The 72,089-nt window shown below is 32.2% G+C and overlaps 3 protein-coding genes across 3 annotated transcripts; 2 read left to right on the top strand and 1 right to left on the bottom strand.

Annotated features, from left to right (window-relative positions):
- Positions 1-10,347: 10,347 nt before the first annotated feature.
- On the top strand, positions 10,348-12,671 carry LOC127706253 (short-chain collagen C4-like). The gene is made up of 5 exons (XM_052210759.1): positions 10,348-10,381; positions 10,728-10,912; positions 11,296-11,358; positions 11,710-11,946; positions 12,387-12,671. The coding sequence occupies exons 2-5, from the start codon at positions 10,735-10,737 to the stop codon at positions 12,623-12,625; spliced, it is 717 nt and encodes a 238-aa protein (XP_052066719.1). The 5' UTR covers positions 10,348-10,381; positions 10,728-10,734; the 3' UTR covers positions 12,626-12,671.
- An 18,405-nt stretch (positions 12,672-31,076) lies between these two features.
- On the bottom strand, positions 31,077-33,887 carry LOC127706251 (short-chain collagen C4-like). Its single transcript, XM_052210757.1, has 5 exons — positions 33,858-33,887; positions 33,141-33,325; positions 32,746-32,808; positions 32,202-32,438; positions 31,077-31,361 (listed from the first exon to the last, which is right to left on the bottom strand). The coding sequence occupies exons 2-5, from the start codon at positions 33,316-33,318 to the stop codon at positions 31,123-31,125; spliced, it is 717 nt and encodes a 238-aa protein (XP_052066717.1). The 5' UTR covers positions 33,319-33,325; positions 33,858-33,887; the 3' UTR covers positions 31,077-31,122.
- Positions 33,888-60,800: 26,913 nt separating this feature from the next.
- LOC127706257 (short-chain collagen C4-like) lies at positions 60,801-63,300 on the top strand. Its single transcript, XM_052210763.1, has 5 exons — positions 60,801-60,839; positions 61,300-61,483; positions 61,900-61,962; positions 62,270-62,506; positions 62,969-63,300. The coding sequence occupies exons 2-5, from the start codon at positions 61,300-61,302 to the stop codon at positions 63,034-63,036; spliced, it is 552 nt and encodes a 183-aa protein (XP_052066723.1). The 5' UTR covers positions 60,801-60,839; the 3' UTR covers positions 63,037-63,300.
- Positions 63,301-72,089: the final 8,789 nt, after the last annotated feature.

Below are 72,089 nucleotides of genomic sequence, written 5' to 3'. Positions count from 1 at the left end.
TTCTTATAGGTGTAACACCATTAATTTGGGCCCAGTCAGAAAGCACATACCAGAAAGTAGTAAATATTTAACACAAAATGGTTCCTTTGAATGGGTGTAACTTTCAAAATATGTAACACATTTTGATAATTTTGGTATCAAATGAAAGCTGAATGACTGCTGTTCATTGTAGAACACTTTTTGACTGCTAATTTTTTATAATAAATAAAATTGCATGACATTCAAAAAGGAGTGTACATTTTCCTGTTTGTCAGATCTGAAGTACCTGTTTTGTTGCACTTCTGTGTTCTGTTATTTCGTTGTTTTCCTCTTATAGTTGATGTGTTTCCCTCGGTTTTAGTTTGTAAACCGGACTTGTTTTCTCTCAATCGATTTATGACTTTTGAACAGCGGTATACTACTGTTGCCTTTATTTGGTACATCTGAAGTTCCGGGAATCAGTTCTCTCTTATATGCCATTAAAGGTATGTTGATTTTTTCAGTACTAGACACCATAATGTGTTGCTTTTACATGCAATGCTTGTCACTTTATTTGATCTTAAGACAAAAGACCTGTACCTGGTTGGAATTGAGGAATTTAACATAGAAAGCAATAGGGCCATGAATCAGTGGCGTACCTCCTAAAAGTAGCACATGAAGGTATATTTTGTATTACATATTTGAATTGATTAGGTAAAAAATAGCTTGTATGCACATTTTCATAAAAAAATCATCGACGGATCAAAGCTTTATTGAATGCCCTTAACCCGTCTAATTCAGGGCTCTCTGCTTTTGTTTTGTGGAGGCAGGGACCACAACTGAAATGCAAATCATGTCGTAACTCTGAATGTCTGTTGTTTGTGTTGCATTGTGTGATAGGTTCCTTATTTTGGAAGCCACAAAAAATAGCCAACTATTTTAATCTGAATATGAAGCAGAATATACACAAATTACCTTTAAAAGTTTAGGCATATTTTTTTGTTTTGTTTAGGTGAAGGCAATGCAGTGGATTCATTCTCTCTCTGGTCAGCTAGGGCATCTGATTGCTCTTGAGCACATGCAGCGATTGAAACTAATTGTTGGTGGGCAGGTCCAGCTACCACAGTTGATTGTTGGGCAGCAGGTCCAGTAACGGCAGCTGGATGGTTACGAGTAGGTCCCGGATGTATCTCATCAGATGACAAAGCATTAACAATATATCGTTTATCGTTTTCGGTAGTCTTGTTTCATTTTTAGCGTTTCCTTCATCTCCTTCACCTTTCAAATCTCATCCCTTTAATTTTGAACAAATATCTTCAAGTGACTAAAAAAATAAATAAAGATGATACTCTCCGTTTTGAATTTTCCTTGGAGTTCGGTATTTTTGTGATTTGACTTTTTTTTCAAATACAGAAATACAGTATTCGCACTTGCGGGTGTAAATGAGTCTTAATAAGAGAATTGCAGACTCAATTTCTGCCAAAAATCCTAACCCTGACCCACCAATGTAGAAACATATGGTACGGGAATGCCTATTTAATGAAAATTTCTTAACGAGTGAGAATTGGATGTCGCTTCATATCAACTCGGGTTATTTAATTTCAATATAGCAATAAAGGAGCCTTCTCTATTACTATTTAATTTAAATAATAATATAATAATAATAATAATTGATGTCAAGCGATATCCAATTATCACGAGTTATTAAACCTGTTTCTCTTATGGTAAACACTCTCATTGTATTAAATTAAAAATCTTGTATGACGTCATGTTTTCTGTTCCAGCGTCAAACTTTAACATCAGACATTTAAAATATTTTTGTACTCTTCAAAATATAATAAAAACAGGCGAAATGTGGGAGTGTGTTGTTTATTATGTCCGTTGCCATGGACGAAGTGTGCATCGTCTTAACCTTTGAAAGTCATCAATGACCTAACGAATAGCCAATGGAAATGTCGTAATATTGTCTCCTGATGCCGGATAAGCCAATCAAATTAACACTGCACGGAGCTCGAGTGTGATACGAAAAATATCTCTTAATGAAAGATATAGATAACGGGCCACAACAATGACATGAATAAGAGAATGTGATCTTATTTACACTTGCATCATTAGCCTCTGCCATGTTGATGAACACAATTCACGTGTACTGTCAAATCAAAATCTAGAAAGGTGTACTTGTAAACAAAATAAAAAAAGATGAAAATGTGAGAATTTCATTAAATTTGCTGACAAAATTAAATAAATCTTTGAATTCATACAATCTTTCTTTGGGTTCATCCAATAAGTTGGCGTGGCTCGGTACTTAAAACATCCCGCCATTGTGTTTTTGTGCTATGATCAAGTTTGCATTGTTGTCTTTCATGTTTGCTTATGTACTTTGAGCGTCTTTATGCTATTTTGTTTTTCTTTTTTGAAATAGTTATTTGTTGTCATAGGGATTAAGATTATATTACAATGTTTACTGTTGTACCCTAATTACTGACATTTTTACCAATATGTCTGTTTGTTTTGCTCACACATTGTTGTCAATGTTATAATGGAATTTTATGCGACTGTCATACAAGTGAGAGGTTTTGCTAGCTATTAAATCTGGATTAATATTCCATTTTCCACATAAGGAAATGACTATACCAAGTCAGGAATATGACAGTTGTTTTCTATTCGTTTGATGTGTGTGAGCTTTTGATTTTGCCATTTTATAAAGGACTTTCCGTTTTAAATTGCCCTTCAAGTTCGGTATTTTTGTTATCTTACTTTTTGTTATCCGTTATTTACCTATTATATATATATTGATATATCTTTTTTTATTGCTATATTATAATTTTTGTATTTATTCATTTCAGTTTTCAATGGATGATGATAAAAAAAGAAATAATTGTCAACATTTAAACAGCCTTGACGTTATTTCAACCTGATTCAGCAGCTTACTTGCAGTTGTTACTTCAATTTATACTAGCAGTGATTCGACCTTCATAGTCCATTATTCTATAGTCGTCAAATAATTTCTAACGGACAGATAAAAAACTGGGACGGTGTTTACTTAGGCTCAAAAATATTCTTGTTATTTTGTAACAAGAAAAAACCCAGAAATCCTCGAACAAAGCGTTTCAAAGTGATGTCGGACACAATTACCGACTATCTCATAAAATACAGTTAAGTTGTACATCATTAAGCTCAGATAAAACCCTTCTCATCACATCATTTCTTTTATATTTAATGTGTTGCAACAATTTACAATTTAGTTATTAGATATATTACTGTATTAAGTACTACCTTAGAAAATTTTGTTCAGTGGTCTACAATAAATGCACGGAGAAACAAGTGGGGTACATTGTCTAAACTGATTGACGGAAAATCAACAGAGATCAATGATCCACAAATCGAGTCTCAGGAAATGTATTATTCCAGTCATCGACTTCATCATGCCATACTCACATAGGTGGTTGTAGACAACTCTGGGTAAATTTTCTACGTAGAATATGCGTTTCTTGGTCATCAGAATGATATTCAACAGTTCAAGTTGATGCAACAGGAAGTAGTTGCACAGCATATTATTACATACGGAACGCCAAAACTGTCTTGTTATGTCCATTTTTAATATATGATGTGCATTTATCTTAATATGATGTGCAAACACCTTTATAAGATGTGCAAACACCTATATGATGTGCAAATATCCTTATATGATATGCAAATATCCTTAAATGATGTTCAAACAATCGAATTTGATGTGCAAACATCCTTATATGATGTGCAAATATACTTATATGGTGCGCAAATATACTTATATGATGTGCAAATATACTTATATGGTGTGCAAATGTACTTATATGATGTGCAAATGTACTTGTATGAAGTGGTTCAGTTTACTTCATTATAGGTTGCACTTTTATAGACAATGCAATTTCCCATAGGAACTCCCTTTGTGGCTAAAGCTGTGCCACTTTTACTATGAAGTTTCGTAAAAAAATATATCCTAGAACTGAAAGTTGATATGCACTACTTTTTTATTCAAAGGTCAAAACATAGGACTGTGCGGCATATTTTCAACGTTTATATGCCCCGATTTTTTAAGAGTTTAAACTTAAACTAAAATTCTGTACTACCCCTACTTTAACTTTGGGTCCTCCTGAGAATTTAATGATCGCCGCTGCAATGTGTTTTTATACTGGTAACATTCCCAAGTGATTTTTCCATAAGATGAAAAATATAGATCATTTCTGGGAACCAGTACGTAAACAAAACAAAATATGAATATTATATATCTCCCCAAAAGAGGATTGGCTTGTGAAACAGCTGTACTTACAAAGTGCAACCTATATGATGTCAAAACGTCCTTATATGATGTGCGTTGTTATGGTAAATGAACATGATTACGATTAGAACGATAACTGTCTACGTCATGACTGATTTCAATCTGCTTCTCTGGAACTACTACCAATCCGGTTCAAATCCGTAGCTATTGTTTGGAAAAATGGTTGAGATTTTGAAATAGATGCACCTTTGCACATTTGTTTGAAAAATCAAATTTTATATAACTGTATGAAAATTGTCAAATTAGTAATTGCAAAGATAAGGGTCTACAATAATGAACATACAGTTAAAGTTATTAAAGTATGAACCCACAACTTAAGTGTTGACAGGCTAGTGATACAGTAGTTCGACTACTTAGACCAATCGTCCGCGGTACGATTTTAAAAAGTATTCTTACCTGCTGCTAAAAAGGCTCACTCTCAGCAAATATTTCTTTAGCACAGTAAGTCGGTAAGTGCGTTCATTATATTATTTTTGATCTCCAAAATAAAAAAAAAATATATCAAAAACACAAAAAAGAGTTCTGCAGCTAAATTAACCCTAATACAAACAATGAGGAGCTGATATGATAAAAAGGAATCACAGCAACATGTAAAGCCTAGGGTTGATTATTACATTATAACGAGAGAGAAATGCATTTTACCGTATAAATAATATTTAAGAAAAGGCACTTAAAAATAGCAACATGTATTGCCTAGGGTTTATTTTTACATTATAACGAGAGAAAAATGCATTCTTCCGTATAAATAATATTTAAGAAAGGGCGCTTAAAAATATTTGCTCTATATTATTAAATACTGAGTTTCAAGAAAGATTATACTAAATCAGCAGTAGGTTCTTCCTAATGGAATCCAAAGAACAATATAAAACTTAACCTAAACCAAACAAGCATTCATAACTTAACCTAACACTAGCCCAATCATACCCAAGCCTGGCATCCACTAGATATATAAAAGTTTAATACATTTTGTGTTTAAGAGAGATACAATCTTCTTTTGGATTCTGATGGGCATTGTTTTTTCAATCCTGCTGTTGGTAAAAAAATAAACAACCACCTGAATTGCATTTAATACTGTCCACTCAGTTACACCCTTTGGCTTACCTATAGTTGTGTAGATATCTAATGTCTGTCTATTTACTTTGGAGCAAATAACTAATATTACCCTGGTTCACTTCTTTCGTAGTTAATATGATTCTCTCAGTTTGAGTATGTAACATGATTTGTGTTTTATAAATGAATTTACGAGATTAAAAATATACATTAGTGTGGGCTGAAATTATAAGAATAATTATATTATTTGCAAATTACCTCCATATAGGTCAAGCAAGTACAAATCATAACATAGTTCAGTAACAGAAGCAAGAACTAGCGGAATGCACAGTTAACAAAATCAAGATAGTCATGATCGTAATAGTGTAGAATTATTCCAAGATGGAAGGAGGTAGGGGTAATTTCGAAATATCTCAAAATCTGTTATTTTCTAGTTTTTATATGTTTGTCTAAACTAGAGACATTGATGAAATTGCACAAACAATCTTATCTGTTTGATATTGTATATGGATGTGGATCCAAGATAATCTTTCAATGTTTCTCCCTCCTCGGCTGGTTTTCGTGTTTCAATTAAGGGGTTTAAGCCGGGTTTCCACATTTTTTATTCCATTGACTACACAGACTTACCATGTTATACTTGGTACAAACCATCTTTGATAAAATAAAGTTTAAAATAAGTTATTCCTCAGATGATTATTGTCTTTTCGTGTACTGGATAATTTAAGAGTCATATGAAAGATATACAACGGGGAATGGGAGATGGTGAGGAGTTTTTTTACAATGCAACGTTGGAAGGCGATACAGATATTTCTACGAATACTACACGAATATCAACTTTCAAAGTAATAAATATTTATTGTAATCAAAATTTATATTTTAATGATTTTTATCCAGAATAGATGATTGCACTATGGAATGTCTGATGTGCAAGCCCGTAACAAATTTAAAGTGTGTAATAAACTGTGCAACCGAATTCACGTACTTTTTCAAACATTTTTAAAGGTCGGGATACATAAATGTGTTTAAAGACTTACGGAGGATAATATATTTTAGCGTAGTGTGTGTTGTAGGACTTTGTAGTTCTTGATCATAAGCAGGTTGAAAAACATTGTATGAAAACAAAGCAGGTTATGAAAAGGCATGAACATAATAAAAAGCAGATTTGTTTGTTTTATTTAATTTTAAACCTGAGAAAGTACCAAATATTTCTATTAAATTAATTGCTAGAGATACGTCTTTTTTTATTGAAGAAATAGAGAAGTATCGTCAGCTAATTGGCAGATTTTAAGAGTATTACTTTTACTGTCTAGTTTTATTTCTAGTCCTTTTAAGTTTTTATTTTCCCTTATCTGTATTGCCATAACTTCTACAGCTAAAACAAATAGTAAGAATGATATCGTATATCCTTGTCGGATTCCACGAGATGTCCTGAAACGGGCAGAAACCCATCAATTATTAATAATGCATCTTTTAATATCAGAGAACATTGTCTGAACCCACCTTATGAAATTATTTTTAAAGCCAAATTTCTTTAAAGTTTCAAACATGAAGTCCCATTCTAATGAGTCAAATGTTTTTGTAAAATCAAGGAATAAAATTTGCCCCATCTATTTTGAAAGTTTCGGAGTAGTCTATGACATCTTGTATTTGCCGAATATTATAACCAATATACCTATTTTTGACATATCCTTTTTTGTCAGTATGTATAATCTTTGGTAGCAGGGGTTTACTCTTTGAACTAAGGCGTAAGCAAGTAGTTTTGCATCATAGTTTAAAAGAGTAATCGGTCTATAATTGCCTAGTGATAAAGGGTCATTTTTCTTATAAATTAAGGATATTAAACCAACTTTTTGAGTGTTAGATAGCTTCCCTTTTAGGCCAATTGAAACATTGGCGGGAAAAATTTGAAGATATCATTGGTGTACTGCACCTATCAAAAGCCTTGATATTTACTTTGGTTACAATAAACAAGAATGTCAAAAACTAAACTTTGAAAAACTACTTTTAAAATGTAAAAAAATAATATCTGATTGGAGTAAAAGAAATCTCACTATTATAGGAAAATTAGTTGTCATCAAATCACTGGTTTTGCCAAACCTAACAGATATTGCATCAAACGCTATTATTCTTAAAGAAATGTTGCAAGATTTTAAAACTTTAATATACAATTTTATTTGGAAAGGTAAAAGAGACAGAATGAAATGATCCACACTTTCAATAGAGGAGCAGATTTTTCATACCCTTCTAGGGTCATCGGAGTTCACTCTGAGTGTTTTTAAGGTTCGTGTTACTCAATCTTTAGCTTTCGTTCTAACGTTTTATGAATTGTTTCTGTATTTAGACATTTTCTTTTGGCGATGGTGATATCTGTCTTACGATTTTTTGGGGTACCTTGCTAAATAAAAATAAATATTTGATTGATAAGATTCAGTAATATTACATATGAACTAGATATATTTTAACTGCGAACGTTAACAAACTGACCCTCGATGAAACATAGTTCATACAAGACTACTAAGGAATTTAAATCACCTAAATGAGTTCCTTATTTTTTTTCTTACTTTTGTTTCGATAGGTAGTAACATAGCCCTTTTTCATTGTTTTATGTTTGCCCATGGTGTTTTCTGTTTTTGTTTGACGTATGAATTTCGATTGTACCAGTTTATTATCGTTTGGTTTTTAAAAGTTGTGAATAGATTTAACGTAAGCTATTAAAAATAGGTCACCACAACCTATTTTCCCCAAAAAAACGTAAACGTATGACATAAGACAACCATTTACAAGTTTCCTAACCTGGGATAAGTACGTTAATATTTGGCAGGTTTAAGCTACATTTAAATATCCATCAATGGGTTAGTGTACACAAAAGAGCATACAAAAAAGTCAGTATATCGAAAATATTTAAACAAAAAACAATATCATATTATATGAAAGAATTATCGCAGTGACTGTATAATTATCTCGGATTTAAAAAGATTATTGTTGAAACTTATAATAAACCCCCCTATGAAGAAGAAACATCTGTAGAACATATAATGATTTAATAGAATTAAAAATACTTCAACATCAAATAAAGAGCTTGGAGGCGCTTTTAACATAGGCTATTTAAAGATACAATACAAGTTACATTCTTATTATTAAATCAAACAGACATAAATATACTTACGACACATCTACAATTTCGACAAGGAGATCCTGAGACAATATCCATTAAAATGGATTCATGACTAAAAAATCCTGGAAATCAGTATTGATAATAAAAGAGTTAACAACAAATATTCCAGGTTAAGGTACCAGCCCCACTCCGAAATACTGCACGTATCTATTGGCATAACAGAAGCCATGAATGTTTTTTCTTTCTAGTTTCACTTTAATTATTAGATGCAAGTCAATAAATAAACTGACAACCTAGGTATGGAAAATATGCTTATGTTGCACTATTCCTACATTAAGAAAGGGGAACAATATAAATATCTAAACTGTACACATTCATCGTAGAAACACTACAATTTGAATATGGCTCCAGTGTATCGGAACAAGTAGACATGTGTATTCCTGAAATCATTTTCTAAGGGATATGATATATATCTCAGAAATCAACTGACAAATTAATGCCTTTAAAAAATTGTGTGAGTTGCTCCAAGTACGTGGGCAAAAACTAAATTTTAATTTCCAAACAATTAAGGTTCAAAATAGCTCAGGAAAAGTTAACCTTAGGTGGATTGGCTATTACTTTTAGTTTAATATTAGTCATATACCGCCTAACGTTTGCAAGTACTTATAACTCATTGGCTTTCAATTTTTTTGGTTGGGTTTGAGCGTCTCTGATGAGTGTTAATAAAACAAAAGTGTATCGGACGCACACAGTTGTTAATTTTTATTTCAATTCATGCAATCATACACAACTCACAATTGAGTTTACACTTATGCATATCTTCATGAAAAGGGATACAAGTCAAGACATTTTCAAAACATTATCTGAGGATAATATGAACGTAATAAATCAATTTTGCAAGCAAGCATGTGATGGATTGCATTATTTTAGTTATAAGAATCCTAGGGATTTTCCAGAACTGTGTTTGATGTTATTTGCAGAACGAATAAGTGTTAGGAACATGTAACAATTGTACTACCAACTGATATGGTGGTTGCTGAAAACGATGAATGTAAGAATGTGTCTTCTCAGCATTAAACTAGAGACTGATAATTATGAAGAGAAGTTTCTTACAGTTTGTGCCAAGTTTGTTATTTTTAAAAGAACTAAATGTGAAAAAAGAAACCAAGAGTTTACAACCAATTATAAATTTAGAAAATGTAATTAACAAAACGATGTCATTTGATCAATGAATAAAATTCTATTAGTTTATGTTAACTTAAAATATTCTTTAATTAATTTGAATTGTAATGCTGTTGTGATGAATAGATATATCTAATCAAACAAGAAGTAAGAATAGCTTGTTCTGTGAACTCCTTATGATAAACATAATTGAATCCAAATATAAATTAATATAAAATAAGAAGATTTGGTATGATTGCCACATAAACATATATCCAAATCTAGGAGCTCAAAACAACATGATTACCGTACAATTTCGGATTTGATGTCGCTTTAGTTATATGAGTATTTACAGGTACAACAAAACTTCTCTGCCAAAATGTCGGGGCTTTTTATAGCAGACTATACGGTATGTTTTTTTTTCATTGAAGAAGGCCGTACGGTTGCCTATATTTGATAACATCCACTTCATTTGAACTTGGGTGTATAGGTGTGTCATTTGCAATCATACCACATCTCCTAATTATGTTCATATACTCTATTTGTTAGATTAATGTTGATAATTCAAGTTTGTTTTCATTTTCATTCTAATTTACACTTAATATTTGAAATACATATTACATGTATGCATAAAGAAAAGTCAATATCTAGTCACGCAAATATCTCATTATCCATTTCAGAAGACAACATTTTATATATCTATATATATATATATAACAACAGCTTTGATAGATTTGTAGGAATATTGTATTGCCATTGAACACGGTCAAGATAGAAAGGTATGTTTAAATATTTAGCTGTACCTTTTAATTTTAAGAAGAAAGAAATATTTACAATATAAAATTAGAAACGATACAAGGCTTACAATTTATTACGTAAACATTGCATTGTTTTGCATGAAATTCTGAAGTGGTGCACAGAAGACAGCAGACTAAAATATATATACATACAAGTGTTCTTCTGTGATGTAGTCAATGAAGTTAACCATCAACGGGTTTCAAACAATATATTCCTAAGAACAAGAATTCAACATCAAGCCGAATTTCTAAATTTAACATAAAATGCTTTGGTTTGTTCAAATTTTGTAAGATTCTATGAATTATCTATATTCTATATAAATTGCAGAATCAACATGTGCTTGCCTTTTGTGACATTTGTGTTAGCAACTGTTATGCTGGTTGTGCACAGCCATGGATGTAAGGACTATGACCTGTCGGCTTCAGATCAGTCACTGATAGATATGATGAAACATTACCTTCATACGTCAAGGACAGACGAATGTCCACCTCAAAGCAAAATATCCAATTCAGGTTTTTACAGTTGTGCAACGGTTTTTGTATCTGTTATTATTGTTTAAAAGTGGAAGGGAACTTCTATATGTAACACAAATAACTATTTTGAGTTATTCATTAAACACATTTTCAATTATTCAAATCGTCATATACTGTTAAAATAAGCAATTGTGATGATGATGTCGTTGTCAAAATATTTACAAATCATAAAGAAAAATATAAACATCATGTAATACTATGTTATATGCTGAATTTGTAAGTATAGTGTTATACTGGTTTAAAACATTGAATTATCCTAATGTAATTTTTGATAATCCATTGAAAGTTGTCAAAACAGCAAGAATAGTTGTTTTTGATTTTGTTGTTATTATTTATATTTTTTTTCTTTTGTTTATCTTTAGGAGTGACCTTTACACGTTGGGGAAAGAACAGTTGTCCAAAGGGAGCTGACATGGTGTATACCGGTAAATTTATTTTGTAAAAACTAACTAAAATCAAGCATAAACAATCCTCAACTTTTGAGAAAAATTAATTTACTGCATTTTTCCTTATTGTAAATTTGATAAGTGAAATACCATCAGTTAAATTCCAAATTCGTTCACGCTTCTGCTTCAGTAGTACAATATAAATACTATTTTTAAGAAGGTGTAATGAGAGTCTTTACGAAATAGTGTACGTTTGAAGAAAAACGTTTGATTGAATAACTCTATCTTATTTCTTTGATGGATAGTTGTCTCATTTGAATGATAACACAACTTTTTTTATATCATAATTATTCTTTAAAATGATGTTTAAAAACATTTATTGACTTGCAGGGCAAGTCGGCGGAAATCAATATGATCATAGAGGAGGTGGTGTGAACTATTTATGTCTCCCTGGTGATCCAGAGAATGGACAACATCAATCATATAGCAATGATCAGGTACATGGAGGTGAATATGAACTTAGTTCATCAATGAAACCATCAGGATGGTCAGAAAGTATGCACAACAAGGAAGTGCCATGTTCTGTATGTTATCAAAAACGCAGATCAGCTGTCGTGATGATACCAGGTAAAAAATAGTAATACAATGTTCCAAATTTCGAATCAATTGTATATGCAATTTCTGGTATTTTGACACTTATATCAAAGAGGAATTCCATTACAAGCATTCTGGATTAACTTTACTGGAACGCCCGACATCCAATATACAGAACAGCGGAAACTTTTTTCCGAATAGTTTTTTCTAAACAAGGTAAATGATTGGATTCTTTAAAATTAAGGTAGAGCAGCAAACCAGTGAACACTTTAAGAATATTACTTTACATACATTCTATATTCGTGCCTAAATATCAAATAATGTTACTATGATATTAGTATTGTCAACTGTTTGAACAGAATATAAAGTTAAACTTAAACCGTAAGATCCTTAACTTAAAATAATTTTTACTCTTATAAAAAGAAATTGATATTTACTATTAATCGTTAGTCTACAATTCAAAAATATTTTAGGTCGAAAGACTTGCTATAAAGGATGGAACTCAGAATACAATGGTTACCTCATGAGTGCTCATAAAGGACATTTCAAAAGAGACTACGCCTGTGTTGACAAAAATGCAGAACCATTGGATAAAAAGAATGGTGATGAAAACGGAGCTTTGTTTTATCCTCTCCGAACCAAATGTGGAAGTTTGAGATGTCCTCCGTATACCAATGAAGCAGATGTTCTTTGTGTCGTTTGTTCCAAGTAAAAAAAAAAAAAATATACGAAACGAAATTTTGTTTCTCCTGTCTAAATGTCTTATTCTTAAACTATTCCGATTGATATATAGGATGATTAATGAAATCTAACGAGTGAAGTTTTAGGACTGCTTGTCACTGCCCTAATAAAATTCAACAACTAAATGATATGCGAAACGAACATTTATTTTTCCTTATAAATGGCTTACCTTGACCTATAATGGTTTACTTTTATATATTATTACTTGGATGGAGAGTTGTCTCATTGGCACTCATACCACATCTTCCTATATCTATAGACTTAATCTATTCTGATAGATGCTCAGTAGGTTTGATCACCAAATTAATTTATGATGAAGTCTGCACTGCCCAGCCCCTATCTATACATTTGAATTAAAGTGCAATCACATGACTAGATGATGTCAATGGTACTATTGGTTCGGACAGTGAGCGTCGGTTAAAGTGCTTGTTTTTGGAAATTATATAATAGAAAGTAGGGATAATAGTGACAGATATATTTCCTATATTTCACGTTCGTAAAATATCCATACGTATCAGTTCGAGCCATTGGTTACCAAATCAATTCGTAATGAATTCAGTAATGCTTTTTCAGAAAGCTTTGACATAGTTTGGCCTTTTAAACTTCTTTTGATTCGAGCGTCACTAATGAATCTTCTGCAGAGAAAACGCGCGTCTGGCGTACAAAATTGAAATCCTGGTATCTATGACGAATCTTTTTTTTTTATAGACGACTTGTCTCAAACAGAAAGTCGCTCATGAAAACCTACTTGTTATCGTTCATTTGTTTTTTGTTTTATTTATTTTGGTTATTTTTTTATTCATTAGGTCTTTCCATTTTTCTGTGAAAGACCTATTGGTTTTGTTCTGATTATTATTTTTTTTTCTTCTTCCGCCACTTTTATTTCTTGCGTGTATATTTTTGTTTTGCAAGATGTCGCTTTGATGTTTGGAATATGATATCGCACAGTTTATGCGCCTTTGAACTTGACCCTCCTTAACCGAATACTTTTTTCCGTAGGAATTATCTCCCCGAAAACTGTTTTCCTTAATATTGCATCTCCTCCGTAACTGTAAAAGAAAGCGACAAATTTATTTTACCAAATTGCTCGCTATATCCTCAGTATTTTTGTCCAATTTTGACGGAAGCGATACGAAGATTCCATATGAGAGTTTTTTCCCCTTCTGTATTTGACATAAGTGAAACATTAATGTATGGTATGAATGGTAAATGATAGAGACCTAAGATATATGTATTTAGGGTCTTTGGTTCATTAAAATGAAATTGAGGTCAAGGTCAAAGGTCAAGGTCATATTCTAAATTTTGACTTTTCCTTGTTTTTTGATCTCCTTAGTCACTTTTAAAGATATATTTGAAAGAACTAGTGCAAAATGTTTGCCTCATTGTGATGAAGATATGATACATTTGGTCTGAAACAATCCAATGACATAACCTACAGTGATACACAGAACATGAAGTATTTGTTACAAACTGCATATATAGATATGCATTTAATGTTAGCATGCAAGAATACATTATAAAAATAAGGAGATGTGGTATGATTGCCAATGAAACAACTATCCACCAATGTTCAAATGAAGTGAATGTTAGCAATTATAGGTAACCGTTCAGCCTTCAACAATGAGAAAACCCCATACCGTATGGTCGACTATAAAAGGCCCCTACATGAAAAATATGAAACCATTCAATTGAGAAAACTTAACGGTCTAATTTATAACAAAACAATTTACCAAAAACAAATATGACAGACATGAACCAACGACAACCACTAAACTACAGACTCCTGACTTGGGACAGGCACATAAAGAATGTGGCGGGGTTAAACATGTTTGTGAGCGCTCAACCCTCCCCTAACCTGGGACAGTGGTGTAACAGTACAACATAAGAACAAACCATAAAAATCACTTGAAAAAGACTTAACTCATCAGATGGATACAATTAGAAAAACATCTAACAAAAACACAGAGTGGACGTGGACGGGTACTTATACATCCCCACAACAAAAAGACACTAAATACAGATCTGAGAGTACTCGCAGTTACTGACAGCTAGTTCAAAGCCAATAACAACTAATAAAAAAAGCATGTATCTAAGACTAAAACATCAATCAGTACACATCCAGCATCCAATGGATTTAGTGTACAGACGTCATTAACAGTCAGAGAAAAACATGACCTTGTGCAATGCCAAACTATAGGTATCGACAGATTTTAGTACCATGAAAGTAAATATGTGTAATATTTAGTATGGTTTTAATTTACTGATAACAAAATCAATATTTATACCAATAAAAACAATATTCAAAGATTTAAATACAGTGTTGAATAGGTTACCTTTTAGAAGAAATCTATTTAAAGGATTGATAAGTTTACCTGGATCGTATCTAAATGTCCGGGCTCGGTTAACAATATCACCGTAAAATTTAGGATGTGCCATACCGTTTGAAATAAGTTTTCTACAGGCACAGCCAAACTTCACAAAATTGACAATTTGTCTAGTCTACTTTTAAATAAACATACACTTAGGGATTCTTTAATAATTAGAGGGAGATTATTCCAAATCATAATATTGGGAGGAATGAAACTATTAAAGTAAGAATCACTTCTAGAAAGTGAGGTTGAAATGTATTATTTTAATTCCGCAAATTAGAAGGAGTTTGTCTTGGAAAATATGGCTAGACTAACTTGTATAAGCTTCAAGTATGCAAGTGTCATTCCATTTATTATTGTAAAAAAAAGTATAAGCTTATGTTTATTTCGTTTATTCTCCAAAGTTTCAAATTCTAAATCAACGTGACAATTCTGTCTTGAAGAATTACGCCATAGTCCAGTAATAATTCTAGCAGTTTCTATTTGAATATTTTCAATAAAATCGGACTTTGTATAAGTGAATTCCTGTCTAATAAATGTTTAAATTTGTCCAATGGATAAATAAATATTTTGCCATCATGTACTAAAATGGGAGTATTTTTTGCAGCTGACTTGGCAATGCGCAATCAATTAGGATGTCAGTTTGCACTAATGACATCATTTACCTTTGTAACTAAACTGATGACTTAAATTGCAATCACATAACTAGATGGCGTCAATGGTTCAAATGGGCCCGACAATATCATCAAATAAAGTGTAAAGTTTTTTTTTAAATTGTATGATAGAAAGTATGAATAGTTGTGACAGTAATATTCCTGATAATTCATGTTCAGTAGATATCCATACGTTTCAGTTCGAGCCATTTATCAACGAATCTATTCCTAAAAAACGAGAGCTCTAACATAGACGATTATCAAGCTGAACGTCGCTACGAAACACCTGTAGTGATAAGTTTCACATAAAATCTTACAACTGAAGTTGACCGTAAGTAAACTGAATTCGTCATGACTTACGATCAACTTTAGTCGTAAGCATTTTTGTGAAACTGATCACTTATTATTATTATTTATTTATTTTTGTTTAATTGGTTTTGGTTATTTTTCTTCTTTGTTGATATCTTTTTACTTTTACAGTTTTGGTTAACATAGTTCCGTAAGATCGACAAATCCTTGGCGGACATTTAATGAACCGAAGAGCGTTGATGTAAGTCTCATTCAAAGTCGACATTCGTATCGTTTCAAGTAGCTCATCTTTAGATAACACTGTTATGAGCTCAATTTTAAACAATGCGCATTTTACACTTAATGAGGCAAATCAAATTTAGCAATTGGTAAACATAATGGTATTGTTTATTTATCTTGGTTTCATATTCATCGAATTGGTTTCTTATCAATTTTGGTTATCTGCTCTTTTTATGTGTGACGATGGATACTATGGACTAATGTAAAATAAGGATGTTGTATAATTGCCAACAAGGTATCAGAGCCAAAACCGAAGATGAAAGAAACAATTGGTCACCATCAGGCCCTCAATATCAGCAAAAGGCATACTGAATTGTAAGCTATGAACGATTCAAAAGTCAAAGCAATGATTTACAGGCACTTGACATAAAGAATTTTACGGGGCAAAACATCCCTTTTCTAACCTGGGATAATGGCGTAGCAACAACAAATATGAACAAACTGTAAAAATCAGTTGAAAATCGCCTGCCTCTTTATGTCTTTATAGCTTACTATGCGATATTGGTTTTGCTCGTTTTTTTGGTTCATGTTCCAGAATTTTTTAAAATTCATTATGTGGATGCTTAGACGGTACGATACGTAAAAATGTTTTACTAGTTTCGACGTTCGGACGTATTTATGATAACTTTCATTTTTTTTTCTTTGGGCTAGATTGGTCAAGTGTCAGTCGACTTGACGATGCTTTAAACTTTCAACTAGTTTGACCTCAAATATCACTGAAAAGATGTTAATTGTGGAAATGCCTATTTGGGGCCGTACGGTAACGTATATTTGTTAACTTCTACGTCATTTGGTTTCTGGTGGAGATTTGTCTCATTAGCATTAATACCACATCTTCTTATTTTTATATCTAATTCACGAAAAGGTTCCTGCATTTGGACATGCACATGAAACTCAGCGGGTTAAAACAGGTTAAGGATCAATGTCGAGATGAAGCGCTACCATGGTCATTATAAACATCGTTATTTATATTCAAAGATAGGCAGTTCACTTCATTTGGCAATATATTAAAATAATATAGTTCTTCTAGCTGATTATAATTATTTGATGTATTTTCATTCTTTATACTACATGTTGTTGAAAATTATTTTATCAATTATATGTTATTTAAAATCTTAAAACCCAGAATCATGAATCGAGATCATTTTTTTGTATTGTTTTTTAATTTTTAAAGAAAATAGAAGTTTCAAATGCGCCTGGTTTGGCGAAACTTTTCAGTCTTGAAAGGATAATACGGACTTTTCGGTTGCTTATCAGACAACAGCTACTTAACAGTTTAAAAATATACAAATCTTGAATGTATTCATCGAACCTTTAGAAAAGTAGTAAATTACAGTATATATGTCTGAAATGAAAATTGACATAACTGTTTAAAATAACAGTGCAAGGCCAGCACAAAGCTGTACAGTTTCTGCCTTACGATTCTTTTGAGTTTTCATACGAGTCTTGTGTATACGAAATACGCACGAGGAGTACCCAATCATTAGCCTAGTATCTTTATGTCATATAAGTCTGTTCTTTTTGTGTGATATTTAAAAAAAACAAAAATCTGATGATGCAATTTAAAATCCACATCAAACAATATAATTACTTGGCATTTAATTATTTTTCTTCTACCAGTAGGACCTAATCAATTAGCTATATACTCTCATTCCTGTAATTATTTATCTCGAATAGCGACCAAATAATTTGTCCAAAAATCATTAACATAAGCTGTTGTATTTGTTTTAAAGATAAACTACATGTAGGTAAACAAAATTCATAAATCTGCATGCAGTCTTTCAAACTATTCTTACTCCAACCAATTAAAGCACATTATCAAAGCAATTGAAGTGTCTCTTTACCTTATGCAAGAAATAGCACTGCAGGATTGAATTTTTTCTTACCTTATGTCTGATTCAAAATTGTAGCAATGTGGAATAGATTAAATTTCTAACAAGTCACACCTTCGCCTCTCCTTAATTTATCTACTGCAACAATAATGCACGATAATGTGTGAAAATCATCCAAAGTTTTATTTTTCCAAAAGTGTGGAAATATGTAACTTTTGATACATGGACGAATGAACACTGCACACATAACTTCAAATTCATATATATCTCATGAAAGAAATGCTCTTAGATCTTTGCTGTACACTTCATTCTTCCTTTTGTCATTAATGCAACAACGATACCGAAGTAAATTAAAATTCCCTTTACTATTTTTTTTACTCATAATTACAAATGATGTTTTCTTACCATAAAGAGGCGTCCAAAGTTTTCGATCTCAATTATTAACAGGACCTATTTAACAAATATATTCAAAATGCATGTGTAATGTACGGTTTAACATTGGATTCGATATTTTCCAGGCAACGGGAGATAATCCATTTTGATTCATGTTCCAGGATTTTTTTTTAATGCATGATGTGGATGCTTAGACGGTACGATACGTGAAAAATGTTTTACTTGTTTCGGAGTTCGGACGTATTTATGATAACTTTCAATTTTTTTTCTTTGGGGCTAGATGGGTCAATTGTCAGTCGACTTGTCGATTCAACTGCTAATTATTACTGGTCAGGATTTGGCTATACTGTTGGATCTTTTTCGGTTATATCAACTCTTCAAAGTATTATATGTTTTGAACTTTCAACTTGTTTGACCTCAAATATCACTGAAAAGATGTTAATTGTGGTAATGCCTAGTTGGGGTCGTACGGTGACATGTAGTTGCTAACTTCTATGTAATTTGGTCTCATGTGGACAGCTGTCTCATTAGCAATCATACGGCAATTTCTTATTTTAAAACTGCTCTTCTTTATAGTGCGGGTCTAATTATACTTATTTTTTCTTTTCGGTTATTTCAGATGCATGAAACTAGTATTAAGATTTCATATTGTAAATATTGTGGGCTAGAGATTACTGAATTTTGGGAACTTTCTCCTATGTCAGTATATTTTACATTTTCTTCTCTTTGATCGAGTTGTTGTCTCTGACACATTCCCCGTTTCCATTCTCAATTCTATTTATATTTTCTACATTAGTTTAAACTAATTGGAGTATAATTTCATCGTTCATGCATGTCCTGTAATACACAAATGTTTAGATTGTCCTCCAGTGATGAAACTAAACTTTTTAACATAATTTGTTTTTGGTTTTTTAATTATCACACATTCAAATTAGCTGACATTAATTAAAGAAACCAATAAGAAACACACCTAAAATAGTTTGATATAGAGTAAAATATGATTGCAGGACGTATCATTAAAAATTAAGCTTCTATTTTTTATACGTATACGAAATAATAAGTGGCTTTTCGATTTCAAAACTGGTATGTTAGTTCCTTGATAAATAAGGTATTTGGTTTCTTCGAGTACAATATGGGGAGTGGACGAGGCAAGGTAATTATTTTGTACATCATTATCGACATATTCGTGTATAAATGATAAATACTACGGAAGACTGGAATTCTTTGATTTCTAAACGAATCATTTATATTCCTAACTTACTTAATCAAAAGCAGTTAATAAAAAATATGTAATAGTTGTAAAGGACAGAAGCAAATGATGCAACATATTCATGCATTATCGTATTGATGTTTGTATGTTTTAGAAAAATAAATATGATACACGTAATTCCTTATTTGTTATTGGAAAATACATGAAATGCGAACCTTTGAATATGATATACTTTACAGAATAAACATGTATATTTTCTACTAAGCAATATCCTGTACTGATAATTAAGAAAGTTGAAAATGTTATATTAGATTGGTGTAATAATTGTACAGTATTTATCAATTAATAAAGCTTTTATTAATGGCGCAATGTATCGCAGAAGGTTTTCTTTTAACCCTTTCTCTTTTTTTCCCTACAAATGATTACTTTTTGCTTGACATCTGTGTACAAAGAATCCTTCGATCTTATATTTTATTTTTTGCCATAAACCTTCAACTCAATTACATGTCCTTCTTAATAAAATGATTCACGAATTTAACTAAGTTATAATACAAAAGTTTATTGTTTTCGTTATCATTGTCTTCTTTTGCAACCAATATGATGTGTATCTTTATATTAGAAAACCATTTCCAAACTATAATTGCATTTATTTGTTCGAACATAGTCAGACTTTCAAAGTGGTTTTCATTAGTGAAACACATTGAATTAACAGAATAAAAAAGAAGCCCCGTTTATAATGATATTTCGGTATAAAGATCGGTATTAGATATTCATATATAAAGGTCTAAATCAAGGAGGTCAGTTACCAATGCTTAATGCGGTCAGAAGAAGCTGAAATAGATGACAATCCTTTATATTTCTTTAGAAAAATCTGGATTGGTCACTGAAAATATATTTCATAAATAAGTATTTGCTGGTACTGATAAACTAAATTTCTTTCAAGGATCGTTTTGTTTGGTTCGTACAATTCCCCTCCTGGTGGTTTGATCGTTGCTGATTGTGCCACCAGCCCAGGAGACAACATTCATTTGTTGACATGAAATATATTTCATGACGTTATGTTCTTTTAAATTATTGTGTTTACAATGTCGAACTATTAAAACCACTATGTGTTTTGTTTTTTTACCGAAAGCAATAAGAATTAAACCAATTGTTCAGAGAACAATTGAAGGTCCTTCCACATCAATTTAAAAATTTATTGAAAAGAAGCTAGTTCGTGTTTACTCAAAGTTAAAATTGGCATCTTATCATCAGTTTCTTCATACTGATGCGATAAATACACGTACTTATTGGAATGTTATTTATAAATGCATGAAATATGATCTTTGATACAATTTCAAAAAGTAAACACGAATATGTTCTACTTACCGACACCTGGTAGTATTTAATTTTGAAATATGAAAGTTTTACATGGATGTTATACATAAGTTATTGGAATGATTTTTATAATATTCTAAAAGATTCAAAACAGGAGAGATGTATCCATATTTTTTTTAATTATTGTTTGTCCTATCCCTTTTGAGTTATTCATTATTGATTTATTCCAATCATCATGTATTTTATTATTTACCATAAACCTTTCTGTCAAATAATCTGGTCTTCAACGTGTTCTAACCTTTCTTTTAAATACCTGGCCTTCAACGGGTTCTTACCTTTCTCTCATATACCTGGCCTTCAACGGGTTCTAAATTAAACGAGTCATTTCTTTTTTTTTTAAGCTTTTATAAGTTGTTTTGAATCTCTTTAACATTTGTTTATGAAACGTTATTTGTTTATAAGATAAGTTTATTATCAAGTTTCTACACATACATTTGTTATTTTGGCTTTCAATATCTCATGTGTTCGTAAAACCATTCCCAAATTATTCGATGAATTCTTTTCTCTTCATACGACTTTTAATGATGTCTTGATTTGTAAAACAAATGAAATTAACAAAATAAAAAAGACGCCTCGTTATAATGAATGTTGGTATTCAGAGCATCATGAGATATACTTATATGAAGGTAAAACAAGGAGGTCATTATTAATGCTTGATGCGGTAAAAAGATGCTGAGGTATAAAACAACACTTTACACATGTTTTTTCTTTATATAAAAATCTGGATTGTCACAGAAGATATACCTTTATGTAGGTATTTGTAGGTACTTGAAAAAAGATCGTTGTGCTCTGTCGATTCTCCTCCTGGTAGGCTTTTCGTCCCCGATGGTATCGCCAGCCCAGTAGTCAACATTCCTTGCAGACATGCATTATCTGTCTTCCGTAATTTGTTTTCAAATTATTGGTTTACTAATAAAAATTCTTTATGTTTTTCTTACCACAAAGCACTTAGCAAATGTAGCCATACGTTCTTGAATTTTTGTTTTCAATTCTTTTTATACGGATTTGATTTGATCTAAAAAAAAAAAAAAACTCTTCTGATTCGAGCACAACTATTTTGATGAAGAGGAAATGTTTTTTCCGGCAATCTCAATTTAAGCATGGTATATTTGATATCATTATATCATCAATTGATACGTATTAAGTAAAACAATCACCTTTATATTAGATTGGCGTTGCCTAAACTTTGACGGGAAACGTGAAATATCGAAAAGTAAAAAATGAACAACCTACATTTTGAAGTAGAATTGAAGGTAAAAAAGTAAAAGATGTGACAAAAATATAAGAAAGAAAAAAAATTGAAATGACGTAAGGGTACAAATAACTAGAACAAGAGTATGAGAATGAATTAAAAACACGAACATTGGCCCCAAAGGTCTTTTATAAAATTAGGATTGATCTTGTCTTCTTATGAAGGTGAGAATATTCCGCTTTGTTGTACCCGTCATATAGCATCCTTCCACAAACGCATTAATGAAATTATGTCAGTACTGTACTATGTTAAAGAAGTCTGTTTAGTGGACCCACGCTCTAGAAAAGCAAGGAAAACTGCGATATGTAAACACGATGAGTTGTTGTATGGATATATTTCAACATAGGAAAATTTCACTATTTGCTAATATTATCATGTTTGTGTCAAAACTTTTACGTATGTGTGTAAATGTAGATATTGAGCAAAAAGATAACGTAAAAAATAGATTTAAAAAGTGTTTGAATACACACACACACACACACACAGAGAGAGAGAGAGAGAGAGAGAGAGAGAGAGAGAGAGAGAGAGAGAGAGAGAGTTAACGTTATGCTACGAACATTTTATTACATGATCTATGAAATATTTACGCAAGCAGTGGCATAAGGTTTTATCCCTTCCCAAATTTAATGTTTACATCAAGCGGAGTGAAGATCACTTTAGAGACAGAACCTCTACCGTGTCTTCGTGTATATTACGCACGAACAGATTGTTGTATGAAATGTACATCTTTCAACTCTTATTTGGTGTCCGACGAATTAGGCAATTCTTTATCAAGTTATATGCTCGTAAGCACGAACTGATTGACCGTAATAGGTTGCCCGTGTTCCGAAAGATAAGATTCTTTCCCATCTTCCATGATAATGGTTTTCACGAGAAACACGTCTGGTGTATTGTAAGAAGCAGAAACTGCTTACCATTCCGGGTCACACGAGTTCATTAAAGTTTAGCGGGATCCGTTTTTATCACATATTTTTGGTTTTTCTATGTAAAATTGTTATTCTTAACTTTGCTTTGGTTTTCTACTCTTTTCTATTTTTCTATACGAACTTAACATTTTTTACATTTCATTTCATACCTAAACCAAGTCCGGAATATGTTAGTCATTAGTTCGTTGTTGTTATGTTGTTTTTAACCCTGGATGATTCAGAGCTGTCTGTTTGTTTTGTGGGGACAGGGTCCCCATCTGAAATGCAAATTATGTTGTTACTCTGAATATCTGTTTCATGTGTTGCATTGTGTAATAAGTTCCTTATTTCAGAAGCCACAAAAATAGTCAACTAAACTATCTTAATCTGAATCTGAAGCAGAATATACAAAAATTGACTAAGAAAGTGTAGGCATCTTTTTTGTTTTGTTGGCCGTACAACGTAAGGTAGAGGGAATTCATTGGATTTATGCTCTCTCTGGTCAGCTAGGGCACCTGGTTGCACGGGAGTACATGCAGCGATAGTAACTAATTGTTGGAGAGCAGATCCAGCTACGACAGTTGGTTGTTGGGCAGCAAGACCAGTTACGGCAGTTAGATGGTTACCAGTAGGTGCTGGATGTTTCTCATCAGATGACAAAGAATTGGCAATTTATCTTTTATCGTTTTCGGTAGTCTTGTTTAAGTTTTAGTTTTAGTGTTTTCTCCATCTCCTCCACCTTTCAAATCTCATTCCTATAATTTTGAACAAATAACTGAATTTGATTGAATAAATAAATAAAGTTGAAACTACCAATACAGAAACTGAAGGAAAGGAACAAAAACCTTTCAATTAGACTGATCAAATACATGCTTAAGTATTTGTATTTCTCTTTTTTTATCCAGATGAACTTATATCACTATTGCTCCGTGGGTTATTCTACGTCGTATTATTAGTCGACAAAGTAAAATTAATAAACAATATTTTTGCATTATAATTACTGACGCGTCAACATTTTGAAATCAAGTAACATACACATACAAAACAACTTTTAAATTGTTTTAAGTGTACTAAATATCAAACAGCTTATTTTCGGTTCTCATCAGATGACAAAGAATTGACAATTTATCTTTTATCGTTTTCGGTAGTCTTGTTTCATTTCTAGCGTTTCTTCCATCTCCTTCACCTTTCAAATCTCATCCTTATTATTTTGAGCAAATAAATAAATAAATTTGAAACTACCAAAACAGAAACTGAAGGAAAGGAAGAAAATACCATTTAATTGATCAAATACATGTGTAAGTATTTGTATTTCTCTATTTTATCAGATGCTTATATCACTATTGCTTCGGGAGGTATTTTAGGTTGTATAATAAGTCGACAAAATATAAAAAAATAAACAATATTTTTGCATTATAATAACTCACGCGTCGACATTATAAAATCAAGTTACATACACGAAAAAAATATTTTATTGTATTCTTAAATGTATCACATATCAAACAGCTTACTTTTTTATTATTACATATCTTTTATGTTGAAGTTGTCAGGGGTTCGCCAAATGTAGTTGACAATCTTTATGTATTCTGTAACTGTTTTGGAAGGGATTCAAGAAGCACCTTTTTTATTTTTTCCGGATGTGAGCCAGTGTTTGATTTCATACGCTCAATTATCTTATCCCATGAACATCGATTTGTTTAGAGTGCCTTTAACATTTAAAGCACTTCTTTTTCCGACAAAAACACTTTTCTCTATTTTATTAGAATGGTGCTGAAAATAAATATATAGTTCCAAATATTTCAAGATGAATTCTTTTAAAAATAAATGAAATGAAATACATTTGAAACAAATCGGTTAATTGTAAGAGATGATTTTTGTTTTGGTGATCACAAAGGAAATAATCTCTTCAAGTAGATATAAGAAGTTGTGGTATGAGTGCCAATGAGACAACTCTCCATCCAAGTCACAATTTGTAAAAGTAAGCCATTGTAGGTCAAAGTACGGCCTTCAACACGGAGACTTGGATCACACCGAACAGCAATCTATAAAGGGCCCAAAAAATAAATAGTGTAAAACCATTCAAACAGGAAAACCAACGGTCTAATCTATATAAGAACTAACAAAAAACTTCATACTTTGTATGTGTCGCCATCTGCTGCTCAGACTGATTATGTTTGTTTACTTTGCATTTCAAAATGTTTTTAAATTTACCAATTTTACTTAATTTTGCAGTTTAGGATTGGTTATAAACTCATCCTTAATTGTGTCTAGAAACATGCTATTGGTATGAACAGGAATAATTCTTAGTTTCTGCTGTTATAACAGGGGATAAAAAATAAGGAAACAAACAAATCATGGAAAAGATAAATGACATCTCTGCAATTGTAATAGTTAATCTCCGCAACTATTTCTACTTAACAGTATTAAAACATAATTTCAGGAAATTTGCAATTTTCAAAAAGAATAATCAATTCCAATAAATTGCTCCAATAGTTCTCAAACCGTCTATCAATATCAATTGATTAAGCAATTTTTAATTCCCAGCTATTGAATCTATATCATTTTTCTTTTTAATTTCTGTGTTTTGTTAGTCGGTTTTGATATCAAAACACAATAAACGCATCTTCGTGCATCGATTTGTCTATCTGAATACTATTCAATAACTCTGTAGTTGTAGTCATGACAACGAAATTAAATTTTGATGCTTACAAATAATAAACCTGGTATCTGATGAGTTTGTAAAACCATTGGGTTCATGAAACGAGGCAGACGTTTTTACCCATGGGTATCAATCAGCACTTTTGTTTTTACAATAAAATTCCTTTTATGTTCTTTTCTGTAAATGGATATAAGAAGATGAACTGTTTGTAAAATGTGGAGTTATTCAAAACTGTGAGGTTTTTCTACACCAAGATACAGCAATCCACAAACAAGCCAGGCAATAATAAATACAACAGGTTTTAACGACGGTTAAAAAAAAAGTAAACTCCCGCCAACACTTACAAATACTGTTCATATTGAATTAAAAAAATGATTAGAATAAAAGATGTTTTCATATTTTTCATTTTGAATTTTAGTTGTTTGATTTAAAGTGATATACTTTTTAAAGATTATTTGACACTTATCAAAAAGGGTCATGAAGAGAGAAGAGAATTCTGCACAAATGGTACTGATGTCACCAACGATCACCATCCAGTTCAAACGACAATATCTTTACGCTGCACAAAAATGTAATGTTTTCGGCATCAAAGACATCGATTTCAAAGATAATAAAAGTGAACACATTACAAACATCATAAAAGAACCTTTGTCCCAATAGTATTATTTGAAATATGTAAATAAAACGTTTCCTGCTACTACATACTGAAAGCCACAAATTATGTCTTTATTTTTTTGCCACACATAAAACAGTTTGTGCTAAAATCATTGAACAAACTGTATTGCGTCAGACGCCTGAACTTTATAAAATGTTGTTTTTTACAATAATAATACTCAAATGTTATTTCTTGGTTTCTATTGTGCGAATTTATTGCAAATTACAGTGATTCATGTAATGCCTTGTTTACATTGATATCAATACGGCTCAAGGTTCTGTGACACCTTTCACTTTTAGTACACTAGGCCGTTTTGGCGATGCAGTCAATTAGACAACAGTACCCCAACACATGTAACACGAAAGACATAAAATATGCTAACAAGTTTAACTTTTGATTAACGCAATTTTGAAGCGAGATAGACAGAAACAATTATCTCAATATAGATACCAGGATTAAAGTTGTGTACATAAGAGCGGCACGTTTCGTTTACCAAAGACTCATTAGTGACGCTCGATTAAAAAAGTTAAAAGGCTAAATAAAGAGGGGAGTTGAAGAGTTTGTTGAACAATAATTTCGAATGGCGTTGCCAAATACATTCTTTGGGTAAAAAAATCAAAAGTATTTCGAAAAATTCAAAGTTTTGTAAAGAGCTGATTTATAATTATGACCATATCAACTTACTCATTTATTGGCACATTGTCCTGAAAAGGTTTCTACATTTTCAATACATTCGTTCATAATAACATAATATACATACCTGTGTATGTAGTGTCTAACAACTAATTCATGTTCTATGTATCAATGAAGGCGATTCGATTGCATGTGATAACTTACCAATAATGCATCAGTACAATATAAAAAAAATTCTTCAAAAAGTTACATGTACTAATTGATACTAAAGTCTGGAACAACATGACTTTTTAAGGAGTTAGAATTTGCTTTAACCAGTTTTCAGTAACTGCAAATGATCCTATAAATGTGCTTTTTTTCTTTTTTCTTTTTGTTAGTTTTGTGTTGCGTGTGCTGACCTAAAGAAGTAAGCCCTTTGTAGCTGAATTTTACGGTTTGTTTTTATATGGTGCTGTTACGCCACTATTCAAGGCTATGGAAGAGGTGTTGAGCCCAGTCAAACACGTTTCATCCCGCCATATTCTTCATGTCAGGAACCTGTACAATATTGGTTCGTCTTTTGAGTCTTTTATAGCTTACAATTTCAGTATACTATTTGCTTATTGGCAAATAGTTTTTTACATCTTCATCCTTTAGTCTCTCATACCTTGTTAGTCATTTTACATAATCATTATTCTATTGTTAGTTTATTTCACAATTCCCACAATCATACATAAACAGAGCCTAGAATAGAATTAAAAGCATGTAAGGAACGTGATTGCATGAACATTATATGGAGATAAATTAACAACAAAAGCAGTTATTTTCATCAATTGATTAATATTTCTGAGTTAACAAGAGAATATCTATATAGTATATTTAAACTCTCAAGTCCTCCTCTTCATTATAAGTGTAAAAGAGAGGGAAAGAATGTAAATGCAATTGTTTAAAGTTGAGCCCATAACATTAATCGGAAGATGAATTATTTTAAATAATAGGAATATTGACTTTAAATGTGACCTTCATGTATGTTCTTCGGTTCATTGAATGTCCGTTTATGATTTATCAGTCTAAAAAAAATATCTTAACCAAAACTTTAAAAGTAAAAAATAAGAAAATAATCAAAATCCATCAAACAGAAATATATAAACAATTAAAAGCCAACATTAATCTTCTTAATGATTGATAAGAAGGTACTTCAAGTTAACTCGAGGTTATTATTGGCATCCAATCTTAAGTTTCTTCATACTGATTCCAAAAATGTATGGTTTCTATATACTTTTGCCTGAAAAATGGAGATAATATGCTAATTCCGGTTATTAAAATGACGCTTCAAGCCATAAATGATTGTTTTATTCACACATTTTCCAAAAATATTTGGTTTCTATTTATTTTTGACTGAAATAAATAACTTTCGGTTAAATAAATATCAATCCCTGTCTCATATGATAGCTTAATTAATATTATTTCCAAAACTATAAGATTTCTATTAGTTTGCCTGAAATAAGGGAGACAATTAGCTTCATCCGGTTCATAGATGGTCACTTCCGGTCTCAACTTATAGGTTAATGTCTGCATATTAAACAAATATATGGTTTCTAGGTACGTTATCTTGAAAAGTGCAAAAATGGCTACTTCCGTTTTACTCAAGGTTCCTTCGAGTTGATATTTTTCAAGGTCATATGTCACCCAACTTTTTCAAAAGACTTAATGACTTTAATATGTACCAGTATAATAATCAATTTATCTTAAATTTTACAATATCAGGTGCAATAACTCATACAAGATGTCATCATTGCAGATGCTACTCAAATTTTATAAAACGTCACCAGTGTCGAAGTAGAAAGTTGATGAACCAGGGTTATGTCAAAGAACGTCTCGTCCTTTTTGTAAAAAGGTTCATCGGAAGATACCAAGACCTTGTTGATAAATATTCCGTATCAACTTCACAAATAATACATGATGTTCTTGGAGTAAAAATGTTAGGTACTGAGATTGTTCATCATCTCAATTACATGTTATAGTGTTCTTTTATTTGTCTTTGTAAATTAATAGCCTTTTAGTAATATCCTTTGGGCGTGGCTCGGTACTTATACATCCCGCCATTGTGCTATTGTGCTATGGTCATTTGTTGTATTTTTGTCTTTCATTTTTGCTTATGTGGGTTGTCTATATGTCTTTTTGTTTTTCATTGTTGACATATTTATTTGATTTTATAGTGATTAAGATTATGACACACTGTTGACTGCTGTACCCCTATTTTTGACATTTTTTTACTATTATATCTGTTTGTTTTGTTCACACATTGTTGTCAATATAATGGAATTATATGCGACTGTCATACAAATGAGAGGTTAAGCTAGCTATAAAACCAGGTTTAATCCAGCATTTTCTACATTAGAAAATGCTTGTACCAAGTCAGGAATGTGACAGTTGTTTTCCATTCGTTTGATGTGTTTGAGCTTTTGCTTTTGCCATTTAATAAGGGACTTTCCGTTTTGAATTTTCCTTGGACTTCGATATTTTTGTTATTTTACTTTTTATCAAATGTACTTTTTTTTTCTCTCAATAACCCAAACAGTATGCATCAGTTCTTTTGGACCTACATTTTATACTTAAGAGGAGGTACACACAAAAGCAAATGGTAAATTTAGAACATGACCTTGACACATTACGTTGACCTCATTTTCATTTTGAAAGATACCGTAGTTCTCTTTCACTTACGGTGCATGAGTTACATTTATATATCACTTATGTCAAACACAAAAAGGGAAATGGCTCTCATATGGAGTCTCAGAATCGCTTCGGTTAAAATCGACCGAACCATCCTGAGGATTAAACGAGCAATTTGGCAAAATAAGTTTGTCCATTTCTTTTATGGTTACAGAGGTGATGCGTCCACAAGAAAAAACAGTGTTTGTGGAGATAATTCCCAAAATAAGAAGTGTTCGGTAAACGGGGTTAGTTTCAAGCGCAATAACTGTTCGATATCATATGACAAATATCAAAACAACATCTTGCGAAACCACTTCACACCGCTGGGAAAAAAACAGAGGAAAAAGAAAAAAATAGTAATAATCAGAACACAATCAGGAGATCTTTCCATGGAAAAGTGGAAGGACCAAATAATCAGAACAAAATCAAAAGTGGAAAGACCTCATTAGTAGTAACAACATTAAAGATATCAATTATGCTGCACCAGATGCGTATTTCGACAATAAATGTCTCTTCAGTGAAGCTCAAGGTCAAACTATTTGAAAATCCAAAGCTTATGAAGAAAATAAAGAGCTTTTTATAAAAGGACAAACAAGTATAGCCAAAGTCGGGAAAGGAATCAAAACTTTGCATGAGATATATTCCTTAATTTAAAATAAGTTCCAAAATTTTGTTACAGCAAATTTTACTAACACAAACACCGTAATGTCATGCCAGTACCGTAGTGTTGGCTACCGGGCTGTTGAAACCCTTAGGGGCTAAAGTTGGCCAGCAGAAGAATCGACCCAGTGGTAGTAATATCATTAACGGTGCCAATAGATGTTCCTTAGTGACTTTCGGCTTGATACAAGTCATCTATGTTAAAGCCCTCTGAAGACACGATACTTATTCCTTGACCAATGTCTCGAAATGATAAGTATGGATAGCTATCGAACATACAATATAGAGAATATCACTGTAAGAATATTATACTTTGTATCCTACAATTTCCCAAAAACAAACACCTTAATAGATAATTACTGTCTGGCCAAATTGTACCGTGTCAAGCCTCTTTCAGAGATAGATTGCATTAGTTTATTTGTTGTGTCGTTCATTTGGAGTTGATTTTGGCAGTATCAGTCATTTTATAAATTTTACTGAGTGGAATGCTATGTATGATCAAACTTACTAGTCATGTATCTGAATAAACTAAGACTAAGGCATTTAAAAGGAAAACAAATGTTTATTTCGTATATTTTATGATACGTTTTACTTTGTACAAACGACACAAAGAACATCTACTTCATTGGTATACGGAGGACATCTTAAACTGCCACATTTGGTGCGTAAAGGATAAAACAAAGCTCCGTTTTCATCTCCATTCTTCTTATCCAATGGTTCTGCACTTTTGTCAACACAGGCGTAGTCTCTTTTGAAATGGCCGTTATTATCACTCATCAAATAACCGTTATATTCTGAGTTCCATCCTTTATAGCAAGTCTGTCTACCTAAATTTTTTATGAATTGTATAATAACGATACGTAGTTCCTATCTATTCTTAATCTGGTAAGAGTTAAAACATCATAGAAACATTACTTGACATTTAGGCACGAATATACAATGTATGTAAGGTTATGTCTTAAAGAGTCACTGGTTAAGTGTTTAATCGTATCTCTAATACATTGTCCTACCTCACATTTTAGAAAGAATAAGATTTAAAAACGTTTACTCCTTTACCATGTTAAGAAGAAAAGTATTTCACCGTTAACGAGGACGCTGTGACTTATGTCTGAGTAGCTGTCTTTTCGTTCTGATATTTCATTGTGAAATTTTTTGTTTAAATTGTTAACAAGAATCAGTCAAAACGTAACTTTAAATTTGAAAAATAAATAACTAAGTTCTTATAACCTTTTACATAAATTAGTTCATTCAGGAAAAAGATTTAAACTGCTCTTTATATATACAAATAAGAAGATGTGGTATAATTGCCAATGAGACAACTCTCCACCAGAGACCAAATGACTAAACAATTAACAACTATAGATCACCGTACGCAATGAGAAAAACCCATACCGCATAGTCAGCTATAAAAGGCCACGAAATGACAAGTGTAAAACAATTCATATGAGAAAAACTGACGGCCTAATTTATGAACAAAATAATGAACCAAAAACAATTATGTCTGGGTATTTTTGGTATTTGTATTTAATCATATATATCTTATGATGTCGAGCATTGTGATGTACCGATGAAGTTAAACCAGACAACTTGTATCGACATTCCTATTATGATATCAGTATCAATATATATGAAATTCGAATTTGGAACATCGTATTACTATTTTTTACCTGGTATCATCATGACAGCTGATCTTCGTTTTTGATAACATACAGAACATGGCACTTCCTTGTTATGCATACTTTCTGACCATCCTGATGGCTTCATTGATGAACCAAGTTCATATTCACCTCCATGAACCTGGTCATTGCTATATGGTTGATGCTGTCCATTCTCTGGATCATTAGGGAGACATAAATAATTTACTCCGCCTCCTTTATACGAATATTGATTTCCACCGACTTGTCCTGTAAGGAAAAAATGTGTTCAAACATCAATTGTGAAGAACATCAGTATAAAAAGATGAGGTATTATCAAAATGAAACACTCACCCATAAAAAAGGTCGACATCAAAAACAGAAAAGTTTTTGATCAAACGTATATAACATTTTTCGAAATAGTATTTATATCCTAATGGCGAAAAAACAAATTTGGAAAATCAATCATGATATTCAAAATCACTGTGACGAAAAACAAATTCTCTAAACTTTACTAAAAGGTTTTGTATTTATATACTTGACGTAGGTAGCTTATACAAGAAATTTTTTTCATTACCTGAATAGACTATGTCAACTCCTTTTGGGCAACCCTTCTTTCCCCAACGTACATAGGTCACTCCTAAAGATAAACACAAAAGACAACAAAATCAAATTATGACAACAAAATCAAATACAACTAAGATTGTTGTTTTGGTCACTTTTAAGGGATTACCATAAGTTACATAAATTGAGAAGGATAACAGTCTAATTATAGATTCATAGTTCAAACATAGTATTGCATGGTGTTTGATAAACAAGTATTTTCAGAAAGACATTATCATCACTATTGATTTTTATACTCAAAATATGTAATTTCATAACTCAAAATAGTAAGCATTTACATGTATAAGTTGCGTTCAACGCTTTAAATGATAAAAAAAGATACATCAAACTTGATAAACCTGAAACAACCTGTATTGAGTGTTTTGCTTTGCGGTGGACATTCGTCTTTCCTTGACGTATGAAGGTAATGTTTCATCATATCTATCAGTGACTGATCTGAGGCCGACAGGTCATAGTCCTTACATCTATGGCTGTAGACAATCATCATAACAGTTGCTAGCACAAATTGCACATAAGCTAACCACATATTGATTCTGCAAATGATATAGAATACAAATTGTAATCTTACACATTCTGTATCAGAGAAATAATTTAAGGTTAAGTTTAGAACAGGTGAAATTTAGTATTCTATCTGTGTTAAATAATTATACTCGTTAAGTTTGAGATGTGGTCTTTTTCATTCGATTTTTTATTGTCTTTTTGGCTGAATTTGTGTTGCTCAGTATCTAATTTTTAATTTGAAAAAAAATTAAAACTCTTATGCATTTTCAAAATAAAGATACCTGACGATTCTAAAAGGCAATACTGTCATGTTTGCTGTCTGTTCAATTAAATTGTTTAAAAAAACGTTGACCAATGATTAATTTCCCTGACTAATTTGGACATTTATATGCATATATATTTTAGTCTGCTTTCTTTTCTGAGCAAATGAACAATTCCACGTAAAGCGATGCAATTCATACGTACAACAATATATGCCTGGCATCGTTTCTGAGTTAACTTTTTCAGTGTTAATATTTCTTTCTACCTTAAATAAAAAAGGTACTGTAAAAGTTAATAACATACCTCTTCCTCTGGTCTGTTTTGAAATGGCAATACAACAGGTCTACAAAATTATCATGGCTGGTGCTATAACATATATAGTATAGGATAATGAGGTGTTTGCGTGACTAGATATTTATTTTTTTATACATACATGTAATATGTATATCACATATTTAGTAGTATTTAGAATGATAGTAAAAACAAACTAGCATTATCTTCGTAATATATCTAATAGATAGACTATGCCCTCTCACTGTTAGAGTCAAGAATTAAAGACTAGCAGTAAAAGTATTTCAGTTTTTCTTTTTCCAAACATATACACCACAATCACTTGCAATATATTTGGATCAACATTCACAGCACCAATAGAGCCAGTACAGGCTACATATTGCGATCAACACTCATAGAGCCAATAGAGTCAGGAAAATGACAGTCAGCTTTTAGATTCCTTTTATGTTTTTATTGCAATTTTCGATTTGATTTGTCCTTAAACGTAAAAATCGGATTGGGGAAAAATATTTTACTCTTATATAAACAAATATAACCTTTCAATTATCAAAAAGCTGTCTTATGTATTTCCTCAATGTATAAATAAAAGAAATCAGATAATAAAACTTCCAACAATAATAGTTATATGAATTCTAGAATCAGTATTAACCACCACTAGACTAGAATCATATACACAGGAAGCGGGAGGACTTGTTGAAGTTCTCCAAGAAAACAAATGGAATCGGTTTGACTTCCAGTGCTTTAGTACAATAGAGGCATCATTGGTGTGTCGATCACTTGGATATCCGTATGTATACCATTTAATATAATATTTGGTAGAATATACAATATATGTTTGTAATACAATCATCTTGACATATTTAAAGTTCCTTATGACTAACATGTACATATTTGTGGGATGGAATTTATATTGGTTTTAACACGGGTTTTCCCTTTATGCAAAATAATGTACCACGATCAATAATAAGGGGTAAAACATTGGTATGAAATGTCAACCCGGGGTTAAATCAATGTAAATTCAAGGCCCAGTGGATTGTACGATTCTAGTACACTATTTTGTTCGAGGCGCTGTAGATCAATTTAAATATTTACTCTTATCGTTTTTGAACACTACAAAATAATATTGACGTACAAGCCGAACAAAACTGAATAAGTGACTTGCTTAAATGATTTCATGAATCACAGGCGTATAAAAAGTTTGTAAGTTTGACATAGTTCACAATTTGGATACTTCTCCATTCTAGTTCTTCTAATAATAAAATTTGAGTTGACATTACGCGTGATTACCGCCCGCATTATCATACAATATTTTGTAAATAAATTACAGACTCACTTACTGCACCTATTCAATAAATTCGAATGGTATTTAAGAACTCGTGCCTTAAACAAATTCGTGTCATCCTTGGTTTACATGTTTCTGTGTTAATTTATATCTGCCGAAGCCATTGGAGTAAATTGTAATGATAAAATGGTTTTTTCAAAGATCGTCTAGAGTACATACAGTCTACGACTCTTTACTCTTTCAATAGAATTAAAAATTTGACTTTTCTACTTTTTACACAAGTGTTCCATACTCCAAACTAAAAGACAAATTGAAAGAGTTGGTCCTCCTTTGTTTCATATAAAATGGCCAACGTAGATACAAATACCTTATCTTAGAGAGAATAAATCGTACTTTGTAAAACATCACTCTGGTTCAAACAAAAAAATTATCTGACACTGATATTATCAAGATGCCTGAATCTTGATTAACACCATATTTGTTGCGTTTGAAGGACATGTTTTTCAACAAACAATCAGCATTCCCATGGAAACCAAATGTGGGATGGAAACAATTCCCATGGAAACCAAAATTTCATCATCCCTACTGTGAATTTTTCATTTCTATGTAGCAAGATTCCAGCATCGCCTGCATTTGGATTATCTATCTCAAAGTTCAATAAAGACAACAGTATTATACCGCTGTTCAATAGTCATAAATTGATTTAACGGAAATAAATTTGGGTCACAATCAAAAACCGAGGTAAACACATCAAATATAAGAGAAAAACAACGGAACAACAGAAACACTGAACTGCAACAAAAACAAACGCCAACATACATAGAAACGGACTATTTGATAACAACTCCCATATTCCCGACATTTTAAGAAAACATGGTGGGTAGAACCTGGTTTCATGGCTAGCCAAACCTCCTGCGTATATGGCAATGTTAATACCGCTAAAATGACAATATTACGTGACAGAAATGCAGAACAAATAAATGCAAGAACACTCAGGACAGAGAAATACATAAATAAATAATATAATAGTACATTACAACATGTAAACCACAGAATATCAACAGACACTTCCCATACGATATTCCAGAGCTTATATTTCCTATCATGATTCTCTTGATATGTTTGCTGGGAACAAAAAAGGATTTTGCAACACCCCCTTTCGTCGCGAAAGGAGTCGCGGTCTTTGAAATTAAAAACCACCTGTAGTTCACAACGTGTATATTGATGCTTTCTTATCCTCTGTTCATAAATCTTGGGGAATTAACTATGTGCAAACTAAATTGTTTTCCATACCATTTTAAAAGCTCAATACAGGATATTCATATGCACCCGAAATGATGTAAACTTCAAGCCTCCGATTCCTTTCTTGCACCATTTTCTAATACAAATATTAAATAATGGTCATTCCTCAGCCCGTCCACTGGAAGCAGAAGTTGAGGTTACTGATGCATGAAGTTTATGACTACAATATAAAAATAAAGAGATGATGTATGATTGCCAATGAGACAACTATCCACCAAAGTTCAAATAAAGTGGATGCAAGCAATTATAGGGAACCGTACGGCCTTCAACAATGAGAAAAAACCCACACCGTATAGTCGGCTATAAAATAGTATGCTTAAAAATTAATAAAGCGCAAGTCCGATTTCTTAAACTGGTCATTTATCTGAATGGAATAAATCTGTTCTGTCATGCAATCAGATGCTCATTAAAAAATACGATGTACAATGAGCATACGGGTTTCTGACCTTTGTAGAAACCCAAGGATACAAATGCATTATCCTCTTTCATGACACATGTGTTTTTGTTTCAGCAAACAAATCCTGAAACAATTTTGTTTTATATGGAAAATCATTATTTGGAATGTCTCACTAAGGATATTGGAATTCACAGCAAACATTGGATCCAACATATCCACATACATCATTCAAGAAAGAGAAGATTTATTAAATCGCAAATCATCTCTTCATTTCCTTTGTATTAATTGTATTAAAATAAATAAAAACACGATACAAGTCTCCGATATTTACACTGGATAACTTAACTTCACAAAAATCATGTGTCATCAAGATCTTTTCAAAGTTCCTACCAGCATTCTTTATACAGTAAAATATGGTCTCTAGAAATATTGCGATGATGTGTATTTATCAAGCGTTGTCAATCAGATGTGGATTATCAAATATTAGAAAGATATACTCAATAAAATTTTCAACCACAAATGTGCAGAAATATAATTACCTTTGGTTTCTTCTATGTTTAACACTACTAGTATCCATATGCATGCTCAATTGAAAACTCGACTTCAACGTACACATTTCTTGTTTTGGGTCATGAAAAATCATACTTTATAAAGATCCACACTGACTCCAAAGACCGTAAATTGAGATATAAAAATCCAAGTAAAGGCGGTATCGATCCTAAAAATAAACTTGTTCTGAATGGTTATCAATTTAACATTGTAATAAAAAGTTTGAACATTGTTTTCACCAGTATCAACATTGATTTTCTTATCAATAAATTAATGCATTATTAAATAAGTTTTGTTAAACAGTTATAAAGGCCTACGATTCTACATTCTGTCGATACTTATTTTTTTGGCATTGCACAAGGTTTTTTTTTTATTTCTACACTGTCTATGACTTCATCACACTAAATACATTGGATGTGTACTGATTGATATTTTGTTTTTGACATACAATATATGGTGTTTTTGTAGTTGTGTTATACTTGGAACTAGCTTCCAGCAACTTCTTGGATCTCAGATCGGTATTTTGTGTTTTTAGTATTTTTGTTTGTTTGTTTCTGCGCTTTGTATCGATCTGATGTGTCAAGCTATTTTAACTGATTTTAATAGTGTGTTTTTATGTTGTGCTGTTACACCACTGTCACATTTTTGGAGAAGGTTGGGCGCCTCGCCTCCAAACATGTTAAACTCTAATCAGGCTGTTGGTTTCTCGTTTGAATTTATTTACGTTATGTTTTTTAATGTCGGGGCCTTTTTTAAGCTTGTTATGCAGTGTATATTTTTTAACTGATAGCTTCTATTAATATTTTATTTTTTTTTATTTGTTCCAGGTTTTTTCATAATTCATCGCCTTTTATATTTGCTCTTAACCCGTTGTCTATTTTCCCTATAAACAAGCTAACCAATTGAACATTTAAGTTTGTAAAACTTGAATTTCAAACAACCTTCATATGCTTATCATGCTTATTTTCATTATGAGTGTAGGTTAATTATGTTGGGAAATAAAAGCTTTTACTTTAAAAATCAGTTATCTTCCGTTTCGCTAGCCAATAAGAACAATAGCTATCCCTCGTCTAACGAAACACCAGCTATGTTTAATATCAATTGCGTTAGTATGATCTTATAAGTTCATTTATAGTTATCTTAAATTTAATTAGCACCATTCGGCCCATTTTAACTGAACAACGTTTAGGTAAAATCAAAAATCAAAAACAAAAAAACGTTTAAATCCGGTCAAGTGGTTGGATATGCTAAACACTGAAATTTCTTTATGTACACTGAATGCTCTTCAACTTCAACTTTGTGTTTGTTTTGGCTTTATAACTATTTTGATCTGAGCGTAACTGATGAGTCTTATGTAGATGAAACTCGCGTCTGGCGTATTAAATTATAATCCTGGTATCTTTGATAACTATTTACACCACTGGGTCGATGCCACTGACGTTATCCAGATGGTATCACCAGCCCAGTAGTCAGCACTTTGGTGTTGACATGAATATCAATTATATGGTCATTTTTATTAATTTCCTGTTACAAAACTTTGAATAATTCGAAAAACTAAGGATTTTCTTATCCAAGGAATAGATTACCTTAGCCGTTTTTGGCACAACTGTTTGGAATTTTGGGTCCTCAATGCTCTTCAACTTTGTACTTGTTTGGCTTTATAACTGTTTTGATCTTAGCGTCACTGATGAGTCTTAGGTAGACGAAACGTGCGTCTGGCGTATTAAATTATAATCCTGGTACCTTTGATAGCTATTTACACCACTGGTTCAATGCCACTGCTGGTGGACGTTTCGTCCCCGAGGGTATCACCAGCCCAGTAGTCTGCACTTCGGTGTTGACATGAATATCAATTATATGGTCATTTTTATAAATTTCCTGTTACAAAACTTTGAATAATTAAAAAAACTAAGGATTTTCTTATCCAAGGAATAGATTACCTTAGCCGTTTTTGGCACAACTGTTTGGAATTTTGGGTCCTCAATGCTCTTCAACTTTGTACTTGTTTGGCTTTATAACTGTTTTGATCTTAGCGTCACTGACGAGTCTTATGTAGACGAAACGTGCGTCTGGCGTATTAAATTATAATCCTGGTACCTTTGATAACTATTTATACCACTGGGTCGATGCGACTGCTGGTGAACGTTTCGTTCCCGAGGGTATCACCAGCCCAGTAGTCAGCACTTCGATGTTGACATGAATATCAATTATATGGTCATTTTTTATAAATTTCCTTTTACAAAACTTTGAATAATTCGAAAAACTAAGGACTTTCTTATCCTAGGAATAGATTACCTTAGCCGTATTTTGCACGATTGTTTGGAATTTTTGGTCCTCAATGCTCTTCAATTTTGAACTTGTTCGGCTTCATAACTATTTTGATCTGAGCATCACTGATGAGTCTTATGTAGACGAAACGCGCGTCTGGCGTATTAAATTATAATCCTGGTACCTTTGATAACTATTTACACCACTGGGTCGATGCGACTGCTGGTGAACGTTTCGTTCCCGAGGGTATCACCAGCCCAGTAGTCAGCACTTCGATGTTGACATGAATATCAATTATATGGTCATTTTTATTAATTTCCTGTTACAAAACTTTGAATAATTCGAAAAACTAAGGATTTTCTTATCCAAGGAATAGATTATCTTAGCCGTATTTGGCACAACTGTTTGGAATTTTTGGTCCTCAATGCTCTTCAACTTCAACTTTGTGTTTGTTTTGGCTTTATAACTATTTTGATCTGAGCGTAACTGATGAGTCTTATGTAGATGAAACTCGCGTCTGGCGTATTAAATTATAATCCTGGTATCTTTGATAACTATTTACACCACTGGGTCGATGCGACTGCTGGTGAACGTTTCGTTCCCGAGGGTATCACCAGCCCAGTAGTCAGCACTTCGATGTTGACATGAATATCAATTATATGGTCATTTTTATTAATTTCCTGTTACAAAACTTTGAATAATTCGAAAAACTAAGGACTTTCTTATCCCAGGAATAGATTACCTTAGCCGTATTTGGCATCACTGTTTGGAATTTTTGGACCTCAATGCTCTTCAACTTTGTACTTGTTTGGCTTTATAACTATTTTGATCTTAGCGTCACTGATGAGTCTTATGTAGACGAAACGTGCGTCTGGCGTATTAAATTATAATCCTGGTACCTTTGATAACTATTTACACCACTGGTTCAATGCCACTGCTGGTGGACGTTTCGTCCCCGAGGGTATCACCAGCCCAGTAGTCAGCACTTCGATGTTGACATGAATATCAATTATATGGTCATTTTTATTAATTTCCTGTTACAAAACTTTGAATAATTCGAAAAACTAAGGACTTTCTTATCCCAGGAATAGATTACCTTAGTCGTATTTTGCATCACTGTTTGGAATATTTGGACCTCAATGCTCTTCAACTTTGTACTTGTTTGGCTTTATAACTATTTTGATCTTAGCGTCACCGATGAGTCTTATGTAGACGAAACGCGCGTCTGGCGTATTAAATTATAATCCTGGTACCTTTGATAACTATTTACACCACTGGGTCGATGCGACTGCTGGTGGACGTTTCGTCCCCGAGGGTATCACCAGCCCAGTAGTCAGCACTTTGGTGGTGACATGAATATCAATTATATGGTCATTTTTTATAAATTTCCTTTTACAAAACTTTGAATAATTCGAAAAACTAAGGACTTTCTTATCCTAGGAATAGATTACCTTAGCCGTATTTTGCACGATTGTTTGGAATTTTTGGTCCTCAATGCTCTTCAATTTTGAACTTGTTCGGCTTCATAACTATTTTGATCTGAGCATCACTGATGAGTCTTATGTAGACGAAACGCGCGTCTGGCGTATTAAATTATAATCCTGGTACCTTTGATAACTATTTACACCACTGGGTCGATGCGACTGCTGGTGAACGTTTCGTTCCCGAGGGTATCACCAGCCCAGTAGTCAGCACTTCGATGTTGACATGAATATCAATTATATGGTCATTTTTATTAATTTCCTGTTACAAAACTTTGAATAATTCGAAAAACTAAGGATTTTCTTATCCAAGGAATAGATTATCTTAGCCGTATTTGGCACAACTGTTTGGAATTTTTGGTCCTCAATGCTCTTCAACTTCAACTTTGTGTTTGTTTTGGCTTTATAACTATTTTGATCTGAGCGTAACTGATGAGTCTTATGTAGATGAAACTCGCGTCTGGCGTATTAAATTATAATCCTGGTATCTTTGATAACTATTTACACCACTGGGTCGATGCGACTGCTGGTGAACGTTTCGTTCCCGAGGGTATCACCAGCCCAGTAGTCAGCACTTCGATGTTGACATGAATATCAATTATATGGTCATTTTTATTAATTTCCTGTTACAAAACTTTGAATAATTCGAAAAACTAAGGACTTTCTTATCCCAGGAATAGATTACCTTAGCCGTATTTGGCATCACTGTTTGGAATTTTTGGACCTCAATGCTCTTCAACTTTGTACTTGTTTGGCTTTATAACTATTTTGATCTTAGCGTCACTGATGAGTCTTATGTAGACGAAACGTGCGTCTGGCGTATTAAATTATAATCCTGGTACCTTTGATAACTATTTACACCACTGGTTCAATGCCACTGCTGGTGGACGTTTCGTCCCCGAGGGTATCACCAGCCCAGTAGTCAGCACTTCGATGTTGACATGAATATCAATTATATGGTCATTTTTATTAATTTCCTGTTACAAAACTTTGAATAATTCGAAAAACTAAGGACTTTCTTATCCCAGGAATAGATTACCTTAGTCGTATTTTGCATCACTGTTTGGAATATTTGGACCTCAATGCTCTTCAACTTTGTACTTGTTTGGCTTTATAACTATTTTGATCTTAGCGTCACTGATGAGTCTTATGTAGACGAAACGCGCGTCTGGCGTATTAAATTATAATCCTGGTACCTTTGATAACTATTTACACCACTGGGTCGATGCGACTGCTGGTGGACGTTTCGTCCCCGAGGGTATCACCAGCCCAGTAGTCAGCACTTTGGTGGTGACATGAATATCAATTATATGGTCATTTTTTATAAATTTCCTTTTACAAAACTTTGAATAATTCGAAAAACTAAGGACTTTCTTATCCTAGGAATAGATTACCTTAGCCGTATTTTGCACGATTGTTTGGAATTTTTGGTCCTCAATGCTCTTCAATTTTGAACTTGTTCGGCTTCATAACTATTTTGATCTGAGCATCACTGATGAGTCTTATGTAGACGAAACGCGCGTCTGGCGTATTAAATTATAATCCTGGTACCTTTGATAACTATTTACACCACTGGGTCGATGCGACTGCTGGTGGACGTTTCGTCCCCGATGGTATCACCAGACCAGTAGTCAGCACTTCGGTGTTGACATGAATATCAATTGTATGGTCATTTTTATAAATTTCCTATTACAAAACTTTGAATAATTCGAAAAACTAATGATTTTTTGTCACAGGAATGTATTACCTTTGCCGTTTTTGGCACAACTGTTTGGAATTTTTGGGTCCTCTATGCCCAGTCAACTTTGTACTTGTTTGGCTTTATAACTATTTTGATCTGAGCGTCACTGATGAGTCTTATGTAGAGGAAACTGGCGTATTAAATTATAATCCTGGTAACTATTAATTCTATTTAAGGTATTATTTTACTGTTTGCGTTAACAATATATTAGAACTACATTAAGTTTCGTTGTAGTTGTTAAATATAATGAAAAATACTTTAAAAACACAAGAGAAAATACCAGGCATGGATCTCAAGAATTTACGCGAAGGAGTTGTTGAAGTTTTCTTCATTGGCCACTGGGGATTTGTGTCCTTCAACGGAATCAACGGGCCGTTAGAAGTCAATGCACTTTGTCACACACTTGGTTTCAGGTACATAAATGTAATAATAAAATAATATGGTATTTATTTACCCTATTACCTACAGTAACACAGTGATATTTCGTGATATCTCGTGTAATGTTGATTTCTCGTCACGTCACTTGTTATCACAATAAAGGGCTCGTTTCGGTATGGAAAATAATTCTTAATTTGTGTTGACATTTAATTATATTTGTAGCACAAGTTTAGCTGCAATATAAAAACAATATAAGCTCAGGATTTTAAAAGTATCAACATTTTTTTTGTATTCGGCACGAAACAGTTGGAGGAGTACGGTAAACCTATTAACATTATATTGTTTATATATTTGATTGTAGTAATATAGTAATGTTGTGATATGATAATAACCGAACCAAGAGAAATGAGAAACGTTCTTGGAAATGAATCTGTAATAAAGTTATGTTTAAAATGTAAATTTCACACGAAAGCTAATTATTGACTGAAAAGGGGAATATAAGACTATTGATCCGGGGACACAGTTATCGTCCTTTGATTTTCGTTGTCTACAAATAGAGTACCTAGTGTTAACAGTGTATAACTTGCAATTTTTTTCATATACCTGCCAAATTCATTTCTTTCTATTTTATACAAAAAAATAGTAGGAAGGGGTTATGAAATTACATAATTATAAATAAAATTCAGGGCATGAATGTTCAGGTATTAAGTAGTGATTAGGTCCAGTTTGAAAAGGTCAACATTTAGTTTGTCTGAAGCTGTCAAACTGAATTACAGACCAATTTAACATAAATTTGTCCATATTGGGAGTTAGAGCCTGTAGACTTTTCTATAATTTTGATATAATGTGTCCCAAAAGTAGTACAAATGGTTTCAAGAAAGAGCTGGTGTGATTTTTGTTATTTGCGTTTTTTGTCTGAAAGAAATGCACTACGAAATAAGTGTGTTCTCGGGCCTCTTGATTTTTACGATATATTAAGTCACGACAAGTTCACGGTGATCTGTTTCGTTCTTTCGTTGTTTCATTAAATCATAATTATGATACATGTTTTAATATCCGTGAATTTTTTATCATAAGAATTTAAAAAGCACAAACAGAACATAGGTACTTAAAATGATATAGCAAAAACCTTAAACAATTGTTAATCGTATTTTTATCTCGCTCAAGGTTTGGTGGTTGCAGTTATATGAAACACGGTATTCACCTTTCGAATATTGCATTGGACATGACCAGAGAATAGTTGCAAAACTTCATGCCCTAAGAACGCAATGCATTTTAATGAATGTAGGCACACAGACTGGGGAGAACGGTGTGAAGCAACATTATGTGGATGTGATCTTGGAATTTCTAATGCATTGGCTGTAGGAAAACAAATGAAAATATAAATTTCATAATTTTATCCTCTGATTTTCTTTTATATTATGTCAATAAACAATGAAATCTATTTTATATTGAAATAAATACAAAAAACACAACATTCATATTTATTCATAACAAACAGAAAAAGACATATGACCTTTTTATACTTCTATCGTAGCGAAACAAGGCCAACATGTCTTACACTGAGTGTATGTCTTTTCCACTTTGCAGCAAATCTATGTTTGAATTAAACATAGATTATAATATAATAAATACTGTGATTTCATCTTTACTGGAGTACGATAAGGCGTTCAATTTCGCGATGTTACAGATTTTTGGACTACATGTGTGCCCATAGGCTATGACATGATTTAATACATGTATTTGTTCCTAGATACTCGTAATTCCAAACTGTTCGAATGATATAAACTCCATAATTATTGACGAATTACATGCAATTGTATTAATGACGCTGTATATAGGATATATACTGTTGGAATAGTGACGTTTTCGAAGACCCTTCTAAAAGTTAGAAACTTAGTTTTTGACAAATGTCTCTAAAGGCTTGAAATTAAAACGCATGTGTCTAAGGTATTGAAAACAATGCGATATAAAATGTATTCGTATTCGTATGTTTTTTTGTGCGTACAACCACAGAATAAACAAATCTTTATGATACAAAAGATATCAATGAGATTAAAACCCAACGGCAAAAAAAAACAGATTTCCGCAGGAAAAGCTACAGTATTCATATTTTTTGTCTTAGCTACATGATTTTATAGTAGATGCTATTGGCTTTGAAAATAATTGAAGGGATGACTTAACTTCATCAGTTGGTCTTGTAGCTTCTTTGTAAAGGAGGGGCAAAAGATACCAGAGGGACATTCAAACTCACAAATCGAAAACAAACTGACAACGCCATGGCTCATAAAGATAAAGGCAAACAGACAAACAATAGTACACAAAACACAACATTGAAAACTAAAGACTAAGCAAAACGAACCCAATCGAAAGCAGCAACCCTCTTTGAAGCAAACCATCAATGATAATATGTGGGAACAGTTCTTATATATTTTTGCAGGATAAATGCTCAGCTAAACATTGCAAGAATGGTTCTTTTCAAGCTTCATGATATAAACGCAGATATCCGACGCAATAAAAGTGTTAAAAAAATAGAAAGTTTATGATTTTGATCTAAAATAAACTTGTAATATTCTATATTCATTATCACATGTGACACTTTAGAATTAAAAGTGTCGAATGTTTGTTGTATGTGTATGTTTGTCCTGTATAAGCATCATTTCATAATGAGCACCAGCATTACTTATTTTGTAAACGAAAGTCGAAAGGTACCAAAGGAACATTCAAATTCGTACGTCAAAAATAAACTGCCATCGCCATACATATGCATGTAACAAAAAACAAAACAAAAAAACAGACTAAGAAAGAACAACAGTATATAAAACACAACATAAAAAACAAAAGACTGAGCAACAGGAACCAAACAAAATCCGGGGGGATCTCAGGTGCTCTGAAAGGGTTAGCAGATAAGTTGCACAAAGAATTAAGTTTTAGAAGTTGCAGTGCATAGAACTTCGTGAGAATGTGGTGAATAATCAACGGTATTTGTATAAATGACAGAAGTTCATTTATAGAGGCATCACAGAGAGTAGGTGACGCATAATGACGATGACCATAACTTTGTCTACGTCGACGAGTTGAAAAATGTACAAAGAGTATTAGATATCGTACCTAACGATACCACTAATTTTGTCATTGCAACCATATGATACCGCAGTTCCAAATTCTCGAATCTAGTACTCTTTCTTTTGTCTATATATATGATGACCTGAATGTGTCATATAAGAGGTGTTTGTCCGGTCTGATGATAATGAGACACCTGGCAGAGGTCCATGGTGACATCTGTTTCGATCCTGTTTACCCTGGGTGACGTTCGAGCCAGTATTCTGTTAGATCTTCTTAATATCATGCAATGTATGCTATTGGCCGAATGACGTCCTCGGGGAAAAAATGTCAACAGCAGAGTCATCGACTCCGTGGTTGTAAAGCAGTGACATGCAAATTCATCTGATGAAAATAACCAACGCCATGGCAAAACACAAAAGAAGAGACCAAAGCACAAACAACCGTATACAAAAGACAACAGAGAAAAATAGAGACAACACGAACCCCATCAAAAACCTGGAGGTGATTTCAGGTGTTTCGCAACGATGAGCAGATTCGCTTGCATGTGGCATCCATTGTGTTGAACGTATAAGTACAAACCAGGTAAATATTCTTATACGGTAGGGCACATTCGAGGAAAAGAAGACGGGGTAGTAATTATGACAATTTTAAAATCCGTCCTCATCTGTGCGACAGATATTCAATAACGATCAACCAACTCGTTATGGCGGCTATAACATTGTCGAAGAGGTAAGTTCTACTTCACCACTTGGATCTCTTGGTTTGATAGTTTTCTTGTGAGCAGCAACCACTATCAAGGAAAATTGGAACATTGCAATGGAAAATAATGCATTATTAAATTGACGAAACAGTTAATACATTTGTCTCAAAATCTTTATAATTAATCAAACGATTTTTCTAAAATTTTGATAGGTTGTTGATACATCAATTTTTGTTTGATTGACGGAAAATAATTATAGGATCACGGACCAATCTGTATCAGCGTTGGAAGTCGAAAACGTATACAAATCTACGTGTTACGTTTTGCAACAATGACGTCTCGTTATTTTGGCATTTCTGTTGTATTTTGTTTTAAAAAGAAAATCACTTTGACGGACGTACACACGAAAACAATAAGTCGGTGACCCTAGTAACATTTTACGCCATTAAAACGAAAATTTATGTATCAACAACATATAAATTTTATAACAATTCTACGCATTGGTAGGTGAAGATTTGATGATTTTAAGATAAATCCAAGAACGTTTTCGCCGATTGTATGTGTTTTATGTACACATGTACATCAATTTTGAAACTCTCATTCAATCAAAAAGTAAAGTAATAAAACAACCGAAATCCAAGGAAAGTTGAAAACGGAAAGTCCCTTACCAAATGGCAAAATCAAAAGCTCAAACTCATCTAACGAATGGAAAACAACTGTCATATTCCTGACTTGGTACACACGATTAAACCTGGTGGTATAGCTAGCTAAACCTCACACTTATATAACAGTCGCATAAAATTTCATTATATTGACAATATAATATGCATTGTCAACAATGTGTGAACAAAACAAACAGACATAATAGGTAAAAATGTCAATCAAAAATAGGGGTATAGCAGTCAACATTGTGTTATAATCTTAATCACTATGAAAACAAACAATTATGTCAACAAAGAAAATCAAAAAGGCATGTAGACAAAGCACATTAGCAAAAATGAAAGACAGGAATACAAAAATTTACCATAGCACAATTACACAATGACGAGATGTATAAGTAGAGGAAGCCGTGTCTGTTGTTTCTTTAATTTCTAGTTCTGGAAGATATATTAACGGAACCCAATCAGAAAAGTTTGGATTGTTAATTGAAAGAACATCATCAATATATCTGAATGTAAAATTAGCGTCTTTGATCTTCTTGTTTTTGACAAGTGTCTGAAGGAACTCCGACTCATATGAAAATAAAAAGAGGTCGGAAAGGAGAGGCGCAAAGTTTGTTCCCATAGAAATGCTGACAATTTGTTGAAAAAGTCTACCTCAAAAATGAACAATTTGTTTAAAAAGTCTACCTCAAAAATGAACCGAAATGAAAAAGAAATATAAAAGACTAACAATGACCAGAGGTTCATGACTTTGAACAGGCGCAAAAATGCGGCGGGGTTTAACATGTATTGTGAGATTTCAACCCGCACCCTATACCTATAGCCAAAGTAGAATGAACAAACACACAGCAATACGCATAGTAAAACTCAGTTTCAAAAAAGTCCTAGTCCGAAGTTAAAATAGGTAACAGAAGAAACTAGGCAAAATGACAATGATAACATAAATTAACTTGTATGTATTCGTCAACTCCATTTAGATAACTTTTACTTCCCCTCAAATCATAAGGGACTCCTTTGATGGAAAATGTAAAATAAAGTATACAGCTAAAAACTACATGCAAACATAACAAAGGTATACAGTATGAAGTGTTAACCAATCAGAAGCTTCAAAAATAAAATAAAAATTATTAATACAATTGAACAAAACCTTTGCTAAATTGACTTATTACGCTGGTTATTGGTGGATGGAAACGGAGTGCCCGTAGAGAATCACCGACATTCGATAGGAAAACTGAAAATCCTAGCAAATTAGGATTGGAGTCTAGAGAACCTGGCTCTTTCGGAATTCGAACTCACATCTCAGTGTTGACAGGATAGTGATACAGTAGCTTGACTACTCAGACCACTTGACCGCCGAACCCCCTCTTAATTTAGAATCGAAACATGTAAACGCATCAAAACTTTGAATAAACTTATTTGCCGAGGTTATCTAATTTAACATTGTAATTAGATCTTCAACTATTGTTGTAATTCCTTTTCTTAACAGTGAATTAAAACTTGACAAGAGTTTGTTAACAAAACTAAAATATATTTGAGAAAGCTTATAACATGCGTTCTATACATTTTCATACCTATTTTGCAATTTATAATTGACCGTATCTGTGACATAATAATGATACCTATATTTTTTTCGATATTCAGATGCAGTTCAATGAGCTATAAATGCATACAATCAAAATCTAAAATATCGCCCATGTATACGTTACCTTAACTTCAACCAACTTTGTTTCTTATCAAATACAATTTAATATATCCAATATGAACCATTTTCTTGTATATAACACGCATTCTTTTAATTCATTAATACAAACTAGTTTTAATCTACAAATAAAAACATAAAGACCTTATAGAATTACATTCAAAGTAATATATAAAAAATTCATAAATGACCATGCATATTTAAGGGAAACGCTTTAAAGTCTGATATCATAAATGAATTGTGACAACACATACCAAAATAGGAAAATGAAGTTGATCAATTAACAATATTTTACCAGGTTTAATCCACCATTTTCTATATTTGAAAATGCCTGTACCAAGTCAGGAATAGGACAGTTGTTATCCATTCGTTTGATGTGTTTGAGCTTTTGATTTTGCCCCTTGTTTAGGGACTTTCCGTTTAGAATTTTCCTTGGAGTTCGGAATTTTTTTTATTTTACTTTTTTCTCAGTGTTTGTTGACTTAAGATATTCTATATTAAAAGAGAAGGTTTTCAAATATGGCATTGAAATTCAACTTTATCATAAAATTTCAAAATGGCCAGACTTTGGTTCTTAAATGGATCTATTTCAAGAGATTTACTTCTTCGTTAAAAGAAATCTCTTCATAATAGTACATTGTTGGTTCCAAAATCAGCACAATTTGGATATTTTGTCACAATACGATGATTTTGTGCATTTTTCAGAACTAAAAGCTAGACAAAACCCTTGGCCACAACCTAGGATCCAAAATATTCTGTAAACAAGAGTTGCCATGACATTGAATCCCTAGACACAAAAATTTCTGGATCTTGGGTGGTAACCCTTCGTGAACTTACTCCTTTGACAACGACCATTCAATACTTGAATTGGAATGATGTTGTAATGGCTATATATATCTAATCTAACAAAAAGTAAACATATTTTGAATAACTTGTCATTTGAACTCATTATGATACATAGATTTAAATTTAAATAATTTAAGATGACCTCAATATTCCAATGAGGCAGATGTTCTTTGTGTCGTGTGTACATAGTAAAATGTATAAAGATAAATATATATGAAACGATAATTTATTTCTCATATAAACTGCCTTATTCCTACTTTATTCTGATAGATGTCTAGTATTATTTATTATTTACAAAAATGTACCCTACGATATGATATTTTCGGATTGTTCGTACTGACTAAACGAACTTCTGCCACTTAAAAATAAGGATATATTGCCATTCAACAGGCCACCTATAGACCCCTCAGTTGTTGCAAGGATTCTTAACGTGCAGATAGTGTGGCACTCTCACTATACGAGGCATCGGATTAAACGTTCCAATTCTGACCGAACGTGGCTGCGTACTTGTACATCTCGCACAGCCAATCGTACGCCTCACTTTGTAAAAGGTTTTACTACCGGTTGGAAGAAGAATAAGAGTGACCATATTTCTATTCCCCAGTCACTCTTGGACGATATGTGCGTCTTGATCACTAAATACTTAGTGTCTAGTAGATTTATATCATATTAACCTGTTCCCTTAATGTGATAGAAATACATCAGATTTCTGAGGATTCATTTTGAAGATCCAAACGTTGTATCGACCAACCGAATTACGTGTTATTTGACTATTTGCCTTTGATCAGAAGGACAGTATCGGTTATCATAATATTATTCGTGTTAACATTTGATATAAACATAAGTGTGTTTGCGCGATTAGGATATTTATACTTTCTTATTCACAAGGGCACCCGTCGTGGTAATAACATCAACTTAACGAATATTAAACCTTGGTTAAATAGCTTTCTCATAAGAAATAAACCTGTATCAAGTACATCTCGATGAACACAAGCTCTGAAATGCGTTATATAGAAATGAAAAAATCATAATCGGAAAGCTGAAATCATACTATGCTGTGTCGTATATTTACTTCCCAACCAATAATTCCTTGTCAATATCTAGATGTTTTGCAAGACATTAAGCAGACTAACACGAGACTAACACGGGACTGTACGTTCTTTATTTTAAATGTTAGTTTGATGCAAAAGATGGGGTTAACATATTTTCTTTAAACCTTTTCACATCAATAGCGAGAAGGAATGTTTTCTCTATAAGTTTTATTACCTGAAAATTGCTAGTATGTTTTTATTGTCTTTGGAAATTACCCTTAATACTCTCAGATCTGTACTTAGTGCCTGTATAGTTGTGGGGATTATAAATACCATGCCACGTCCAGTCTTTGTTTTTGTTACTTGTTTTTCTGTTTGTGTCGATCTGATGAGTTAAGTCCTTTTCATCTCATTTTTATTGTTTGTTCATATGTTGAGCTGTTACAACACTGTCCCAGGACGCCCGCAAACATGTTTAATCCCGCCACATTCCGTAAGTGCCTGTCCCAAATCAGGAGCCTGTACTTCAATGGTTTTCGTTTGTTGCTATATATCATAATTGCGTTCATTGTTTTTGACACAAATCATGCCGTTAATTTTCTCGTGTGAATTGTCATTTCTGAGCCTTTTATAGCTGACGATGCCGTATGCGTTTTGCTAATTATTGAAGGCCATACAGTAACCTATAGTATTTACTTCAATGTCATTTCGCCTCTGGTGAAAAGTTTTCTCATTGGCAAACATTCCCAACTTCATATTTTTATACTGAATTTGTGATATACATATTACATGTATGTATAAATAAAATCAAAATCTAGTCACGCAAATGCATCATTATTCGTTTTCAGAAGATAAGGTTATATATTTATATATAACAACAGCTTTGATGGATTTTTAAACATATTGTATCGCCATTTGAAAACGGACCAGAAGGAAAGGTATGTTAGATACTGTTACAATACCTTTTAGTTTAAAGAAGTAAGAAATATTCACACTCAAAATTTGATCTCAGAAACGATACCAGCCATATGCATATGATATAAAACACAGAAATAGCACTGCTTTACATGACAATCTTCAGTGGCTCAAAAGAGGAAGCAGGCGAAAATACATATGCATGTAAATTTTCACATTCAAATTATTCACGAAAGTTAATCATTGATCAACGTTTTTCAAAAAATTTAATTGAACATGACTGTCTTGTCGTTGTGTTTCGTCAGATATCTTTATTCTGTTAATACAGAAGAGTTTTGATTTTTAAACAAAAACAATAGCGCGTGACACTATCGTTCGCAAAAAGCCAATGAAAATAAAGAAAAAGGTCAAATCTCAAACTTTAGCAAGTTTACTTATTTATCACAAATAAACCCTAAATTGTTGCTACTCTCAACGAAATAATCAATGATTTTGTGTATAAAGAATGATGTAAGATTAAAGACAATTTGAATAAAGACCTGTGTGCCCAACATTATCAAAAGCTCTAGATACATAACACAATACAAACATTACATCACTCCCATTATCCAGATAACTGATAATTTTTTTTATGTATTTCAATAAACTGATCAACAGTAGAGTCTCCTGGCTGGAATCCAGATTGACAAACGGTTATTACTCTTCATATAATTATACAATTGATTAAAAGGAATTTTTCCAATAATCTTACAAGCAGTACTACAAAATTTCTGATTTGTTCAATGGATAAATAAAGATTTGGCCATCATGTTCTCAAATTGGGGGTTAATCTCGGTTTTTTCTAAAAATTGCCATTGACTTGACAATGCGAACCCATTTATCAATATTTTATCAATCGATTATAAAGTCAGTTTGCACATATGGTCATCATTTGCCTTTCTATCTAAATCGACGACTTCAAATTTGAATTAAATTGCATTAACATAACTAGATGACGTCAATGGTTCCATTGGGACCGACAACGATTATCGGCTAAAGTGTTTGTTTTTCTAAATTGTATGATAGAAAGTATGAATAGTTGTGACAGTAATATTCCTGATAAATCATGTTCGGTAGATATCCATCCTGATAATTCATGTTCGGTAGTTATACATCTTGATTAGTCATGTTCGGTAGATATTCATACGTTTCAATTCGAGTCATTTGTGAACAAAATGATTCTTCAAGAAGTTAGTAATGTGTTTTAAGAGAGCTCTGACATAGACGATTATCAAGCTAAAAGTGGCTAAGGAACACTTACTGAATACTTCTTATTATTTTTTGTTTAATGGGTTTATCTTATTTTTCTTCTAGATTGGTATCTTTTATTTATAAAGTTTTAGTTAAAATATTTCCAGAAGAATGATAAATCCTAAGGGGACATTTAATGAACCGAACAGCGTATATGTAAGTCTGATTCATAGTCAACATTCTAATCGTTTTAAGTAGCTCACCTTTTGAAACAATGCGCATTTTACACTTATGATAAGCGGAGGAACAATATCGTGTTTAAATATACTATAATTAAAACCAAACTAAATTTAGCAATTGGTGATCAATAATAATAAAAAATCATCTTGGTTTCATATTCATTGAATTGGTTTCTTATCAATGTTTGGTTATCGGCTCTTTTCATGTGTGAAGGTGGGTAATTTGAGCTTGTGCAAAAATAGGGATGTTGTATAATGGCCAACAAGGTATCAGAGACCAAAACCGAAGATGTAAGGAACTACGCATGTATTGATCACCATCAGGCCCTTAACAGTTAGCAAAAGATATACTGAATTGTAAGCTATATAAGATTCTATAGAAGAAGCAATATTTTACAGGCTCTTGGAATAAACAATTTGGTGAGACACAACACCCCTTTCCTAACCTTGGAAAGTGGTGTAACAGCAACAAATAAAAACAAACTGTAAAAATCAGTATGAAATGGCTTGCCTCTTTATGTCAGCAAACATCCCAAGAAACTGACAAAAGACAAACGACATAATGTACTGATATACGAATAGTCCCAGTTACTGAAAGCGGATTCAAGGCCAATTGAAATTAATAAATAAATCATGTTTTCTCAGACTTATGTATTTTGTTAGCCTTTATGATGGATTTCATGTTGCAGGCTTTGGTTGATGTTATCTCATTGACTGCATCGCAAAAACGGCCTTGTCTACTACAATTGAAAATTCAATGTGTCACATCAGTCTTGAGCCGTAATGATATCAAATAGATATGAATGTTCATGAACCTCTGTAAAAGAGGGGCGAAAGATACCAAATGGACATTCAAACTCATAAGTCGAAAATAAACTGACAACGCCATGGCAAAAAAAAGAAAAAGACAAAAAGACAACCAACAGTACACAAAACACAACATAGAAAACTAAAGTTTGAGGAACACGAACCCCACCAAAAACCTGGGATGATCTCAGGGTAAACAGATCTTGCTCCACATGTGGCACCTATCGTGTCACTCATGTAAGTACAAACCCGATGATAAGTCAAATTCGGTATTTCACATTCGGAGAAAAAAGAGGATGGGATTGTGGTTACGACAATTGGAACATATCAGCAGTCATCTGTGAAACAAATATTCCATAACGGTAAACCAGCTCGTGATGGCGTCCGTAAAATTTACGAAGGGATGATTTCAACTTCACCACTTGGACCTCTTGGTTTAATAACTTCCTTGTTAGCAGCAATGCTCTAGCAAGGAAATCATAATAGGAAATACAAGCCCTAAAATATCGTATAAACTGGGAGATATATAATCCATATGCTGCTGAAATGTTGCTACATAGAAACGGAAAGTTTACAATTAGCAATTTATCCAGTAAGCAGAAACAACATTTCTTAAATTTTGAAAGTTGTACCTTCAGCAGTCTATTAAACGCAAATTTTAAAACAAGAATATTTATTAAAATGCATCAAAATCAAAATAATGTAAAATTGATACATAACAAAAAAGTGTATATTTTCATTATCACAACTCCCATGCTTCACACAGAATTCATTAAATTCATAAGTATTATATAACTTTTGTAACTTAAAATTTACATATAATTTAAATCCTTTAACATGTTGAATATCTTAAATACATCAATCGTTTTACTTCATTACTCATGAGATACCGTTTTTATACAATGCATGGATACAGTTTTTACACTCAAGTCATCACAGTCTTGTAAGAAACAGCATTATGTGTAGCGAAAAAAAGGAGACATTTTGTGGATTTTAGTATGGAGTAGTAGGAAACTTTTTTTATTTTGGACTGGCTTGTGATCGTTGGTGACTCGCAAATCTTCAATAGAAGATCTGAATGCTCAGACTTCTGTTCACACTGGATACGCCTGTTTGTTCCGTGTCAAATAATCTTTAAAAAATATTATTATAAATCAAAAAACTACATTCAAAATACCTATTATTTCATTTGTGTATTTGCATAATTGTTTAGGATATTTGCAATTCCTTGGAAGTCTACATTCAACAAGGAATATTTCAATCATTTGTTAAATTCGATGTGAACAGTATTTGTTTTAAACTTAACTAACTTCAGATATTTTATTGCACTAAAAGTTGTTAACAATGCCCCTCTGTGCTACAACTATGACACTAAAGTTCCTCAGTGTATTATTTGAAATTAATAATAAAAACATGAAATTCCATTAGCAAAATTCTTATACATTTATGTAGTTTGTGTAAGTTTCAATTAACAGAGTAATTCTACAAACATGTATATGTTTGGTAGCACATCATAGATACAAGGAAAAAGAAAACGAATCCTTGACCGTCTCTAGCCTTAGCTTACAGTTTCGGATTTTAAAACCGAAAGTAGAATTAATCAAACAAGCATGGTTTTTATTTGCAAAGCACATTATAACTTCCTGATAAAGGAATAATGTTTTGACAATTCTTATAAAAAATAAAATATTAGACGCTTAACAATAAAATTAAAACATGGATGTATGATTTATTTTTTGTGTGAAATTGAGGGGATGTAAAAGCGTTCGGTTGATATACAAATTTTGTATATAAAATAAGAACAAGTGGCCTGATTGTCAATGAAACAACCTTCAAATAAAGACAAACGGACAAAGTCGTGAAAAACGTCATCGCTACAAGGACAATGAGCAAAACTGATATCGTTTGATAAGCTTTATAAGAAACAAATATGAAACAATAACCGAAAATCAATTGAGCAAAACAGATACCGTTTGATAAGCTTTATAAGAAAGAAATATGAAACAATAACCGAAAATCAATTGAGCAAAACACAGCAACAAACGACAATCTTACGTAATCAGGTTCATCGCTTATGACACGCAAATACAATTTAGCAAGAGTCAGCAAGGTCATTTTAATGATTAACCATCCCCTTAGTGTAGGACAAGGATGGAAAGTTTGTATAAAAGGTTTGTTAAATGTTTTGTTTTGTATGAGAAAATATGATCATGAGATTCTTTCTATATTTATGTACATTGATTTCCTGCATCTGCAATACTTTAACTATTACTACTGATAAACAGAAAATCATATAAATAAAAGAAGACAAAGCAAGGAGAATGGAAAGATTAAAGAACATCAAATTTCCAAATTATCATTTTTCAGATGTAGAAACTCACCATAGTTATTATAATTATATTTTTGCACGTCAGATGCGCGTTCCTTCTACATAAGGCTCACCAGTGGCACTCAAATCAACACTATTGGAATGCATATTTAAAAAAAAAAGTCATGCCAATAAAGCTCAAATAATCAATACCTTAGGGTAGATAAACCTTAGTGTTTCGAGTATTTTCAACATTTATATAAAAAAAGTAAATTCACAAACAAAGAACATATCATTGATATTTCATGTTAACACAAAAGGTTTTGTTGAAGATGATATCACACTACCATCTTACATTTGTCCGATACCTTTCTCGTATTTTTCTACTGTGGTTGATGGATTATTCCCTCGTTTCCAGGTACCTAAACTCAACGTGCACTACTTTAATTTAATATGTAATATTATGAATGAATGCTTTTTACGGGGCAAGTTTTTTGTTTTGAATCATGATCAGTATTCATTGAAACGAACGTTTAATTAAACATTGTTTCATCTGCTCACTGAGGAGCCACACGTATGGTACATAATAAAATATATACTGGAGTTCTCGGTTTTAAAGTTTGAATGCACATAGATGGCATAACTTTGCTGTTAACTAAGCAAAGAAAGACTTTCCCTTTATTGATAACTTTCCTCTGGGTATCTTCCGCTTCTTTTTTTCAACATCAACCATTTTGCCTTACACATGCATTTTACCAACTCGAAAATGGACAATGTTGCCTTGGTGTTAAAGCTGTTCCTACTTCGTATCGATTTTCTTTTTGTATATTTTCTAAAGAGTGTAATGATTTCTCAAATTTTGAATTCTTAAGAATTCTTTAAAATAACATCGAAGCTGTTCCGAGTATTGTTCTTAGAATTGATATGTGTCCTTAATGCTGTCTTTCCAAATAAGAACGTTGTGACATCTAAATGTAGCTGAAATAATGATTTTGTAGAGGCACGAATCCTTAATTGAACGGATATTGACATACCAATAGAGTAAGTATTTCAAACTTTCCGGATGTTTGAATCCCGAATTGTAAAGATGCTTGATTCCAACACGTTCTGTATGATGATGTATGCCGAACTTCTTTACTCCAGTGAAAATATAATATTAATTTCAAGTTTCCACTTTTCACAAGAAATGCTATTGTTTAACTAAAAACGTTTGTAAAATAAAAGTCAAACCGATTTTCGACTGTGAAGCTAATAACGGGGAGCCTTTCTTTAATTTTAATATTTCAATCACGATGGTATCTTATTTTACAAGATTTGGCTAATCTGAGGTTAAAATCTCATAATGAAGTAAAATATATGTTTTATTGCTCAATTATTGTTTTTCTCATAATCACAAAACATTTAATGACATCAAGGGGTTTGTGACGTAAAGTGTGTTTTGCCAGTAGTCAACACTCTGTGTTGACATAAATAAGCATTGATATGGTCTTGATTATGAAATTAACTGCTTACAAAACAATTAATTTTTCGAAATATTAAGGACTTTCTACCCTAGGAATAGATTACCTTAGCTGTATTTGGCAAAACCCTTCGGAATTGTGGGTCCTCAAAGCTCTTTTACTTTTTTGGCCATTTTTACCTTTTTTGATTCGAGTGCTACTAATGAATCTTTTGTAGACAAAAAGCGAGTCTGGCGTAGAAAATTTTAATCCTGGTAATAATGATGAGTTTATTTACAACTACTGAGTCGATGCTACTGCTGGTGGAGGTTGCCTCCCCGAGGGCATCACCAACCCAGTAGTCAGAATTTCTGTGTTGACATGAATAATCAGTGATATGGTCATAATCATGCATAAACTGTTTACAAACATTTGAAATACTAAGAATGTTCTACCCAAGGTTAGAATTATCGTAGCTTTATTTGGCAAAACCCTTCGGAATTTTAGTCCTCAATGGTCTATTCTTCAACTTCTAACTTATTTTGACGTATTGACCTTTTTGATTCGAGAGTCACTGATGAGACTTTTGTAGACGAGACGCACTGATGAGACTTTTGTACACGAGACGCTCGTCTGGTGTACAAAAACTTGTAATCTTGGTATCCATGATGAGTTTAATGCTATCATGGAGAAAGACAAAACGTGATGAAGAATGAACTTATTCGAAATACTTTTACCGATCTTATATGATGAACTCATAAAAGATACCAGAATTTAAATAAGATTGGTTTTTTAAAATACTTTCACATATGCACTATTTGTATGCGTAAATTGCGACAATTACCTTCCTGAACAACTAAATTGGGGAGGTTATCGCCGACATAAAAATCATGCTTACCTATTGCTAAAAAGGCTTACTCTCAGCAAATATATTTTTAGCACAGTAAGTCGGTTAGTGGGTTTTTTCGGTAATTATTATTCACAAAATTAAAAACAAAAAGAGTTCCGCCGCTAATTCAACCCTAATTCAAACGACGAAGAGCTGATATAATAAAAAAGGAATCACAACTACATGTATTGAATGAGGTTGATAATTACATGATAATGAGAGAAAAATGCAGGTCATTCTACCGAATTAACAATATTTGAGGAAGGACACTTAAGAAAGAGTTTGCCCTATATTTTTTAGATACTTGGTAACAAGAAAGATTAAAATTAATGCCTTTTATTTTGTGTTCTTTTCCTAATGGGAGCCATACAAAACTTAAGCTTAACCAAACTGTAATGCAAACCTTATGCTAACACTAGCCCTTCCATAATTACTTTCGAGTAACTGGCTGATATTTATAGATTATCGATGGTTTTTCAAACCAGAGGGTGTTTCGCAGCTACAATCTCATCGAACGTCTACAACCCTGAGATGAGATTTGGCCGAGAGACATCCTCGAGTTTGAAAGACCATCGATGATCTGTTCATCACTATTTTGCCTATGGCATCGTTGATGTTCACATTAACTACGTCACGTGCACCCTTAGTTTCTGGCGATACTGTTGTATTTCAAGCAAGAAGCGTGATATAAAAAATTATCACAAAAAAAGATCTAAGGAAAAATACGCAAAATTGTGAGAATACCCGGTCTCGCTCTTTTCGTTGTTCATGTTCATGTCAGGTGTAATGATATACATGTATGACGGGGAAGTGGATGGTAAGGATTTTTTTTTAACTACGAGTAGTCATTTTCAATGCAAAGTTGGAAGGCGATAACACTAATTTTTACAAATAATACACGAATATCTACTTCAACAGTCATAAAGAGTATTAATTATTAACAAAATTAAATTTATTTTCAAAATTTGTATGCAGAATAGCCTCAACAATTATTTGTCAAATTGAATTTCATGTGTCTGAGGTGTTAGCTCGTAATAAAATATTCAAGTTAGCTATGTAATAAACTCTGCAACTCAATTCACGCAATTTCATCAAACGTTTTTAAAGATCGGGATATTTACATATATTTAAAGACCTACAGAAGATAATATATTTTTGCGTAGTGTGCTTGTAGAAGTTCATAAATCCTGAACAGGGTTAACATTGTATGAAACTAAATCTGGTTATGGAAAGGAATAAAAATAATTAAAATAAGATTTTGGGAATTGAGCATTATGATTTCTTCCCAAAAGCACACAATTAGGGCGAAAGAACTCATAGAAAAAATCTCAAGCTTAACATATAGTCTTAAAATGTACCAGTTTCTGCAATATGACTCACTCTTAAGCTTAAGTCGTGCTTCTTTTCGACAAACACAGCAATAGTAACATATAAATTTGCACCTGATTTTAAATGAAATATTATAGGCTGCTGTTATTGGTAAACAAATGTAGTACTTCCATCTTTATTCATATTTTAGTCTTTGTACGTTGTCAGAAGATGACAGCTTAGAAAGCTGTTCCCACAATAAAATATTGTCATAATTTGCTTGTATGTTTGTCGTGAAATGTTTTGAAATACAAATACAAGTATATGAGAAAATATCAATACCTAGTCACGCAAATACCTCATTACTCTTTTTTTTCGAAAATAAAAACACAGATCAACAGTTTACATTACTCTTAGACATAACTCATTTCAATTATAACACATAGAAGACGAAAAGGTATGTTAATTTGTTTTTGATTACTTTTTTACTCAAGTTAAACGAAAATATATTTGAAACCACCTGGAATGCAATATATATATATATATTTACCTACGAATCATCAATTGTAGTTCACCGTTGATCAAGGGTTTTGAAATTGCTGATACAACCAGAAGACACTACTATTATAAGATATATCAGATGTGTTCATCTCGGTAATATGGAACGATGTTGATACACATAAACCCGTTAACAGTACTTTCAGTACAAAACAAAACTCTCCCCCCCAAAAAAAAAAAAACACACAAAAAAACCAGCCAAATAAAAAAGGAAAAAAAACAAGCCCAAATTGCAGCTTGGTAAAGTTGAAAACCAGTAACTTATTTTCCGAAAATATCTTGATATTGATAGAGATTATTAAGTCCATTATTTTAGTTATAAGAATTGTAGTGATTATTTGTATCAATTTTATTTGTAGATGAAGATGTGTTTACCATTTGTGACAATAGTGCTAACAACTGTTGTTGTGGTCGTCCAAAACCATGAATGTAAGGACTATGTTCTGTCGGCATCAGACCAGTCTCTGATAGATATAATGAAACATTACCTACATACGTCAAGAAGAGTGGAATGTCCCCAGCCAGGTAAAACATCCAATACAGGTTTTTACTATTTGAGAAAATTTTGATTTGAAAGGGATAATTATATATAAGGTCTACAACAAAACCAAAAGTTAAAAACCAAATATATTTGAAATATTTGTATACTTCACACTAATGTAATTTTCTGCCATTGTTAACAGAACATATTTTGATTTATACAAATGGTAATTTCTAATTATATATAATTCATTTGTGATTAAAATAATCATTTCGCCAAATGAAATAACAATTACATGCAAAAAGGGTAGCACCCTGCATTGATAAATATTATGATATAGTGCATTGAAACTGTTACAATAAATTATCACCCACAGATATTTTTAGTAATCCTTCTAAATGTTAAATATCATCAAGTATAGCATTTTTAATTTGCTTGTTATTACATCATTGACTACTTACTTTGTTCTTGATTGCAGGAGTGACTTATGTGCGTTGGGGAAAGAAAAGTTGTCCAACAGGATCAAAAATAGTGTATACAGGTGATAAAATATTAACGGTAAATTAATGTTACATTAACGATAATTACTAAGTATTGTATACCGTTTATCAACATTATTATTCTTTGCAAGAATCGAAAATTAAAAGTCATTTTAAGTGGTTTTAAACCTATTCTTTAGTTATGTATAAATACTATTCTAAATTAGAAAAAAAACATGAAACCACAGAAAAACAACTTAAAAAATCAACACCATGACTTACATATTGTACATTTTTTTTATATAATTCAGTATACCAGTTTTTTTGCATCATAACAATGTCATGCTGGAACACATTTTTGAATTTAAGGTCAGGTGGGTGGGAATGGACATGAAAGGAAAGGAGGTGGTGTAAATTATTTATGTCTCCCTAATGACCCAGAGAATGGACAGCATCAATCATATGACAATAACCAGGTTCATGGAGGTGAATATGAACTTGGTTCATCAATGCAGCCATCGGGATGGTCAGAAAGTATGCACAACAAGGAAGTACCATGTGCTGTATGTTACAAACAACGAAGATCAGCTGTCCTAATAATACCAGGTACATTACTTAGTTTAAATTGTCACACATTAAAATATGTGCAAGCAACAATTTTATTAATAAGATTTTACACAATTTACTTATTTTGACTTTTTATTCAAAGTGGTTGATGACTCCACATTTTCCTAACATACTTTTAGGGACAAAACAACGTATTGTTTTATATAACTTTGTGGTTTTGTGTACAATGTTAAGGACAAACTGGTTTCCTTGATGAGCATAACTAGTATACATTTAAAAAGTGTTTTTGTCAATTCACATTAAAATGTCATAAGGGTGACACAACGTTGTTTGACGTTTTTCTTATGGAATGGAGTTATGAAATGAAAACAACATTTAGATTATGAAATACGCACCAACCGCAAAGTAATAATTCTCACCATACTATTTCATGTATTTATACTTACAATAACAAATATCGTCCACGATTAGATATTTTACTTGCCTATATTTTTTTATTAGGTCGAAAGACTTGCTATAAAGGATGGAACGCGGAATACAATGTTTTTTTGATGAGTGATCATGTTTAACATAGTAAATGGGACTTTGCCTGTGTTGACATGAATGCAGAACCGCTAGACAATAAGAATGTAGGTGAAAATGGCGCTTTGTTTTATCCTCTCCGAACCAAATGTGGCAGTTTAAGATGTCCTCCCTATACCAATGAAGCGGATGTTCTTTGTGTCGTTTGTACAAAGTGAAATGTTTGACATCAAATGAAAATACATAAAGACTTGCTTTTGCTATATTGATATCTTAATCTCATGTATTTTGTTATTGAATAATTCAATATTATGAAACTTTGTTAACTGCATCTATCCTATTACACCCGAAACAAATAATACATCATACATATTTATGTATGCTTCCTATCTGACTTACAGCTTAAATGCGGATTAGTTGACAGAATAGTAATTGGACAAGAGAGAAATTTGATTTTTTTTACCTTGATTTGTATCGATTTGCATCTTTTGTATGGATTTGGATTGAAATCTTGGTAAATCATTGTTGTCCCTAATTCAGCATTCGCCCATTCCCTAACTAAAGACTGAAATGTAATATCACTTCATGAGAAAAAAGTTAGGTTTTTTACATTGAACCGCATAAAAAATATTGTTTTCTTTGGTATAAATGTTATGATCGGGGACTTAAGAAGGTCATAAAAAAACCAATATAAAAATTCTGAAGATATTAATGCAAATACGACAACGTAGATAAAAGTATAGTGGACTGATCATTGATTGATTAATTGCTTCCGATAAGAGATGGAGAAGTAATACTTTTGGTTCTAATATATATTTTAACTTGAACGAAAGTCACTTGAACAATGTTCATTCCTCGTTGCTTTTAAATCGCAAAATACAAACTATATAGTTTTGAGGCTTATTGCGTTTGGTCCTTTTTTATGTCCTATGGTGTCGCCCCATTTATTGGGGATCTATTTCGTCTGTTGGTCTGCTTTATGAAATATTAGATATATTATCATATTTATTTAAAATCTTGCTTGACAATATTCTTTCGAGCAGAAATACGCTAAAACTTTATTTTGGCATGCAGTTGGATCACACTCAAGCATAAGAATAACCAAAACACAGGTGCTAGTGACATGGTTTTTTTTGGGGGGATAAGATCTATTGTTCACTTATTAAGGCTGTCTTATATGACTTATGATTTATGATGACCAGGCAAGGATATAGCTTCAATGTGATGATAATAAAATAGAATTACCATTCAAGCAAAATGATTTGGGAATATCACTAAAACCCCATACGGTTTATGCTGGATCAAGAAAATCAGCTGCAAATTTTAAGATAGGGTTCCACAAGGTATTTTACTGCATGTTTGGGTTCTGGAGGGGTGCAAATATGTCGTTGGATTTTCCTCTCAAACATGTGGTTTGGGAGACTTTTCTGTCAATATCCTAACTCATTTTTAGTGGTTCATTGATGCATTAATACATGAAGTCTATATGTGCCCCTGGACGAAGAGAGACGTTATGTGGTTATAGTAGTAGTTATTCGTCGTCTTGTTATATGTTTTCCTCTTATACAACCTTGTCCGAAACAAATCTTTTGCATCAGTTAACATTGATTAATGATTTTTAGCATGAAAAAAGAGAAGCAGAAGATACTCAATGAATATTCAAAGTTGTTTTACATATACCAGATTCATCGTGACCTTCTTTAGACCTTTACTTTAGACCTTAGATGTTCTTATTCTTAATATAACTTGTTATGCTTTGACATTGGCTGTTTTAGTTGGAACTTTGTTGTATTATTTATTATTGACAGATAATGCACAATCCAACCTCGTTTAATAAACTATTGTTGAATAACAACAAATTGGTTCAGCTACCCAAACCCTAACCCAGAGATTAACTCTAAACTGTCACACTAAGACCTTTCTAGTGCACCATTTGTAAATAACAAATATTCCTATACGTATCTAAGTTTTGCCTTGGAGACTTATTTTGTTATACTTTTTATAAAAAAAAAATGGACGTGCATCTTAAAAGAGAGGCGAAAGATACCAAAGGGACATTCAAACTAACAAGTCAAAAATAAACTGACAACGCCATGGCTAAAAAAGAAAAAAGACCAACAGAGAAACAACAGTACACAGAATACAACATAGAAAACTAATGACTGAGCAACACAAACCCAACAAAAACTGGGGGTGATCTCAGGGTAAGCAGATCCTAATCCACATGTGCACCCGTCGTGATGCTCATGTAAGTACAAACCCGGTGATAAATTTAATTCGGTTAGTTGTCTAAATGTTTATATTTTTGTTTTGTATTTTACAATGAGATTGTCGGAAATTTTTTACAGTATTTGTAAGATTTCGTTTTCCTCTACTAACATCTTGAAGGTCTAATTGGCTTTACATTAGCTGAAAAACAGCAATGATAGCTATATTTCTTTTTTTCTGATTTGTTCTTGTATGGATGCTGATTTTGTGTCGTGAAATGATTCACAAATCATTCCTTTACCATTTTAAGAGTGCCAATATGCTAACTCTAACATTTATATATTCTTAATTGCCATCGCAAGAGCTTTTGAGTGCCTTTATATTATGACCGTAGTGGTGTCATGTCCCGCTCTCCAATATCATAACTGATTTAATATATCTTTAACACACCGGCGATCCCCTTCTTAAAAACAAATAATTTCTTATTTACCTTGAAATTACCCATCCGTTTGCTATAAAAAATGGTTTGGCCTCTCCTATACCTGTGTGACTTTTATAAATGAAAGAAAGACAGACGAACGTGCTAGTCCACTAAACTTTGGTCTAGTTTATTGGAATATTCATGATAGATTTATTTTGTTTAAGTTTAGCTGTTTTACTTTGATTATTTAAAATGTGACAATTTAGCTTTTTTGAATTTTTAGGCCAAAAAAAAAAAATTAAAAAAAAAATAGAAAGATAATCGGTATGTGTAATAAGTTGAGCTGTCAGTTTCTTTCTTGTTTTGTGTGTTTTGTGTGTTGCAATTTAAAACATTTGATAATGATTTAAAAATCAATGATGAACGTTATATCCATGAAATTTTTATAAATTCGAATTGAAATTTTTATGAAAGTAAATCTTGCAACTTCTCTTAACTTACCAACAAACGGTCCGAGTTTAAATAGTTTACTCATCTACGGATCACGATAAAAGATCGATAATTTCGATATAAAAGTAACTTAAGGTAATGATTTAGATAAACTAGAATTTCTGTTACCGATAACATAGTATTTTAAGGAAAATAAATACAGCACGGCCTTTGTTTACATTTTCTTATATACTTAGTAACACACATTCTTTGATTTATCTGTTATATATTGTACTGTGATAGTGACATACAACAACCTGTTTAATTTTGTCATTCTGTATTTTTCATGATTAAAGAACATTGTATACATTTGTATACTGTAAAACTTGCAATTACCCATGGAATGATTCTTTTATAAATATAGTTCAACGTACCCATACCACTCAGTTCAACGAACTCTTCTCCTATGCAACTCCATACAAATGGAGATCAACAGATTGAGGCATGATGCACTTGTATATACATGTAACATATTATTGTTCTGAATTTGCGTGTAATATTTGCTAATTGACGTTTTTCATCAATTTCAATGATAACATATTTCCACACTTTCAAAAGTTATTAGTTCCAGCGACTGGATTTTTTTTTTTGAAGTATTTGTTTTATCCGTCCCCTTTATCCTATGGATCTGGTAAATGATTTAAAAGTCTTTGTATCATATATCACCTCATATTAAAGGGGCATTAGCTGTCAAATTCATCTTAATCGATTTGACTCAAATTCTAATTTTTGATTTATAACATACTAACACGTTTATCCAAATTACAAAAAGTCTAAAATAAACAATTAATAATGCATGGATTCGATGATATGTATCAACATTTCGTGTGTATTTTTTTCTAGACGTCTAATTATCATTGAGATGACCTCCGAAGACTGCCGACGGTCATATAACCCGATTTAATCAATATAAACAGATAGCATCCACGTGCAATCGGATTTTTCTAGGTCTGTTTGATTTCATATTGTAGATTAAAAAGTATGTTTAGCGTCGTTTTTACCTGTGTAAGAAGGATTTTTTTGTGGATCGAATCAGTTAACCAAATGATTCATCCTTGTGTCACTTTCATTGCTGACATTCGTTTCCTTTTAATAGCTGAATACATGCGTAACCCATCTCCAGCTAAGGGGTTGAATTAAACGTCACATGAATACGGATTCAATGAGGTCGAATTAAATCGTTGGAAATTTTAGGTGACAGGAGGAGAAGACAACAATTACAAATGTTTTATAACATTCAATATAAGTAAGCTCCGGATTATCTATGTAATCTTGATCAAGCCTGTGTACAGAGCACAACTGTATATCCCTTGCGAAATGGCAGTGATGTTATTGTTCATATTTGTAGATTATCCTGTATTAAAGAATCTTTTAAACCATCAACTATAAGACTACGGAATCATACTGATTTGTCCCTTCGAAAAATCTATCAAAATTTAAAATCCGTTTAAAAAGGCCAAATACTATAAAAAAAGATGTACCTTAGCACTATTTATATGGACCTATGAAACTATATACAATTCTAACTCAATTAAGATGCTCCCCATCTTTCTTGAATTATGACTTGTTCAGAATCAATATAATTTCTGACCAATCTTATCTTTGTGGGTGCATCATTGAGACTGTAAACCATTTCCTTTTCGACGTTTCCTTGTATACAGACCAGAAAGAAATTCTGATGAACAATCTATGATTGTTCCCTGATGATCCGAACCTCTCGTACGAATAAAACGTTCAAACATTTAAACATGTATTCGTATTTATTAAAAGGTCTAAGAAATTTCTTGTCATACCGAATAGAATATTTGCCGGTACATCATCATCATCATCATCATTAACAATTTTTCCGTTATTATTGTTTCATCTTTTTCAATAGCTAGACTAAAGTATTGTATATTTTGAAAGATTGCATGCTCATATTAATATTGTATTTTTGTATATTGTAGTTTGGAGCGAACGTCATAAGTATGGTTTACTTGGGTCCAATCCATTTAATTTGAGTAAATAAAACATGTTTAAACTAAACATGAACGCTACCAATTTTACTGCACCAGAAACGAATTTCGACAATTAATGTATCTGCAGTAATTCACAAAGTCAAATTTAGGAAAATACAAAACAAGATACGAACGTTGAAGAGTTATTAATTGCTGGTATATATTTAAGGTGTTCTTTGGAAGGAAAGACAACCCATGTTACAATTGCACTTATCTATGTTAGGCAAAGTACGTATTCGGGTCTATTTAACAGTGACAATCAACATCAATTTCATCAAAGGATGCAAAATGTTGTGAGTAAAACAATCAATTGCAAACTGGAAGGACGAGGTATTTGTTACACAAATCTTTACTCCTTATGTAATCGCAATTTACGGCCAAAAGCTATGAAACCAAACAATCAAAACTAAAAAAAATATTTTATTACACTTGAAGATTTTTTATTATGCTCTGTAAATTTTCTACATTTTCTAAATACATTGAAGAAATGTATCCGTCTGAACGAAGAAATAGATGTTAACAATGATCGTTTTCTCTTGTATCCTTCATTTAATCAAACATATATTTATGTCAATTAAGAAGAGAGTGGTTCAGTATATTATTATAACACTAACTGTAAAATCAAGAGAGGGAAATAGCTGTTAATACAACTTTAAATATATGAAATACACATTGGATTTATTAAATATTCGAAAGACAACCAACAGATATAAATTTTCGTGATTAGATAGCTTATTATGCGGTTTGAGTTTTGCTAATTGTTGACAGCCGAACGGTGACCTATAATTGTTATATTCTATGTCATTTTGTCTCTGGTGGAGAGTTGTCTCATTGGCATTCATACGGCACATCTTCTTATATTATATGTATAAATAGATACTAAGTAACCCAAAGTCCTTGTGTTGTTTATATTGGTAAATGCACAAAATGATAGCAACGAGACAATTAAATTCAAACTTTACGTCGACAAAAAGACAAAACCATAGCTTAAGAAGGAACGAAGGAAAGACATATCTGCATCCAAAACGCTACACAGAAAACCAAAGACGCATAACCAACATACACGCCTCTTTAATTCGATGTGTGGATTCAGATTGCACTAATACGGTACAAATTTTCTTTCCATCTGGTTGAAAATGGCTTGTAGAAATTCGGTAATAAAGAGTGATGTGATAACGAGGAATAGACGGGATAGCAGCCACTACGATGAAACATTTTCATTGACAGATGTGATGCATATATTACATAAAAAAATACACCATTCCGTATTGCTTTTTTATGCTTCTTGAGGCAAAGAGAAGAGAGCAATTTTTTTTTATATTATATTCTTCAAAATCAGATGTTACTGATGCGAAAAAACATCATTGGAGAGAACCATTTAATCAAAAAAAAATTCTGTATTTCATCGAGTCATCAACATTTTGTGATTTTCTGTTACTAGGTTTAAAGACAATATATATATATACAAAAATTAGATATTAATAAAGCACTAGTCTAGAAAAAAAAAATAATACGGGGAACTAATTTGACAAGTACGAGTTAGAGAGTTGCAGCTTATAATGAAGTTTTTTAACAAATAGATCACATGGGTTTTACTTGCTCTGAGAAACTATACTAATTCCACTAGTGAAACACGGACTGCTTACTAATCTGGATCATTGTTTTTGCTCAATCTTTAGTTTTCTGTATCCGGCATGTTTTTGTCCATTTTATTTCTGAAGGGTAGTTTTCTTTATTTGTCTTCACATTTTTATCAATAGATATAGCATATCAAATACCATAATACCCTCTGTGAAAAAATAGCACGATAACGAAAAGTTTGTTTCAAATAAAAGTATTCTTATTACAGTTGATCCAGTATATATCTTGGCAATGAGCATCACTGAAGAGACATTTGATTGTAAAAATACACATCCAGTGCAGTAGAATTGGCACTGTTTATATTATTCCTATCACTTGGTAGATAACATCTGCTTTTTGACTGTTGTTCCCGAGGGTATCGTAAGCCCAGTAACTCAGTACTACTGTGCTAATATAAGAATACAATTGCTGGTATAAATTTTAGAAAATCATTGAAAATTAAGAAATGAATGTCATTCATGCCTAGTCTGGTTCCTTGTCCGGATTTTGCTATACTTGTTGGTACTTTTAGTTTATAGTTTATTCCTGGATTTGATCTTCAAATATTTTGAACATCATTGAAGAGTCATCAATAGTTGAAATTCGCATCTGGTGCAGCAAAATTCGTACCACTAATAGTTTTTCTTGTAAAAGAATATAGTATTTTTTTTCCAATTTTACTATTTTAAATACAGTTGTTGATATATGATGTATACCTGGTACACGTAATATGGAGAGAGCTTTTATAGTCTGTTCCTGTTGCTCAATCCGTTTCATATATTAATGAATAAAATATGTTTAAAATAAATAAATAAAATGATATATGAAAAATAAAACATTTTATATTTGTTTAAAAACATATTATCTTTCATAGAGCCGATTTTATTTTGTTTAATGGAGTACACTCTTCAAAACGAATGGTCTTCATCAAATATCAAGACGATGACCACCAATAAAAGAGTGAAGGTTTTTGGGGTGTTTTAGTTATACTTTTGTATATTTTATGTAGAATATTGACTTTTAAATTTGTTGAACGCGAGCTTTTGACTATCTACATAATCACATGATATATACTGACGTAATTGCTAACGGGAAAAAAAAAAACAACATAAAAAGGCAATTTATTTAACACGTTTGTGGTAGAAAATACTTAATAGAAAACAAAAGACTTCATTTGATGTTTCTGGAACATTATCTATTATCACTTCTTACATTTTGCATATTTATGGAATTGTGCTTTAATCTTCTATGTCCGCCTCGCAATACATCAATGTTCTTACTGTCATCCAATGACGAAATATAAAGTACTTTTTATCTTAAGTCATAAAACATTCCAATGCACTAACATTAAGTGATTGTTTGCAAAAATCATAAGTTTAACAATCGCAAAATTCAGGTCGAAACTTATATATTTTTCAGTTTCATAACTCTGGCTTGGTGGGAACAATTCTGGTACCGAAAGGGGTAGGGTGACACCTTTCACAATCGAACTGTATACATCGCGTAAATCATTTGTAAATGATAAAAACTACGGCTCTCCGTATGATTAACTGGAAACAATTCTACATTATCCTTTTTTATCAAAAGCAGTAAATAAAAATTCAAGTTATTATAGGACAGAAGCAAATGATGAAACATATACATGTATTATTGTATTGATTGTTTATTGTTTTAGGAAAAGATATGACATGCGTACCTCCGGGAATGTTATTGGAAAATACACGAAATACAATCTTGGAATTTGATATAATTCATAGAATAAACACGAATATTTTCTACTCACCGACATCTTCTACGGTTTCATTCTAAAAACTGAATATTTTACATTAATGTTTACCATAAGTTAAAGGAATGATTTGTATAATATTCATGAAGATTCTTAACAGGGGGAATGTACCGATGATTGATTTTAATTGTTTGTGTCCTTTTCTTTTCGAGTTATTCAATATTCCTTCATTCCAACGATCATGTATTTATTTTTGTTATGCCATAAACCTTTTACTAAAATACTTGGTCTTTAATGGGTTTTAAATAAGTCGAATCACATAGCTTATTAGCTTTAAGTTGGAAGTTATTTTGAATCTCATTAACATTAACTTATGAGGCGTTAATTTTCCATTATAAGATGAGTATATTATCAAGTTCCTATACATGCATTTGTTATTTTGGCTATCAATATCTCACATATTCAAAAAACCATTCCCAAATTATTCAATGAATTTCTGTCATACAATTTCGGACTTTTCATTATGTTTTAATTCTTAAAAAAAATAAATTTAAAAGAATAAAAAGACGGCTCTTTTATTATGATTTTTGGTCTTATGAGCACCATTAGATATTATAACATAAAGGTATAAACAAGGAG

This window comes from Mytilus californianus, unplaced genomic scaffold (genome assembly GCF_021869535.1).
Source record: "Mytilus californianus isolate M0D057914Y unplaced genomic scaffold, xbMytCali1.0.p SCAF_6, whole genome shotgun sequence".
NCBI lineage: Eukaryota > Metazoa > Mollusca > Bivalvia > Mytilida > Mytilidae > Mytilus > Mytilus californianus.
Note: the sequence above shows the minus strand (reverse complement) of the source record. Positions and strands in the feature narration are given on the sequence as shown.

Excerpts from the sequence above, each read along its gene's own strand:
- LOC127706257 (XM_052210763.1), top strand. The coding sequence starts at position 61,300 with ATGAAGATGTGTTTACCATTTGTGACAATAGTGCTAACAACTGTTGTT. Across the intron at positions 61,484-61,899 it reads AGGTAAAACATCCAATACAG|GAGTGACTTATGTGCGTTGG; the intron begins GTTTTTACTATT and ends TCTTGATTGCAG. Across the intron at positions 61,963-62,269 it reads ATCAAAAATAGTGTATACAG|GTCAGGTGGGTGGGAATGGA; the intron begins GTGATAAAATAT and ends TTTGAATTTAAG.
- LOC127706253 (XM_052210759.1), top strand. The coding sequence starts at position 10,735 with ATGTGCTTGCCTTTTGTGACATTTGTGTTAGCAACTGTTATGCTGGTT. Across the intron at positions 10,913-11,295 it reads AAGCAAAATATCCAATTCAG|GAGTGACCTTTACACGTTGG; the intron begins GTTTTTACAGTT and ends GTTTATCTTTAG. Across the intron at positions 11,359-11,709 it reads AGCTGACATGGTGTATACCG|GGCAAGTCGGCGGAAATCAA; the intron begins GTAAATTTATTT and ends ATTGACTTGCAG.
- LOC127706251 (XM_052210757.1), bottom strand. The coding sequence starts at position 33,318 with ATGTGGTTAGCTTATGTGCAATTTGTGCTAGCAACTGTTATGATGATT. Across the intron at positions 32,809-33,140 it reads AAGCAAAACACTCAATACAG|GAGTGACCTATGTACGTTGG; the intron begins GTTGTTTCAGGT and ends GTTTATCTTTAG. Across the intron at positions 31,362-32,201 it reads AGCTGTCATGATGATACCAG|GTAGACAGACTTGCTATAAA; the intron begins GTAAAAAATAGT and ends TAAAAAATTTAG.